The 72,089-nt window shown below is 39.5% G+C and overlaps 1 protein-coding gene across 1 annotated transcript; it reads right to left on the bottom strand.

Annotated features, from left to right (window-relative positions):
• Positions 1-3,891: 3,891 nt before the first annotated feature.
• Positions 3,892-24,237, bottom strand: MXRA5 (matrix remodeling associated 5). The gene is made up of 7 exons (XM_067296186.1): positions 24,065-24,237; positions 21,402-21,623; positions 18,113-18,242; positions 17,393-17,783; positions 9,738-14,738; positions 8,275-9,175; positions 3,892-6,660 (listed from the first exon to the last, which is right to left on the bottom strand). The coding sequence occupies exons 1-7, from the start codon at positions 24,235-24,237 to the stop codon at positions 4,749-4,751; spliced, it is 8,730 nt and encodes a 2,909-aa protein (XP_067152287.1). The 3' UTR covers positions 3,892-4,748.
• Positions 24,238-72,089: the final 47,852 nt, after the last annotated feature.

Here is a 72,089-nt window from a genome sequence, read left to right on the forward strand (position 1 = left end):
ATGGCAGCACAGCCCTCTGGGGTATCAGCCACTCCCCCCCATTTTGGATCATCAGCAAACTTGCTGAGGGTGCACTCTGTCCCTTCATCCAGGTCATTGATGAAGAAGTTGAACAAGACTGGACCCAGTACTGACCCCTGGGGGACACTGCTAGCTACAGGCCTCCAACTAGACTGTGCCGCTGATCACAACCCTCTGAGCTCTGCCATTCAGCCAGTTCTCAATCCACCTCACTGTCCACTCATCTAACCCACACTTCCTGAGCTTGTCTATGAGGATGCTATGGGAGACAGTGTCGAGTCTAGGTAGACAACATCCACTGCTCTCCCCTCATCTCCCCAGCCAGGCATTCCATCATAGAAGGCTATCAGGTTGGTTAGGCATGATTTCCCCTTGGTGAAGCCATGCTGACTACTCCTGATCACCTTCTTTTCCTCCACATGCTCGGAAATGGCCTCCAGGATGAGCTGCTCCATCACCTTTCCAGGGATGCAGGTGAGGCTGACTGGCCTGTAGTTCCCTGGGTCCTCCTTCTTGCCCTTTTTGAAGACTGGGGTGACATTGGCTTTCTTCCAGTCCTCAGGCACCTCTCCTGTTCTCCATGACCTTTCAAAGATGATGGAGAGTGGCTTAGCAATGACATCCGCCAGCTCCCTCAGCACTCGTGGGTGCATCCCATAGGAGCCCATGGATTTGTGGGTGTCAAGTTTGCTTAAATGATCTCTAACTCGATCCTCCTCCACCAAGGGAAAGTCTTCCTTCCTCCAGACTTTCTCTCTTGCCTCCAGGGTCTGGGGTTCCTGAGGGCTGGCCTGAGCAGTAAAGACTGAAGCAAAGGCGGCATTCAGTAACTCTGCCTTCTCTGCATCCTTCGTCACCAGGGCACCCACCCCATTCAGCAAAGGGCCCACATTTTCCCTAGTCTTCCTCTTGCTACTGATGTATTTGAAGAAGCCTTTCTTGTTGTCCTTGACATCTCTTGCCGGATTTAATTCCAAATGGGCCTTAGCCTTCCTCGTCGCATCCCTGCATACTCTGACAACGTTCCTATATTCCTCCCAAGTGGCCTGTCTCCCTTTCCACTTTCTGTATACTTCCTTCTTCTGGTTGAGTTTTGCCAGGAGCTCCTTGCTCATCCATGCAGGTCTCCTGCCTCCTTTGCTTGACTTCCTACTCATAGGGATGCACCGCTCTTGAGCCTGGAGGAAGTGATGTTTGAATATTAACCAGCTCTCTTGAACACCCCTTCCTTCTAGGGCCCTAACCCATGGGATTCCTCCAAGTAGGTCCCTGAAGAGGCCAAAGTTTGCTCTCCTGAAGTCCAGGGTTGCAATCCTACTTGGTGCCCTGCTGCCTCCTTGCAGGATCCTGAACTCCACCATCTCATGGTCACTGCAGCCAAGGCTGCCCCCGACCTTCACATCTTCCACCAGTCCTTCTTTGTTTGTTAGTACGAGGTCCAGCAGCACACCTCTCCTTGTTGGCTCCTCCACCACCTGTGTCAAGAAGTTGTCACCAATGCTCTGCAGGAACCTCCAGGACTGTTTGTGCCTAGCTGTGTTGTCTTTCCAGCAGATATCGGGGTGGTTGAAGTCCCCCATGAGAACCAGGGCCTGGGATCATGAGGCTACTTCCAGCTGTCTGTAGAAGGCCTCATTGACTTCCTCATCCTGATCAGGTGGCCTGTAGTAAACACCCACAACAGTGTCACCCATGCTAGCCTGCCCTTTGATCCTTACCCATAAGCTCTCGACTCGCTCTTCTTTTGATTTATCAAGTAAAAATTGTGAAACTTTCTTACATCAAGACCAATCAATCCGTTTCTCAGCACCTCTCAAAATCAGAAAAGGAACATGCTCCATTGCATTTGAATGCATGGCTCCTGCTCAGTCTGAAAGATGAATGAAGAATTCTGAAAACCAATTAATGAAATGTTGTGTACTTAAAGTAACGAGAATTTATTGATTTAACACAACTTGCAGATAAGTATGGAAATAAAGGAAGAAGTTATGATTTAAGTTCACAGTCCTATGACTGCCTTCATTTGACGGATGATTCAGCATATGGAGTGACATATAAATTCAAGCCTAAGAAGCCTAGTCCTGGGACAGACTTGGTTTCCCGCTGAACTTCTTTATTTCTACAAAAGGAACTCAAGATGGATACCCTGGACAACTGGTGTCTAAGCAAACATGAGGGGAAGAATATAAGAAAGATGGGATATATGACCAAATGCTGTTTGAGTATGAAAGGTGTTTATCTAATATTTGTTAAAATATAGTTATATCTATTTTGGAAGAGAATTGTATCTTATAGGCCTCTCATTGGTAGCCTGTTTTAATAAAAGGGGTAAAGGCAAACACCTTGGAAATTAAAATACATTAAAAATGTTAAGTCTCATTTTGAGTGAATTGTACAAGCACGTAAGTCTTGATCTGAATAAGGAAAATGTTTTGAGCCAAATCTTTCATTTCTTGTGCCTCTAAAACTACCACTGGCATTAGTGGAAATTGTGGATGGGTGAATAAAACATTATCAGATGCTTCATTTGATCCCAACAGATCAAATGTTTGATTTTGGATTATATTTTCTATATCTGACATAAAAAAATATGCTTAATGGAAATATATGGAAGCCATTCAGCATCCAAGAATATCTCTAAATTCACATATGTGTTAACTGAAGACTGGACAGACAAACAAAGAAAAGTAGTTGATTCCTATTCCAAAGCTAAAATGCTGACTTCAGACCCTTTTAAAAGATGTATTATTATTAAAATTTGTATTATGATTTTCTGAGAACTGCTATAAAAGCAATGTGATAAAAATAAGTAAAGGAACTAAAGACGTATAATCTGTGACCTGTTCGTGGAAAACAGCCATATTAGAAACAGAACGTATGAATGAATGATCAAGTTAAAAACTTTGAGTGCTTGTTCCCTTTCCTCATTCACAACTCTCATGAGCAGCACCAGTCCTGCCAGCTAGTTAGGCACATGCCTTACCTTGAGTACTGATTTGCTGATTTAGGGCCCAAGGACTTAAACCACAGAGAAGAAACTAAGACCTAATTGTTATTTAATTAAGCCACTAACGTAGCTGCATACATGGTTGTTTATAATGCTAAAGAACAGAACTTTTTATTCTGCACTGGATTTTTAAAAAGAAATTTTATAAAATACTCTATCACATAATCCATGTTCCTTGTCTCTTTAGCAATATCCTGGTTTGATTCAGTGTCCTTGTACTATTCAAATGCTTTCTCCTTCAAGTAGCTCAGTTCAGTTTACCATCAAGATAAGCATGCATTCTGTGATAGGTTACAGTTTTCCTAAACTGTATAAATTTGTTGGGAGAGGAAATCATTATGCTTATATTTTTTACAAAAGGAAAATACTGAAAGAACTTTGCACTACTTCCTCCTACATTTCAACCAATAAATAGGGAAGGTCAAAATGAAGCTTTTTTTCCTCATCATAGTTCTAAAACATGAGCATAAAATTTATGAGCAATGAGAACTTTAAGAATTCAGGAATATGTCAGCAAATCTTTAGGCTGTAAAGTAGAGTTAACTTTTTCATAATTATTATTGTAGCTGTTTGTTCAAAATATGGGTATATTCAGCTTCTTGTAGCAATGATTTAAACAGTGTATTTGATAAATCACACAAAGATATGTAGACACTACCAAATAAACCATCCTTGACTGCAAGAAAAGTATTAAATTTGTGAATATATCCTAAAATATACATAACAGAAGTGCCAAGTTATTTATTAGGACACCATGTTTAGTAAGATAAAAAGTATGTATAACGCTATATTAGTTCTATTTTCTCAGATAACTTCATACACCCAGTGTTTGGATTAGCCTATTTTCTCAAAGCAAAATGAAAATGCAGTAAATAGAATTTTTGGAAAATATTTTTTATTATAAAATGTACAGTATAGTGACCTCAACATTATACAACACTGTAATGTATCAGAGTCTTGTAAAGACCAATAATTTATAAAATGAGACCAAGTTCATTGTTACTCTTTCTAGTCTCATAGTCTGATTTAAAAATATATATAAAATATATAATGCATGAATTTGAGTGAAGCATCTTTAGTAGCTGGAAAAGGTTTGTTCATATGTTATGGTAACTAATGTCTGAATTTATTTTTATTAAAAATAGATTACTCTTATTTGCTAAATTAGTCTTTGATTTTGAAGAGCTGATAGAAGAATGATCAGAAAGGTTAGTAATAATACTCTATAAGGCTAGATTATGTAAAAGCACTGCAGGGGATAAAGAAAATTATGTCTCTCCAACAAAATACTAAAGCACTTCTATCATTGCAGCTCATTTATTACAGTTAATACTTCTTTGGCATTTTAAGGTGCTTGTTAAAACAAGGAGTAGCTTTGGACTACTGACAAGAATAAGAGTACTTTAGGTCTCGGGTGCTATTGGATAGCATGAAAAAACATGTTACATTGTCTTAACAATTTAGAGACCTTTTCCAACAAGCTAGTCCCCTCAGTTTAAATACATCTATTGTCTCCTTGTATTGCAGGAAAGTAATATCATGTTGAGTACAAAAGCAATGCATTTTGTATGAAAATAAAATTAATTCCATTGTATTCTTTTTCTTTTTTTTTTTCCTGCCCTCAGCCTTCCTGGCTCTGTTGCAAACAGTACTTTCCTTGTTGCACTTGTTTGGCAGTGACTTGGACATTAGTATCGAGGCAAAGGCATTTGTTTTAGTGTTAGAATATGTGTATGTAGGTTGTTTTCGAATCACTGCCTAGTATATTTTTAGCAGTGCATTTATAGAAGCCCGCATCCCTTTGAGTAGACTGCTGGATGACTAATGACCCCTGGGGGTGGAGGAATTTGTTTCCATACAGACGAGACTGAGCTCCTGTTGTCAGATGTGATTTGTCTGGAAGCTCCCACGTTATTTCTGCTTTAGGAATCCCAATGGCCATGCAGTTCAGTTTCACTGAACTTCCAGGCCTGGCATAGATGACGGGTGCTGGCTCACTGGTGATCCGGGGTGGATAGGCTATCACTATAACAGGCACATTCATAACAGAAGTACCATACTCTGTGGACACCTTGCAGAGGTAAGAGCCCCTGTCAAATACAGAAGCCTCGCGCACTGTCAGTGAGCCATTCTCCAGGAGGGAGAAGCGACCCACAGCCTGGGGTGCATCCAGAACCATCCCGTTGGGCAGTGTCCAGGAGATCTGCGCCCGCAGATTTAGCTGGGTGATGCAATGGAGCTGCAGAGTTTCTCCATTAATAATGCTCACCAGGTTGTTGTACTGGTTGCTAATTTCCGGCTTGAGTCCCACTTTCAGGAAGACAACCCTTTCTACATAACCTCCTGGATTTCTGGCTGTGCAACGGTAAGTCCCAGCATCCCCTGCGGAGAGACCACTGATGTGCAAAATCCCATCCCTCTTGTGGTAAAATCTGTGCAAATGGCTGCCACTGGGGATTTCAGTGCCATTGGGAAGGATCCAGCTTGTGCTGGGCTCAGGGTTCCCCTGGACAGAGCAGTTCAGATTGATGCTGTGCCCAGCAATAGCAGTGATCCTTTCATTGACAGGGTCTCTGAAGGAAGGTTTCTTCAAATGGTCTGTGACGAGGAGCTGCACAATCAGTCTTGCTTCCCCCCCTTCATTCCGCCCGATGCATATGAGCTGCACTGCATCCGTCTGCCTCACTCCTCTGATGTCCAAAGTACCATTGCGATGCACAGTGATCCTGTTCCCATAGTAGGGAGCAGGCAGGATTACCCCTTCTGGAAAAGCCCACAAGACCCGTGGAGCTGGGATGCCTTCAGCTTTACAATCAATAAGTTTCCGGCTGTCCCTTATGGCAGTCTCCCTCACAGAAGTTACTGTATTGAGATGCCCATTGATTCGGGGAGGCTGAACATTAACATGGATCCAGACTATTTTCCGATCTTCTCCAGCACTGTTCCGCACTACACAGGTGTAGTTACCACTGTCAGATCTTTGGGCTTTTTGGATGAGGAGGGTGCCATCCCTATATATCTGGTATTTGTCAGATAGGGCAGGAATGGGCCTGTTTGTTGGGGAGAGCCAAGTCACTTTGGGAGTGGGCTCTCCTTTGGCTTCACATGCTACAGTGATAACATCACCATAGGGCACATTAATAATGACATATGTTTTGTTCCTGATAGTTGCAGGCTCAGCCACTACTTTGACCCGCACTTTCATCTCATCCTTCCCAATCTGGTTCTCAGCATAGCAGGTGTAGTCCCCTTCCTCTCTCAGTCCAACATCATTGAAATACAGGGTTCCATTGTTGAAGACCACGTAGCGCTTCGTTCGGCTACCACTGTCATCTGACTGCATGAAAGTATTAATCATGCTGCCGTCTGGGAGACCCCAGGAGATCTCAGGATTTGGCAGACCTGTGGCCACACAGTCAACTTTCAGGTCCCCTCCATATTTGACCTTGTGGTTATTCTCATTTTTATGTTCTATTTTGGCTGGTTTCATCATCACGTTCACTTTGAGGACCACGTAGTCATCCCCAATTTTATTGCGGGCCACGCACAAATAGTCTCCTGCATCTTTATCTGTGACTGAATGGACAACCAAAGTCCCATTGCTGAACACTTTGATTCTATTCTCCAAGCTACTGTGAGGAAAGAGAAGAGAACAGGACATAAACTACAAAATCAGGTTTTAGGAATTAATTATTCAGTGTAAACTGGAAAAAAAACAGCAACCCCACTGTACTGAAAAAAAGCATAGTATTGCTACAGTTAGATAATTAGATGATCAGAGATGTCCAAGCTATTCACCATCAAAAAGCAGATGAAAAATAATAATTCTGCTCATGTGCAACCAAGCAATGTTCAACCCTCTTCCATGACTTTAATGGTGTTATTTTTGACTCTTCTGATTTATATTGCATGTATAGGTCTCCAGAGGTCTCTTCCAACCTCAACCATTCTAGAGTATTCTGTAGCATTAAAACACTGGATCGCTGAATGACACATTGCACACAAACCTATACAGACTATAATTATGGAGAGACTGGCACTCAGGTCCTTAATTAAAACAAACTAAGATGAGCTATTGTCTCTGACCTCAAGTACAGCATTTTAAACATTCAGAACAAACTCAAAGAAGCAAAATGTTCAGACTCAATAACAAACAGTAAGTAAACTTTATCATAGTTATTTCAGGATTTCAAAACTTAAGTTCTGAAATACAGAAAAAAAGATTTCCAGTGTGATAAAAAGCTATTGTCCCTTTCCAATTCACTATGGAAATGGTGCACTGTGGCCAAAACCCTCATTTACTCAGAAGCCCCACAGATTTCTCTCCAAAGTAAAGATCTGCTGTATTTGAAGAACAGTCCACATAAAGATCAAGAGAGAAAATGACAAACCTGTTTTGTTGTTATCAGTGAGGCATAAAATGAATTCTGGATTTTGTGATATCTACAGGCTACCTAATTATATTTTTTATCAGTGTGACAAAAATGATGACTATGTTTAGCTATTGAGAAAGTTGCTGTTAAGTGAGCATTATAATGTGAATACATTTCTTATCTAAAGTGCTCAAAGAGTGACAAATGAATAATTTATAGAGCAGAAATTGAGTTTCAGCACAGACTCTTAGGATAGTTATTGCTGTTCTTGAGAAGCGATATTTCACCTGATTTCATGAACACTGGAGAGAGAATTTTTTTAAGCATCTATATGCAATATGATTTATTTATTACAAGATAACATTTATTTACACAGCAATATTAAAATGACAGTGCTTCTTTAAAATAAATGATTATATGATTTATTGTCCCACAGTGATAGTGTACAATGACCTGCATAATGAATAAAACGAAATTCAGTGATCCCATTTCTCTTGGGGAAAAGCAGGTACTTATGCAATCCTGTGCAAACTCTTAATTATGCAATTAGGTGTTATTGAAGCAAGTAGCACAAGAGGTGTGTATTTTAACTTTTGCCATTGGACTTTCTACTATAGCTACAGACTGGCTGTAAAAAACATACAGTGACAACTTATTCTTTAAATTTGAAGTTGCCTTTTCAAAAGTATTATTGTTTTCAAGCAAATTATGATAAGTTATGACTTGGAATCTTTTGGTATCATTTTAAACTCTTTCTTTAAGGACTGAGGGACCCACTGAAGTTAAGAATGAAACTTGTACAGATATGAATGGCCTTTTTCCTAATTTCATCCAAACTGCAACTTAGCTGTAACACCTCAAATAGTAATTTACCTGTGCAGGGAATCAATCATCCTTTTGGAAGGCAACCTCCATAATATCCAAGGCCAGGGGTCACCAGAAGCACTGCAGTCCAGACGCAGAATGCTGCCATATGTTACATCGGTCCTCTGAGGAGAACTCCCAGTTATCTTGGCGTTAGATGCTTGTTTCCTCACATGGAGCTGTACTGTTCTCCTGGCAGCTCCCACCATGTTAGCTGCAATGCACTCATAGGTCCCACTGTCCTTGGGAGAGACGTTGCGAATGTAAAGAGTTCCATTGGGGAAAACAAATAAATTCCCATTGACAAACTGGGACGGTCGAATTTGCGTGCCGTCAAAGAGCACCCAACGGATGCTGGGAAAAGGTGCTGCTTTTGCAGTGCAGTGGATGTTAACACTGCTACCAAGGGGCAAGGAAATGTTCTCCTGTTTATCCTGCTGGATGATAGGGGGTAAGGCTGCAATGTGGAGCCTCACTGCAATGCTGTCAGCTCCTGCTGCATTGCTAGCTACACATTTGTACACTCCTCGGTCTGAAAAAGTTGCTTGCTTGATAGACAGGGTTCGATTTTCATGGAGCATTACCCTGCTTTCTGTGGTGGTGACTCTCTGCAAAATCCTTCTGTCTGGGAAAATCCACGAAATATGTGGGCTTGGAATCCCACTAGCCTGACACTCCATTGCTACAGTCTCTCCAAAATATACCGTGACATCTCGATAGCGGGTAAGTAGAATTTTGGGCTGGTGCGCTACAACTATCAGGACAATAATCATTTTATCTATGCCATGCAGGTTCTGAGCAGTGCACATATACTGCCCACGATCCTGAAGCTGAGCATTTCGGATAACGAAGGTGCCATTTTTCAAGACTTCAAACCTTTGTAATCTTGTGTTGGCTGTCATTAGAGCACCTGGGAAAGGTGAGAGGAAAGAAAGAAATAGAAAGTCAAAGGTCTTGTTTTTAAGACATACACCACTGCTTTGGAAAAGGCCGATGGAAGATTTAGACCAAACCCACTTAACACCAACTACAACTTCAGATGAGTCATATTATGCCTTCAGATACTCTCCACAGCTCAAATTGGTCTTTACTTCTATTGCAAAACTAACTATACTAACTTGCAAGTCTGTGGAGTGTAGGAATGTTTAAAAGCTTTATCCTTTGGGATTTCCATTAAATCTTTACATAATTTCTCTTTACCTTTTGCTTAAGGAGATGGACACATGCATCAATATACAAAAAATTAACACAATAAATAGTAGAGGTTTTCTTTTACTACAAAAAATACCACAACGTTATTTTTATCTATAATGATTAGTCACTAATAGATTAAAAAGACAAAAAGTATTATTAATTAACAGTGTTATTCAGTGTTTTGGGCTGTTCCTGCAATAGTACTGCATTTCTATATGATAAACCAAGTATTTGTATCCTTAAAATTGCATGGAAGAACACATTTTTCAGTGTCTTACCTGTAGAGACTTTTGTCCAAGTAAGAAAAGGCTTGGGTTCCCCTACTGCATCACAAGGGATAAAAGCATCTGTTTCAGCAAGGATGGATATGCTGTGAGATCCTTTTGTGATAATTTTAGGTCTCTCTCCAGGAGTTTTGAAATTGGTGGGAGACTGAATTATGGTGGAATTGTGTGGCACAGGTGGAGCTTTTTGATGGTGATTATGGATACTTTTAAAAGGTTGAACTGTAGTGGATATATATGGCCTTGTGTGCTGAGAGAGAAAGGCTGGAAAGGTAATCTTCAAAATTGCTGGCAGTGGTGATGTGGTGGTTGTGGTGCGTGGCAAAGGAGTTATTGCAATAGCTGTAGCTTTCTGCACTGTAATCCCAGTAGGTGAGACCTGGTCAATTGCGTCTTCTCGGATTAGTTGACTGGGGACCACTGGTTTAGGATGCACTCCTAAGGGTGGGAACACCTTTGTTCTATTGAGAGGGAACACCATTCTGGAACTGGGATGATAGGGGATCCCTTGACTTGGTAGTCTCCCCACCATACCTTTGTTATCTGGGAGGTAGTTATTGCCAAAAAATCTTGAATTAATAATGTATCTGTTCTGACCTTGATTACCAAACTTGCTTGCAGTGAGTGGATTTGTTCTGTAAAATGGAGTGGCTGGTGTTGTGGTTGTTGTTTCTATTTGAGAGGCAGTGGTTTTTTTGTCCTGGATAGTATGTGCTGCGTATGCTGTTATCTCTGGTTTGTTTGTGTAGTGAAGAGGCTGGTGTGTTATAAAATAACGAAATGAGCCTTGTGTTATAATATAGGGAGGTTTCACTGTGCCTCTTACTGGAACATGCCTTGGAGGCACAACAGGCAGTCTTTGGTTTAGGCTTGGTATCATTCCAGCTGGTAGATGGGGAAGGTTTGGATTTAGCAATAAACTGTTGTTTGACCTGCTACTATACCTCTCTTTGAATGGCTCCTCTTTAGACTGTATGCTAATCCTGTTTTGGCTAGAGGACGGAGTAGGGTATGCATTCTCTCTTGAGCTCACTGTCTTTCTGTCATCACCTGTTTCAACTTGTTTTGTCTCTGGGAACCTTACTTGATTGAAGGCATTACTATCCTTGGTGTCATAATAAAGAGAAGGATGTGAAGTGCTTGAAATGGATGGGGAAAGTTTTCTAAATGGGTGAAAGGCAGTGGGTGTAGTCGGAGGTTTTTCAGTTGTCTGCACGATGGGATCATGATGAAACACACGTGACACAGCTTCTGTTTTATCCAGGGAAGATGATTTTGTCCCAGTCTGAGAAGAAACAGCAACAAACTTCTTGGTTTCTGTAAGTGGAAAAGTTTGTGTTTCTGTTCTGCTGAAGGAGGAAGACAAAGTCATAATTTCTTGTTGCTGAGGTGGCTCAGTTATTGCTGGTGTTTTTAAAGGTACTGTAGGCTTCTGCAGCTCCTCTGAAACTGAAGGGTCCTCAAGAACTTCCACTGTGCCAACAGGAATACTTAAGCCTGTCATTGTGGTATATATCAGCTTGAAAGCTCCAGTGGTGATGTCATTAGTCACAACTTCTGAGTCAATAAGGATAGATTCTTCTTGAGATTCTGGGTAACCAGGTTTTGTAGAGGAGATCATGGTGTCCACATGCTCAGGAGAAGCTGTTGTCCTTGATTGCTCTGCCTTACTATCTGTAACTTCATAATCTGCTTTAGTGCCTTTTCCTTCGAACACATTGTCTAATGAGTGGTATGTTGGTATGTTATTTTGCTCTGGTTTCAGGGATGCATTTGACTTCGTTGTAGGAACTGTTTTATGTCCAACGTATGATGATAAGGTTGTGGCAAGTGCAGTGACTGGAAGTGCCAAGGTTTCTGGAGCAGTAGGAAGTGTCACATGCTTTGTTTCAGGTGGAGAAGCAGTAGGCCTAAAAAAAGTAGTTGTGACCACCTTTCTGATTTTGGTCACCTTCTCTAAGACAACTGGATCAGTAACTAATGAAGAAGCAACTTCCAAGTGCTCCTTTTCTTTAGTATGCATTTTGACATCAGTTTTACGATCATCATCAAGAGTTGCAGAGATGCTTTTGGTAATAGCTTCAACTTTAGATGTTCTTGGAATGATAGGTATTCCCTCTGTGGTTAAAACCAAAGGGGGAAAAGCCTTTGGTCTTTGTCGGATTCTGTTTGGCCTCGGTCTCCTTCTCCCATAAGGCTTTTTTCTAGCATGTTGAGTAACAAGCAAGTTAGAGGGTGTAGTTGTTCTGTAGGGAGTTGTTGTTGTGGCCACAGTGGTCAATTTGCTGATGGAAGCAGCAGTTGTTATCCCCTCTGCTTTTATATGAGGAGCATTAGTACTTGTCAAAGTGAACGTGGGATCTGGTTTTGGAGCAGGTAAGTTTCTATGTTCTGCTCCTTGAGAACTCCCTGTGTAGCTCCTGGACATGCTTTCCTGAGTCACTGTATCCCCCTGGGTCTCTGGTTCTTCCTTGCTCTGGACGCTGATGGATGTGACAGCTTGATAATTTGTACTTAAGTCTGCAGTTTTAGCCTGACCTGTGGATACTTCTGTGTGCTGGTGTATCAAGCCATTGCTCTTTTCTGTAACAAATGGAGAAACAGATGAAGAAATGATAGTAGTGGCTGTAAAATCTGTTGAGATGATCTTGTCCAACTCGGAAGGTGTGAAAATTATGCTGGCACCACCCATGGGGTCCACTTCATCTAACTTCACATTTGCCTCCAAGATGCTATGACAATCTAGACTCTGAGATTCAGCTAGGACAGTAGCATCAAGTGGTAGCTCAGCAAAAGCAGAATTTTCCTCTGATGTGTAAGATACGGTTGCAGCTCCACTTTCCTCTGTGAACAAACTGCTCTGAATACTAGGGAAGTTAGTTACTATTTGTTTGGTTAGAGGTTCTTCAGTAACAGCATGGATATTTTCTTTGACTATAACTGAATAATCAGTCTTGACATCAAGTTGCTGCTGACTTCGGGGTTGCACAGTTGCAGAGACTGGAGTAGAATATGGATCTGATATAGGGATTTCTACAGTGTATTTACTTGCAGGTGTTTCTAAAGCCCTGTGGTCAGAGGAGGGTTCTGTTTCTGGCCTTGTTAATATGGATTGGGCTGAAAATGCTTTAGCGTTGTGGGAAACAGTGACTGAGAGTGGCTCATCTTCACCCAGAGGTGATGCATCAGCAGAAGAATCTACCACATCAGAAGCTGTCTCTGAAGCAGGAGGAGGGCTTGCTACCAGATGAGGGACTGGAGTTGTTTTCTGCATGACTGACGGCAGTGCAGTTGTTAAAGAAATGGCTGTTGCTGTTGTTCTAGGAAGATTTTTCCCACGGACCTTTGCCAAAATGTCAGCCCAATGTTGTGGATTAATCTGTTTGTTTGCCATATTAATTCTTCTTCGAGATTCAAATACTCTTCGGCCTTCTGCAACATTGCTGTCCTGGATTCTATCAGTACCTTTCCAGACTTTAATTTTCCTTCTGCCCTTCCTCCCCTTTTTAACTTGAGTCTCTGACACCTGGTCACTTCTTTGTTTAAAGGATATTTCCTGGTCTTTCAGATGGTTCTTTTTTCGTGAGGACTCATCCACCCCTCCTGCCCCTGATCCCTCTCCATCCTCTACTACCCTCCCTCTTGTTTTTGCTAAACTTTTTGAACTTGGGCGCTTTTTTAGTTTTATCCTTTTAAATGACCTGTCAGACACCATTTTATTTACCATAACCCTTACAGCAAACTGATCTGATCCATGCAGATTGACAGCCACACATCTGTAATGGCCACTATCACTGACATGGCTTTTTGGAATAAGCAAAGTACCATTGTCCAACATATATCCTTTTGATGAGTTTGATAAATCATTGAGTACCTGGCTGTTTGGAAGAATCCAGCTCAACTGTGCCCTAGGGATGGCAACTGCACTGCAAGGCAAAACTATTGGATCTCCAACATTTTTTTCAACTCTCACTACATCTGAATCAGCTGGCTGAATAGCTGGTGGCTGCACTAAAAGTCTGTAAGCCATTATGTCCACATCATCTCTCACTTGGGCAATGCAGTAGTACAGACCAGCATCAGTGTAACTCACTCCTTTGACTATTAGCTGGCCACTACTGAGAATGGAAAACCTACTGTCTTTCTGATTAAATGGTGCCTGCAATTTAGTCCCATCTGGAAAGAGCCACTGAATGAAGGGGCTTTCAGATGCTTTCACATTGCAGCTCAGCTGACACTCTGAACCTTCCACCACACTCTGTGCCATCCTCGTGCTCTGATTTTGCTCTATCATTACCCAGCTTCTCTGCTGCCTGCTGTCTTTGGTATGAATTGTCTGAGAAAACTCAGTAAAAAAAGATAGCACCACTTTTTTCCCTGTACTTTGGCGTCTGTTTAATTGGATGTTTATCAGAGGTTGCATTATCCAGGAAGGTTCAGACAGTATTTGGGCTTTAACACCTGTGTAGTAAAGAGCATCATAATCTGAGCCTTGCCTGTACCGATAGCTTACTTTAGGCTCTTTGCTCAGCATAAGTTCCCTCTCCAGTTTGACAGGCACTTCACTATAATAAGCTATGAGCTTCCATAATTTTTCATAGTTTTCTCGATTCATTGGACATTCAAAATCCAGTGAAATTGTAGCATTTATATCAATTTCTTGAGTCTGGATTTGACTCCACTGAATTTTGGTAGAGCCTGTTGGTTTCTTGATTTCACAGTTCAGGTGGACCACATTGCCATGCTCATCGGTCATATTGAGAGTAATATTCCATGGCGAGGACTGAAAATCTTCCAGAGGGAGCTCATAATTGTCACTGTCTTCTTCATCTTCAGCGCTGCTATTCTGTCTCAGTGAGGACTGAATGACAGGTTTCCTACAGGAAATATCTTTCAAATTTTGAATATCTTCTTTCTGGAGCTGTTTTGGGCTGTTGCACTTAGGACAGAGCTGTCCCCCTTCATATGCTTTGTCCTTTTTGCATTTTAAAACACCTGCAAGCAAAACAAACAAACAAAAAAACCAACAAAAGATAGATAAGCTTCTGAATTAACCAGAAATAATCAGAGTTAGAGAACTCTCAAGAGGGCCAACTGACTGCACAAGGAACACATTATACTGCATGAAATATAAGACAAGGTTTTTAAATTGGCATTTCTTTGTTTTCACATTTGAATGGGCCTAATTTTCAAACTAAGAGAGCGCAGCTTCATCTGAATTTAATGAGAGGTTTGAATGCTCCCTCCTTCTGAAAATTAGATCCACTGTTTCTGAAGAAAATGCCCAGAAATTGAAGTGTCCAGAGCTACTTTTTAAAGGTCAGTAAAAAACTACACTGTGTCAGAAAACCCAGCATGTGCATAGTGAGAACCTACCCATCTAAGTTGTGGACCTAAATTGAAGAGGACTGCATCCACTCAGTTTTTAAAAATGCAGCATTTACCTGAGAAATGTTGGACATGCTCATTAAATACTCCAGCAGGCTGTTTACATCTTAACATCTGTACTGACAATACACAAAACATACTACTGCAGCTGCCAAAATCCACTGATTAGTTCCTGTACTTATGAACTATTCATCAGCAGTAGAATATGCTAATGCCACTTTTTTTCCCTGACCTCTACAGTACCTCCAATCTCTGTAATGATAAAATAAAGACTAAAACAGAGAGGAAGTGCTAAAACAGAAAATAATAAAAACAGCAACAACACCCTTGATGCCTTTCTTCTATCAATGGCAGAAAGACTCTTGTCTGCAAAATAACAGACATATATTTATGTTTACGTTGTTCTGCTTACTATAATGTCAAACATTGCCTTACAAATTTAGTTTGGAAACACAATGTAAATAAAATGCATCCCAGTTATTCTAGGTACAAGTGTCAGGTTGATCACTCCCAAGGAATGAAGGATCTTTGAATGAGCAAACAATATAAGGGTGGGTTATAAGGCAAAATGCTAGGAAAAGGGGAAGAGAAGACCTGGCAAAATTTCATAACCATTTTTTAATTGAAAAATATATGCGTTGTCCATTTGACAAATCTACTTTCATCAGAAGTTCTTACAAATGGAAATTTTAATTGAACCAGTCTATCATTTGCAGGTTGAAACATGATGTTTCAAAGACAAGGAAAGCACTTTTCATGACAGAACTGGCACATAATCAACTTGTCAGTTGCTGTACTGGTCAGAAGAACTTTTAAGTGATCACTAAAACAGCACTTTTATGACTCCACATTGTCAGGGACAGAATTTCCAAAGAAGCCAAGGTTATAGCTGTATAAAGACACAAATCCTGTCATACATAAAAATGACATGGATAAATTCCTTTCTCTGCCCAAAAATCACTGTTGTAGCTTAGAAGAAGAATGTAATTGAATAAAAATGACAGCAAAACATCACTGCGCAAGGAAAAAGAATGTTAACCAAATACTTCACCCTTTTAACTTACAGTGCACCTTAAGAACCTTTAATACACCTACTTATTTGGATCAAGAAGCGTATATAAGAATATCAAGATGTAAGATAGCTAAATATAAAGCCAAATTTAGATGCTTCAGATATCAGTTAAACCAGGAACACTTATAATACACATTCAAATATCACACACTCTTAAAAGCGTAAGCCATAGTTAAGTGCAAAACTACAATGAATTACATATTCTAAGATCACAGGACCCATCATCATGGACTCCACATCGCTACACAAACCTTATGACTCCAGCACTCATCTGAGATATTTGTAGTTGCAATAAAATGTCAATTCCCTCTTAATATTCTATCAGCAAATCTGGTGTAATGCCAGTCCCCCTGGACTACTGCAGTAAGCACTTAGCTACCTGACATGGAGTGTTGGTGGACTGAGATGCCTAAATCAAAAACCGACATCCCCAAAATCTCTTATTTGTGACCTACTGATCTAGAGACATCATAAAATTCACTATTTGTCTAGTATCTTACTTCTGCACACGTCCAGAAGTATTCCACCCTCAGCACTGTGATAATTTATCTCACATCTAAACCTGAATGAAGATATACCTTCCTCTGAAAAATTGGCAGGATTGTAAGTGTTCTCTAAGAATATTTAAAACAAATTGGCTCCCTGACAAAGTGAAGTTGCAGTCAATCAAGAAACACAGACAGACAAGAAGGGTGCCCAAATATTACATAATAGCTTTAAACTTAACAACTTTAAAGAGGACTCATCCAGGAAGTAGGAAACCTTATTTCCATTCCCTCCTTAGCCCAAAATGTTCAAATCCAATGCTTTCACCTCCCAGGAGAATGCCTAGTTACTAAGTTTTTTGGCTGAGGGCAATTGCTAGTCCTTTGCCAAAGCTGTACCACTGTGCAAAGGAACACACTAACAGCTTCCAATTACAAACTTTACTATCAGCTTTTTCATCTTGAATGTGACCACCAATTCCTTTGTTGTTGAATACTGAATTTTAGCTAGTGACACATAATCACTCCCTTTTTGCACTACTTTTTAAATACATGCATTTTTCAGATGGTAAAGGAACAGAATAGTGCACATAAACATTGTGTAAGTACTGCAACTGGAAATAACAAACCTATGCAAATACGCAGAACAAAGAAAGGACATCTAACATTATGAGTTGAAGAAGCGTTGATATTTTGGCTCTTACCTGCAGAAACTTCATTCCATTCAAGGAACCACTTTAAGCTGCAGTCACAGGACCATGGATTCCCATGAAGGTAAAGATTCTCCAGCAATGGCATGCCTTGAAACATCCCTGCGGGCAAGGTCCTAATAGCATTTTCAGATAGGTAGAGATGTCTTACTGTTGACAGTTTGAAATAATCAAGGACCATAAATGTTGAAAATGTGCTGGGATGAAGCTGCTGGAGCAAATTTCCTTCCAAATGGACCAATCTCAGAGAAGTTAATCCATTAAAAGCATTTGGATGAATAAACTCAATTCTGTTGTGGTCCATGTGGAGTCTCATTAAGCTTGAAAGTCCTTGAAGGGTTTGGTTTGTTATAACTTTCAACTTATTGTAACTAATTTTGAAAACCTAAAAAAAAAGAATAAAATGAAATTAGCTGTTTTTATACATAAACCCAAACGTAATAGCAAGCATGCAGAAGTTTTCCTCCCACATGCAAATATTCTTTGCACTATTGAAAAATGATACACTGATCACAGATGAGAATGTAACTGCATTTTAGTTGACATTATCGAGCATGATATGGGTTTACATTAACAGGTTTCCAATATATTTGAGGAAAAAAAAATGATACCTTAATTGATACTATGCAAGGCATTAAAGAAAACACTTATTTTCTGTCTCTTGTCGTTCATGGGAGTTGTAATTTGTGATATTTAGGAATATCTGAGCATTACCTGTAGAGACATGAGATCTTTCAAAGCACCGTTAGGAATATTCTGAATGTCATTTCCATGAATCATGAGCAATTCCAGTTTTGTGAGTCCTGCAAAGGAGTTTTCATATATAGACTGTATACTGTTAAACCTGGAAAAAAAATCACAACATGTGCAGTTACATTTTACGCACTGACTGTCACGGACTACAATGTAAAATTAGTATAGTCTAACTTTCAGGAAAAATTGGATAGATCTTAATGCATTGTCGAAGGGCCAGAAATTACTGAAACATTTTTACAAGGCCAAGCATACTTAGTTCATGTTTACATTAAGATTTCTTTTAACTCAATTTGTGCCATTTTAGCCATAATTTAAAAATTAAGAGCAATAAATAGGCGTTTAAGTTCTAAGAGTTGTCAGTATGTTTTTCCATGCAGCTCAGTTTATGGAACAGTAATAAATCAATGGCCTGCAGCCAACCAGTGATGCTATGGAGCCTGGCAAACTAGATGGGCTGCAGTGTTGCCAAAACAGCATCTAACAATAAATGAATAAAGATTTGGAAAGAGGACATTAAAAATGGACATGGCCCAAAAAGCACTAGAAGCAGAAAGTCACAACCTGCTTAACTTACTGTTACAATGTGTAATTGGCTATATCAATTAATGACCTAAAATCTAGGAACTGACCTTCCAATTATATAATTTGAGTCTGGAAACTTCTTTTAGAGAAGTAATACAAAAAATCTGCTTTTTTGAAAACAATTTGATTTGACTTGCCGGACTAATAAATCAGGTTTTATTCACCAATATGGCAGCCTTAAGTTTGGCTGCCTAGTTCTACATTTGAGTTTTCCACATGCAGACACAAAATAGATGTATGAGCTAATCTGGGCACGAAGACTCTAAATTAAGCAGCTAATTTTAAAGCTTTTTTTCCCCCTATTTTTTAATACTTTTCCTTCTAGAGAGGAAGTGGGGAGAGAGAGAGAGAGTGACAGAGACACTAAAGTACTTTGATTATGGAGGAGTACTTTTAGATCCTTTCTTTGTTATCCACGTGAAAGTTCATAATTGGTAAAAATTAAGTTTTTTTTTTATTTTTAGTCCTATCAAAGCTCTACTATGCTAATATCAGAGATCCATATTTCAACAGCAGTCCTTCTAGAGCATATGAACTTCTCTAAATAAGGAATTTCCTTAAAGTATTTCCAGTTAGGAATCCTCAATCTATAGCACCCTACAGTGGAAATATGTTAAAAGCACTTTTTCTAGAGTGAAAGAAATGCATGATCAGATAGGTAACAGCGTTTCTTTTCAGGAAAGGAAACGTCTCAGAAAATGTCATTTGTAGCAACGAAATACAAAAAGATAGGAAAGGACTTTTATGCCAGCAGTATCAAATAATGTACTTTTATTTAAAAATAGCTCTCAGGATAAAACTTACAAAATGCTTAAATTGCTTTCAAAAATGGGATGTAGGCACCTAAGTTATTTAGGAAAATAACTCGGCATACCATGTTGATGTAGGGAGAAGTGAATGTGAATATATGTTTTTGAATGTGCAAAAGGAGGGGGAGGGCAGCTTGATATAATCTATAGGGACAGAGGATTTATTTAAGAAATACGATACCAGATGGGCTTAAAAGAGGAGAAATGAGTCTAAAACAATGGAAAGACAGAAATTACTAAACTTTGAAGAAGATCTGGTGCTTTCGTATGAAGTTAATGAAGAGATTACACATTCTCAGTAAAGCTCTCTGTTCCTGAGATTTTAGTTATTTAAATTCCATCATTTTCTTCTCATTTCAGTGGCAGCAAGGTAACTAGCTATAAATGTTACAGAGAGCTCCCAGGAGAACACAAGTAAAACTCATTTTACATGAGCCCTACTTTATGCAATAAAAATGAATAGGATGTAAGACCAATTTCCACATTAGACAGTGCAAGTATTGAAGATCATGGAATCAAGGACATGGATTTCTGGACATGTTCTACAATATTTTCATTTTCCTACCAAAGGTTTACAGACACATATAAGGCCAATTGGAGACAAACACATTGTTGGATGGAATTTGGTGACTTTGCTTTGCAGCTTCTTTGGCAACAACTTTTAAATGAACTTGCTTAAATTACTCTCCTTAGTACCGTGAATGTTAAATTTAAGATTGACTCGCACTTCTTTGTGTATATAATTTTAGCTTCTCAGTGGGGACTACTAATAATTATGCTGATAATACATGGCCTGAAATAATATTGAGAACATCCCTCACACTGCAAAATGTCATAAGGCTGACCTAACTGGACATCCATTCCATAGTGTAAGAATTGCACAGTGTTATGCATCATTCCAGTATTAGTTTCAGTGATTTGACTATGAGTTGCTTGGATGACGCAAAAATGGTATGAAAATTCAGACTGCTATAATACAGATTTATTGAGTATAAGGGCATTTTGAGAATAAAATTAGGCTTTAGGTGGATAAAGTGTTGGCAGATAAGAGACAGTTTAAAATACAGAGGAGCAAATAAATCACTACTACTGTCACTGTTACCAGTCAGAACATGATCAGTTACAGCTTACAGGCACTTTGGGGGTATTTCATATCAGGGAAAGAGGCAGCCCTGATGTCAAGTGGAAGAGAACTGAGACCCTCCTACCATGCTATGTCCTATAATGGCCCTACACACTTTGTGATATGCAGTGCACAAACTGTCCCTGCCTTCTCTTCTCAGTCTGGCAGATAGATGTGAGTTGGCAATATCCTGGTGGAGCAAAGTAAGCTGGAGATTGAGCTCTCTCTCCTCAAAAAAAAAAAAAAAAAAAGTTGTCTGCTTATACTCAGCTTAAGTTCCTTGGAAAAAGGCCTCTAACACCAGTATAATAGCTAAACTTTACCATATATCTCAATGTGCTCTAAGAAGCTACCTGGCTACATTACAGAATTTATTCCTAACACATTTTTATACATCAGGTATAATATTCAACATTTAGCACAAATCTCACAGTAGGGTTTTTTCAATAAAATTATTCAATAGTATATAAGACTGCATGTACTATTTGCCAATAAGAACCGACACCATAATATAAATGTCTCTTTGAACTTCTCTTTGAAAAATGAGGGCTAGACTAAAACTCCCTTACTTACTACCAGTAACTTCAACACTTGAAATACAGCATCTGTACGTAACCGCCCACCTCTGCAATTCTGCTTAAAAAGCACACCCAAAGAAGCCGGTGGGCAGCCCGGGCGGGCGCTCAGCGTCACGGGACTCTCCGCAAAGGCCACAAATGCCCGCGATACGCACCCGAAGTTGATCCTCTCCACGTGTCTGGCGATCCTGGGCGGCACGGCTGCTAGGGACCGAAAGGTGCAGTGGACCTCGGTGGGGACGTAGCAGGCGCAGGGCCGGGGGCAGGCCAGGGCGCCCCGCGGCCGCCCCAGCGCCAGGATCAGCACCACGGACAGCGCCGCCGCCGCCGCCTCCGCCCGCCCCCGCATCCTCGCGGCGCTCCTCGCCTCGCGGCTCCTGCGGCAACCAACAACAGCAACGAAAAAAAAGAAAAAGAAAAATTTTTTTTACCTTTTTTAAACACCTTACGCTCTACAGAAGGTCTGCAGACAATTAAGGCAAAGTTCAGTTGGAGAGAGGTTTGATTTTTTTTTTATTCACTACTTCAAAGACAGCTCCTCTCCCATAATCCAGTATCTAGTCCGCTAAAAGTTATGCTGTCTCCTTTACGGTAATAAATTTTTCATTTCTGGTGTACGCGCACATTCATCTCACCTGGAAATTATACAACCTCAAGGGAAGCATGCAGTTCAAGCAAATTGCCATGGCTCCCTCTACAGTCAATGAAAAAAAAAAAAAGACAACCCATATTCACCGGAAGGTGAATAATCCCAGGTATTTTAGATAACTAACTAGAAATGGTACAAATCACCCTCCTTAGGTGCCTAATTAGCTAGCTCACCTAGCCTAGGTGCCTAACTTTTAGACAGGCCGCAAACTTTTAGGAGGGTAAAATTAGGCGGAATGAATCCCATCCATCATTTATATGGGAAATGGTATCATTGACAGGAATAGGAATAAAAGAATTAGCAGCCCATGCACCTGGGCTTTGTCAACCCTTGCCAAGCATTAGCTGTGTGATATCTGGGCATGTCTTTACATTGTAATCATAGCCAAACAGGAGCTGAGAATGATCAGAATTGGTAAAACTAGACCATTGATTTAGCAACATAAGCATGGACCTCAGAGGAAATGCAAGCATGACATTTTTATTTCTAATCTTGCCATGTTTCAACACTCACATTCACATTTCCAGAACTGTGTGTCTAAAACTGGATGCCTAAATTCAGAGAGGCATTTAAAGATACACACTATGCTAGAACAGACATGAAAATGCAACTGCTATTGACCTCGAGCACTGATCACCTCTGAAAATAAGATCATTTAGTAGAGGTTTAATTACAGGCTAAACAGTCTAACTCCGGAGAAGTGAGTTTGAAATATCCCTATTTCTATTGCTTCAGAAGAATTTTGAACTCTTCAGATTAAAGCCATACAAGAATGCAAACTGTTATTAGTAGCAGAATGTTAGTATTATTGCTGTTGTGTAACAGTGTGACAAGGAAGGAAAGACTTTCATTCCTACCAGATATTATTAATTCCATTACTTATTAGTCTTAGTATAAAAGTCAGATTTGCTCAGATCTGCTAGCAATAAGACACACATTTTTTCTAACAACATCATATGCAAACCATTACAGTTCAAAGGAGATGCTCATTGGGCTGAGGAGGTTTCTCAAATATCTGCGGTCAAGTTAATGAGACATTTACTGTCCTTTAAAAGAAAAATAGCTTTTAATTTGTTTAAGAACACTCAGGTGCCGTTTTCCTTGATGTTCTCTTTAATGAAAACTGTCTTTTAAAAATATCCTACCCGTGTGAATTCTTTTTTTGGGGTGTGTGTGGGGGTGGCACGTTTCATTAGAGGAAGCGTTTGCCGAAGTCAAGAGGAAATTACAGCTGCAAGAGGGAGCCGAAGTGGAGCTTTCGCCCGCGTGGAGAAAAAAAAATGGGCGTGCTGCAAGCGGTCTTCCACAGCGCGGCGGCCGGGCGCTGCGCGGGAGCGGGCCGGGCCCCACGGGACTCGCCGTGGCCCAGCCGTGGCCGCTCCGCGCCCCTCCACCGCCGCGGGGCGCCCGCCGCGGGGCTGGCGCGCGCCGCCCGGACGCCCGCCATTGGCTGTCTCCAGCGCCGCCGCGCCCGCTGGCAGCCAATGGGCCCGCTGCTCGGCCGCGCCCTCGGCGGCAGCCGTTGGGGAGCGGCTCCCAACGGGCGGCGGGGGGCGCGTGGCCCGGCGAGGTGCAGAGCGAGCCCAGGGGGTGGGGGAGGGGAGGGAGCGAACTTACTCCGGTTTAACGGCGCGGGGCGCGGGCTGTGCTCCTGCGCCGCTCCGCCGCGGAAACCTGCCTCGCTGACGGGGAAAGCGCCCGCCCTCACGGGGAGATTTGTGTGAGGAGGGCGGCGGGGCCGGCGGCGGCGCTGCCCCTCCCGCCGGCCGCCGTGCCGTGCCCCGCCGTGGGGGCAGGCGGACAGGCCGGAGCTGCGGCACGGGCAGCCCGCGGCTGAAGGGCGGGTTGGGGTGGGGTGTGTGGGGGGTGATTTTCTCCTTTTTTTTTTTTTTTTCTTGCGTACTTGAGGGCATGTGCTTCCCATTAGGGAAGAATTTCCCTCTGTGGCTGAGTGCAAGCGCAGCGGGGGCCGATGCGCTGAGGGCAGGCCGGGCGCCCCCCGTTACTCCGCGTCCCACCCCCCCCCCCTCGCCGCCCAGCGCGGCCGCCTCCCCCTCAGCTCCTTCCTCACAGACCTGCGAGGGAAGGCGCTCCCCGGCCCGGCCCGTGGCTGGGCGAGGGCAGCTCCCGAGCGTTTCCGAGGCGGCGGGGGAGGAGAGGGCACCTTACCTGCGGCCGGGCGCGGCGGTCTCAGCATGCGCTGCCCGCCGCTCCCATGCCCGGGGGGCTGCGGGCGGGCGGGCGGCGGCTAGCTGGCTCCCGGTGTCCCGTCGGGCACCGGCTCCGCAAAGTTCATCCCAGCCCGCAGTGGCCAGCCTCGACGCCGGCTTATAGCTCTTCATCGCCTGTCATTGTGCAAAGTCCGCTTCCGTGGCTCCCCAAAAACAAGCATAAGCGATGCAAGGGAGTTGGGCAGCACACCGTCTTTTTATTATTTTTGCTATTTTGGCTATTATTGCTATTTTCTGTAAGGATTCGCGTTTCCTTGGGTGCCCCAAATCCAGCAGACGTCCTGTGCCCACGAGCCAGTGGAAAAAAAAGGGGGGGCGAAGTGGTTCAGTCCCTGCGGGCAGCCTCCGGGGAGCCAAGCCCTTCCCCTGCGGGCGCTGCGGAGAGCCTGGGCGAGGGCGGTGGGCGTTGGCGGCGGCTCCGCGCCGCTTGCCGGGCTGCCTCCGCGCTCAGCTCCCGCGGCGGCATGGGGACGAGGGGCGCGGGGCTGGGGTGCCGCGCTGCCGCCGCTCCGCCCGCCGCGGCTTTGCAGCGGGAGGCCGGGGGAGAGGGAGGAAGGGCGGGAGGGAGCGGCGGAGCGGCTCCTCTTGCGGGGTGGGCGGCCCCTCGGCGGGGGGGGCTGCGGGCGGGCCCGCGCCGGGGGAAGGTAGGCGCCGGGGTCCGCGGCGGGGGAGGGGAGAGGGGGCGCGGCGAGAAAAGGCCGGTCCCCGCCTCGGTCTGGGACGTGAAGTTTGCGGAAAGTTTGTTTCTGGGACCGGGGCAGACCCAGCACCTTCCCCCTTGAAACGCTCAGATGTGCAGCTATGCCGCTTACACGCGGTTGGCTATGTTTCTCAAACTGACTGGCTGTATGTAACCCAACTAAACTACACCGTCTGGGCTGTTTCTTATTTTTCCGTGAAGGATATATGGTATTCCTTCCATCAGCACACACAAAAAAAAAACAACTGCCCCATCATGCTTAGTGTGTTCTTGTACACTGCTGCAGCAGAGACGTGTATCAAGCCTGCTCGTTAGAATTTGATTTCCTGTGTCATGCTTGAAGGCCACACAGATAAAGGTGTGTGACTGGCAAAGTCTCATAAGGAATGGAGGAGGAATGACACCAACACAGGAAAAAGCAGCTGCCACTAACAGATTCATGTTCTGTAGATCAGCTGTGAATTGCCTTTTGCCTCTAAAATCCACTAGAGAAGTAAACCTCAATTCCACTAGGGGAAAATTAAAATAGTTAAATCATTAAAAAACATCTCCTCCATTTCCCTCTTGTATTAGCAGTTTTTCAGTACGTAAAATTAAGTCTGTTTCTGGTCCAATGAAAAAGGCGACACTCAGATTAGTACAGACCATTTGCAGCTCCATCATCTCTCTGGTTCCACTCAGTGTTTTTAGATAAATCTTATTTTCTGTTCTTTAGATAGCCAGTAGAGCAGTTACCCTCATTCATGCTACAAGAGCAAAGAACTCAGTCTTTCAAGACACAAAAGAGTCACAGAAATCTGTATAGATAATCTTAAAACATTGGAATCCATCTGAGCTTTGGCTTGGAGCTTTCAAGTTCTACCATCAAGGCAAGTAAATGCAATGAATGGCATTACCATCTACACTGTCTGTACCATCACCAGTAGGAAGAATCAGAATCTGAGTTAATGAACCGTTTTTTGGCTCTGAATCCTGTAACAGGTGTGATTATCAAAAGTGTGAGAAAGAAAAAGGAATCCCACTGCAACTGCTTAGGGATAACCTGTTGACAACATCTGAATCTGCACAAGTCCTATCTTCCAAATGCACTAATAAACATTCAGTTTTGGAAAAGATCTCATAACCACACTTTTAGCTGTGGAACTTGTTTTGAAAAACCTTGCCATTTAGTTTAATGAAAACTGAGCAATTTTTGAAAAGCTCAAAGAGTAGAACTCTTTTGAGTTCTGTTGCACCACAAAAAATGTTTCCAAGATGCGTCTGTATTCAACAACATGCAGTATTTGGTCTCTACTAGTGTATCATCTGATCCCCCTGACCTACCCTGGTAAAATTACAGTGTTTAGAGCCAGTACAGCCAGGAAGAAGCTGACTTAGACTGAGTTCTGACTGAATAAAGCAGCAATCAGTGGTCTGATACTTTTATCTGTTTAAAGGCAACCACAGTTCATCTCCACATGTAATTTAATAGTCTGTAATGACAGTAGGAAGGAATTATTTTGTCTGAATAGACATTATTTTTTGAAGAAGTGTCATATAGAAAAGCTTTTGCAGATGGTCTGGTATAGGACTGAAAACTTTTGAAAATGAAGAAAACAGGCTTTTTAATCCATTCATGGCTAATAATCCTTCAATCAGATATGTTAGCAAACTTAAACTAGTATGAAGAGTGTTATTATTATTATTACTATATTACTCAGGGTGAATTCATTTAAACAGTCCCTAAAATGCTGTTTTCCACTTCTTGTAGTTAAAATAATATCATTCTCATTTTCACTTTCTGATTATGACCCTAGTACCTTTGGATAGACAGTTTTCTCTCATGTCTCCTCTTCATAGCTCAGAGGCTTTAGCATTAGTTATTATTACTAGTTTACACAGCTGCTTCATGATTGAGAGAATTATTTCAATACTCCCTTGATATATTGTGGAAGTTACAGCTGACTTATATTGTGATAGTCCTTTACAGTTTAATGTGTTTAATGACATGTTCATTCTGAAAATTTGTGCAATTAGAATAAATCACATACTAGAACCAAATAGAAGTAGAAATCAGCACAACTAGACAGGAAAAAAAAAAAAAAGAAAGATGCCGAAGCCCAGATTGCCAGGGCTATGTAGCAAAGGCTTCATAACTTGGGGTTTGAAATTTGAGAAGGGATTTATTTCGAAAAAGATGAGCTAAGGTTTGAGGGCAATTTTTTTGACTGTATTGTACATAGGAGAATAAAAATATTAAAGTGATATTTGAAAACAACAGTGTTTAGACCACTAAAATGACCACCACTATCTTCTCATAAATAATTCTTCAGACAAGCAAATTTCAATATCCTATAGCTGTGCATTGCCATTAAATGTATCAGCAGTTCATGAGCCAACACTACATACTTTTGACAACAAAGTCCATCCAGCTCTATTATTTCAGCTTAATTTACTGCAAAATTTTACTTTACTTTAAATTTACAAAATTTAAGTGATGCCAGGGTACAGTGGTTGAAGATTTGCCCTATAATTTGTTGCAGTGTTACAGTGAGAGGTTCAAGGCCCCAGTGGTGTGAGCTGTGTTTGCACCACTGAACTTTGTTTGTTGTTGTTGTTGTTGTTTTTGGAACCTTTTCTTTTGCTCGGAAGATCTTTCTGTGATTTTTTTCACAATAATTGTGTTAAGTTGCAATAGATGGCAAATCACACAGGTCACAAAGGTACAAATTCAGTGCAGATTGCTGAACTGAGGATCCTCTAACCCACAAGCTGTCTGAAGTCGTGAGGAATAGTTTTACAAAGGACTCATGAATAAATACAAAGTTGAAAAAAATTCACAGGCAGCCTGCCACAAAAAAAGTGTAAATTAATTCATCTTCTCACTTCCCTAAAGTTGTATGCTGCTTCAGAAATTACAGTATCCCTATGCACATGTTCAGGTGCCTTCCTTTCCTTGTACTGCATGCAGAAGATGATCTCTGCCTGGTCCTCTGGATGCACTTGGTCCATTGCCCCATGGCAGGATTTAATCTCCCCAGCAGTTTTAGTTGCATATTTCTGTGTGCTCTTCTGCCTGAGGGATCAAGGGCCCAAGTCAGTGGGCTTTCAAAAAGTCTTGTGGATGCTTGCTAGGTCTACAGTGGAAGCACAGAACAAAGGATAGTGGTTGAAAAGCTCTCTGAAGTTTAGTTTCTAAGCACAGTGATACAGAGAGCATACCAGAGTAGTAGGGTCTCATGCTGCACTGCTCTTGTCTTCACTTGTCTTCACTACAACTTTTTCTGAAGGAGAGCCAATGTCATGAGGCATTAATGTAATAATGTCTGCTTAAGTTGTCAGGTAGCTGTTCCAGTAGGTGGTCGGAAAAACTCTCTAACTATAGCTGTGATGGTTAAAGTCTATGCTGTGGCTAAGGAAAGGCAGAGCAAACAAATGGTGAAGGTAATCATCATCCACATCACTCTGATATGCCACTTCAGCTGTGGTGCCTGCTGCTTACAAAATTTTTACAAAGTGGTGGGAAAAATGCTTGAGAGTAATAAGAGAAAGAAAGTAAAAATATTAGAGAACTGTAGGGAGCACCTGATGCACTTCTAATACAGCCATTGCTGAAAGACAGGCTGAAGATAAAAAGGCGCTGTCATTCATATGAACAAGATCCTGTGCAGTGTAGGAGAACAACGGCACAGCAAACTAATGACATGCTAAGGACAAGGGTGGGAGGCAGTTGAGGGGAAAACAAGGCTGACAGTCTGAGAAAGGATGGTACTGGAACTGTTTATCTTACTTGCACTGTCCTTCACCAACAGTGAAACGCCTGAACTTTGTTCAGGCCAGAAGTGTTTAAGGGAAGCTTCCGTCACTATCACTAGCATTATGGTTATTTACCTTACTGACAGCCTCAGAAGCTACCTTGTCCTCTAAGAGCCAACATCAAACTAAGACATAGCAAAGCATTGTAGCACTGCTGCTCTGTCATGAATTAAGTCTTGATTTTTCTAGAGGACTGACACCAGTTCTCCTGCCTAAGTATTTTTGACAGTTTGGATCAAGGAGCCCAAATCAAGGACTGAAAAAGCTTAGCAAGCCATTCAGTAGTAGTTTGTAGGTAGGACATCTGTAATTCAAGGCAATGGTGGCCTGCAGAAATCAGGTCTGAATGTCTGGAGTGAGGGTGAAATAGGATGAGGCTTTGGAGATTTTAAAGAATCACTTCTCCCTTAAATAAAGGAATTCTACATTTACATTTTAAGAAAGTCACAACCACATTTATGACAACTGAAAATATGTAGGGAATTGCAATATTATTCACATCATACAGGTTTTAATATAATCTAACTTTCAGAATAAGAGGCATCCACTTAAGTCATAGTCTTATAAACCTTATCAGTCAGGTACTATGCTTTTTAAGGTAGTGCAGAAATGGAAGCTCACAAGTGATACAGAAAAAGGGGCAGAGGAACTGGTAACTGTAAGTGAGAAAAAGTCAGTGGGCTTTCAAAAAGTCTGAAATCTGAGCACCACAGTAAGTTAGGACTGCAGATAACAGAAGCAATTGTAGTAAAAGCTTGTTCTCTGCTAGATAGGTACAGATCAGTGCAGCCACATAAAAAAAAGTTGAGGAGTATCAGGTTTTTTTTTTCCCCCTTAAGTTGAGATACATGCCACTGGTTCCTGAGAGCCCTCATCATTACTGATTTATACTATTAAAAACATGTGGGTGAGAGTGTGCAAGGGGGAGATTGTGTGGCCATGCTTGTGTAGGGGGGTAGTGTCTTTTCCCCTCATGCTCCCATGGTTCACTGATTAATCCTTATTCTCTGAACCTTCCAGGAAAGAGATCATTTCTGCTGTCTGTATCTTTGTAGCTGCAGTTCCATTATGTGAGCACTCTTCTCCTATAACCTCCTTCAGACAACTACTTACCTCCTCCTTGCCTTTAGGCCTTCCTGTTTGGGATTGTTTTTCCATCTCTTAGCTACTTCTTCTTGCCCCAACTTCCGCTTCCTGACATATAGAAGTGTCCTAGCTGAAAGAACAGCAGCATATAGGATTAAAATTTCAGCCTTCTCTCCTTCTCTGCTCCGATGCCATCGTTCTCACAGTGACTGAGCAGGGCTTTTATCTCAGCTTCTCTTGTTAAGCCGCCTCACGGAGGAAGGAGGTAAAACACTGAGCTTGTGTTTATTGAGCAAAACAGACTCTTTGAAGCTGAAACCGAATTCTTTTATTTCCTGTAGGTCAAAGAAGAGAGGAGTGGACATCTTTCTGATGGACATACCTGATGGATGGTTTGCCTTTCCTAGCTGCCTCCTAAGGAACAGAATGATGGAGCCCAGATAACTGAAATACAGTGAAAAAGCAGCATTTTTTTAATGCCTTCTGTTGGAGCTGGTAACAGATTAACTCTCATTTGTACCACTTGGCAGAGAATTGGGAATAAATATCTGCAGATGAATTAGGACCTTGTTTAACTTCCAGTAAAAAAATGAGGTGTTTTTAAAAAGGTGATGGACTACATTCAATTTTATGATGCAGAAAAACAAACTGTTAACTTATAGAAATAATACCTGAGTGCTGTTGTGACTTGTTCTCTACTTCTCTTCAGGCCCTGGGTATTTTTATTGGGAGAGTATGCTGACTTTAGTGCCATTATCAGTGTTTCTTTTATTTTCTTTTGACATTTCACGTGTTTGTTTTTATGAGGGCCCTGAGGGCACCAATAGACCTCAATGGTCCTGACCAGCTTCCCCCAGGCTCTCTCCCCACCCCGGCCCAGAGCCCATTTCAGCTCAGCCTGGGGCCATCAGTGCCTGCCTCCACGACACTGGAGGAATACTGGTCTCCAGCTCAGCCACAGCCATGCCTGTGCTTGGCCATGGACCAGGTTAAGGCAGACCCTAACCTCCAGACTGACTTCCCAGCTTGACCTCAGACTTGCCTCATCACTGTGAACTTGCCTGATGATCTGGACTCCTGGTGAACCTGGCCATGATCTCTGGGTTTTCCCTGCTCGCTTTGCTTGGGTACTATGGGACTGTGCCCTGGCTGGTGAGGCCCCAGCCCTGCCAGCTGTGTTATCGTGCTCATCTCCTGAGTCCCTGTCCCTTAGGGAGCATCTGGCCCTTGCTGCTCCCTGACAATATTGTAGTGCCTGACAAGTTCACCAGCTAATTTGAGTATGTGAGGGTTAATAAGATGTGAAGCAAAATGAGGGCCAATAGGGTAGGAGGGAGAGCAATAATAGTCCAAAACTCACCGACATATGCAGAAAACATAGACAATGGAAGGAAGGGATCTTATAGATCTTATTACTGGTCCACCTAAGCCTTGATGGGCCATCTGCCCGCACAGACAAAACATGTCTAATGCAAACAAACTAGCAAACATGTTTACTAGTGCAAACAAGGACATCACATGACTGTCATTACTTCCAGCGCCTTTGGGTATCTCTGCAAGGATGGCAGCAGCCAGACAGGAGCCCACTGGTTCTAGCTGCAGGCCAGCTCCAGGCTGACGTTGTATAGCAGTGTTAGATTGATGCTGTGTCTGCCTTTCCACAGAGTCTGCTTGCTTGAGCACAGTGCTACACTAACGGTAGCACATCACACACCTCTGCACTGACTCACATCCAGTGACCTTTGAGCGGAGGCCAAACAAATGTTCATCTACCCTGATGCAGGTAGACAAAGCTTTTTGGCTTCCCCCCAACCCAGTCTAGCCCGTTTGTATCTTGCTTGTCTGAGGAGCGATCTCTATGAAAACCTGGAGGTCAAATTCATTCCTCTTGTCATATTGAGAGACACTGTACTGCTTTACCTTTGTGCTCTGAATGACAAAACCAAAGGGCAGTAAATGATGTGACAGCTGAAAGTACTAACAAGTGAAAGTATTTAAAAATGCACTATGATGAGAAGGATGAATAAAGAAATCTACTGTAATCTATAGTGAGAGATACCTCTAGAAGAAGTAGCTTTTGTTTCCTCTGGTTCGTGTGCCCTCTTTGTCCCTTTTGTTCTATTCCTATTTTCCCAGTGAAATGGTGTGAAGAGAAAGAAGTCATGCACAAGATAATTCTATAAGATTGCTGATAACCTGAGGGTAACAATATTGAAACAGTTGTCTGGCATTTTATATGCTAAATCTACACCTACATAACAAAGCCACTTCTTTTTGTTGTCGGATAAAGAATTAGCAAAAGAAGAAAACAATTCCCTCTTTTCAAAATAAAATATTCCATTATTACTGAAATAAAAGAGGTGATGAGGTCATTTGCTTTCCTTCCTTAGCCAAGAATTCAAGGTTATTAAGATACTCATTTAAAAAAAAAAAAAAAGAATGTAAGATCTGTAGCAGTCTGCAATAAACACTCTCTACATGCTTCTCCTTCACTTTGCTGGGGTAACTCTGGTTCATACTGTATTATTTGGCATTGCAAATTATGAAAAGTTCCTCCACTTCCTCAGTCTTAACCTACTCAGCCACTTTTGTTCATTTCATACTGAAGAACAACATTTCAAATAGAAGAACAAATTCTGTCCTTGTAAGTCTGCTGCCAATCCACTGCTAAACTGTGCAGGTTTCTTCTGCCAATGAAACAGAGCCAAATGCTCAACTCTTAGTAGGCTTCCCTTCAAGATCCATGTCCTGCTGACACCTCTCTGATGTATGCCTGAAACACACTGTAGTCTGCAGTCACTTCACATTACCTGCCTAATAAGTGCATATGATTCTTAAACCACTGAACTCAGTCTCATATTAGCACAGATTATCCTGACATATCATCTTTTTCATAAATTTATGAAGGTCCTTTGCAAAACTAATTAGAGTTCTTTCCTCTCTTATTTTCTTTGGAGAGCTATTCCAGCATATTACATCTCTGTTAATTAGAAACCTTTTTCCAGCTCCCAATTTTTATCTGCTTTTGCAAACACTCTTCTTGATTTAAACAAGTCCTTTTCCTACCCCTTTTGGTATACTTGCACATGTATTTTGGCATGTAAGGCTAACAGAGAGTCACTTCAGAATCATTGGATTTTACATGTCCGAAGGCAAGCCTGAAATCCTGAAGTAGAGATCCAGAAGCATTGTCACTGAATTTATTTACTGCAGCACTGAGTGCTGCCATACTGAACTAGGTTTTGAATAATTGGTGCCAGCTAATTAATGATGCTCTAATGAGCATAAACACTGAAGCAGTGACTCTGAGAAATCATGAGATACATACTGCTCTGTGTGTAAAGAGTGCTATAGGCCACAGGCTTCTTAAAGCCCTCTGCAAGAACTGAGCTGAACGAGACCAAACCAATGGTTATTTTTAGAGGTTAGAGGACTTTAGCAATGAACAGCTTTTTGTTTCACTTACATATAGCTTTACAGAATGAACAGATGTAATTGTTTTGTATATGAGCTGTGTAAATAGCATAACAGAATGTAAGCAAAGAGAAAAGGCTAGATATTTTCTTAATACTCATCATGTCAGGGCAGGTAAGATTAATTTTGATTATGTTTTTCCATATCTTGTTAAGCTTAAGATTTTTGTGTTAGTGCAGCATTAGGTAAGTCTGCATGATATGAAAGACTAAATAATATCCAGTGCACCAGAATATTAGAAGTCAGAGTTTCTATACAATGTACTATTTGTGTATTGGTGTAGCACACATCATAAGCATATATTTAGTACTACAAGGCCACAAGCAAACTGTTTCTATGAGCATGGGACAAAGAGCAAGCGAATGGCCACTTTGCTTCCTGACCCCACTTTACTTATCTGCATGTTTACTTGTAAGATGTGGCAGTTATAAGAGCAGTCTAAGTTCAGTCAAGCTACAGATCCCATTCAGTATACTCTTCCCCTTCATTATACAACCTCAGGGTCCTTCTAGGAAAGTCCCTGTCTTCCTGATGTCATTAGAAAAGCCTAAATAATATTATGGCTAATAATATACTAAGCAGACATAGCAGAAGTCCAGGCTTTCTCCTACAGTATACCCAAATCATGTTTAGAGGCCATATTTAGGAGTGGTTTTACCTCTAACAATGCAGTAGTAGAGTTTGAGTTTAAAGTACTATCTGGATGTATTTAAAAATTAATTTTGAAAAAAAAGATAAAATGGTTGTTACATTAAAAAACCCACAATATTTCTTGTTTATTACTACCTCTTCAAGGAGAAACTGTATACCTCATAGACGTCTACATCTCCTGGATCTAGACTATTCAGGTTTTTAACATTTATTTTTATAGACTTACATGTAGAACATGCAAGTCCTACGGTGCTCCCATTAAATCCAGATGCAGGGAATTGGCCCTGCTTTTGTGATCGTTTCTGTTATAAACCCCTATTTCAGAGTTCAGAATCTGGTTATAAAAAATGCTTCCAAAATATAATATGGCATCTAAGATCCCAGTCAAGGGACATTTATTATTAGTTTGTTTTAAATGTGGCTTTTTGAACTTACAGATGTGCCCAAAAAGTTTTATCAATGCTTTCAGATGTTTTAAAATACTGTTCAGTAGCAAAGGGAAACCATCACACTGTGATGTGGAAAGACAGCATCATCTTTATCTAAAAAAGCCATAAAAGACCTAAGTGGTCCCTTGACTTTTTTCTAAATAAAACAAATACAGTTACTTCATAACAAGCTTGCGCTAAGGGTGAATTGCAGCCTTGCAATGCTTAAGTGAACATGTTTTTCTCTAAATAAAGATAAAAGAATCCAACTTCCTTAAACACACCAACTGCATTGTAACTATAAATTGCTGATTCCAGCTATAGGGTGGAATATTGGCTCCTGTCTTTTTGTGCTCATTGCAGATAAACTGAGCCAACCCCAACAGACTTCTCTTGTTTCAGCTTGCTTGACTACTGCATGGAAGAACAATTTCCCTGGCACTCAGGGAGTGTGAAAATTTCACTGAATACTCTGCCCAAGATCCTTTATGTATTGTAGAGCTTAATCAACCCAGGGGCATTGCATTGGCTCTTTGCCAAGAGTCCAGAATTAGCCATACATACAATGAAGGTAGGTCTGTTTAATCAAAGTCACTCTTCTTTATGGCAGTAGTTGAGTAAGGTGGGTCAGGGAGATGGTGAAGCTCACTTGGCATGCTGAATTGCTTCCTCCTGGCATGTACTAAGTTGCACCTGGAGGAAAGGAGTCTTCTGGTATTGCTACATTTCATCACCTATAGCAACTAACAAAATAATAGAAAAATGCTTTTAAATCACCTTTCTGAGGCCTGACAAGATTTTTCTGGCCCTTGAATTTGTGACTAGAAGAAAATGTCTCCTAGTCACAACTAGTAGGTGAAACAGTTGAGAGTTCAATGCATGTAAAGAGCAATTCTGCACAGCAAAATAGGCAAATGCCATTAATCACCTAAAAAAGCAGTACTGGGGAGATGCATAAGCTAAGTTAAGATTCCACAGGGTGAGTTTGGACTGTAAAGAAAGATTGCTTCATAAATTATGGCTATCAGGTATAGAAGTCCCTCATATAAGTGCCAGGGTATAATGGTATAAGAAGACCCATGTATATAAAGTCTCTGTCACTAAAGGGGATTCTATTATTTTAAGATTTTCATAAGAACCTGTTCCTTTCTGATTCATGTCATCTTCAAGGAAATACTGATAAAAAGCTGATGGGTTTTGACCTGATAACTAAGATTCTTGCTTAGGGTGAGGGGTGAAGGCAGCTGGCAGTACTGCTGTCCAACCTATGTGACTGAGAGAAGGAGCAAAACAAACCATACTGTCTGCCAGGGATCTGGGATAATCTGATAAATCCTGATTATTCTGAATGATATATTTTGTAGATAGTCGGAAAGACATTTTGTCTCTCAGTGACTGAGTTCTTGCTCCTATCTCTGGTAAGAAGTGATGACAGTGCTAACAGCAAAACATCGTAAAAAGCTACACTCCCTACATTGCTTTGTGTATTTGTGCAGTGTGCCAACTGGATAAATAAACTTATTGTTTTTCACTCTCTCCTTCACACCGAAAAAAAATTCTTTTTTTTCTGTTTCGGTTAGGTTCTTATACTGCAATCCTCACTGACATCTGTCACAACTTTCATAAACCTTAAAAAGCTTCAACAATTTTCCTGCAAAATGTGAGTGAAGGTCTCCCTCGAAAGGTCCTGTTTAGTATTTTTCTCTATTTAACAAAAGAAATCAACTTGAGAACCTTTAATTGACTTCTGACTTCGGTTGACTTGAATGTTTTAGCCACTGTTATTCAAGGATATTCAATCCAAGTGCACTTGGTGTCAGAGTATGAAGATGGTAAGGTCGGAAAGAACTATTTGGGAGCCATGAACAGCCTTCGGGAAAATTCCATTTATATAATCTTGATTTTCGCATTCTTCCTGAAAGATGGAGCCTTGGAGGGCTGTCAAAACACACAGCAGTTTGCTGGGCATCTGGACCCTGGTTTTATTAAAATGTACAGTGATAAGTTAGATGTGTTGTGGTGTCTGCATAAAGTAAAATAATTTGGCCCAAGCTTTTAAATCATAGTTACATATTCAGATGAATGTTAAATCCCATTTTCAAAGATTCAGTTACATTTTGAACTATGGAATTCATTGGTCTTCAGCCCTTCTGAATATCAGGCATGCAACTTTTTGAATTAGGAGCTTTAGCCCCTTAATGTTTGAAAGTGTAGCTTTTCTTTCATAAATGCTTTTACAGTTTTAGGTGCATGACTGTGTTTCTAATAGGACTAAAGTTTCTAATACTGTTGGTATTAAACCACCTTTTCTAAGTTGTGACAGTGTGCTCCCTCCCCTCTCCGATGTGCTCTCTCCCCCTCAACCTGACCTCCCTGTAAACAGCACGTATGTAGGAGCTAGTTGAGCATGCGCCCACTAAGGCCCATCTACCATGCAAATATGACTATGAGTCAATCATCTCCCCCCCCCCCCCCCATAAAGAGGGGGCAGCCCAGAGCCCATTGAGCTCTCCTGCATGGCAGCGGGCTGCACTGCAGAACCTCCCCTTGAGCAGGGACGCCTCTCAAGGTTACTTCTCGAGGTTGAGAGATTCCTTACCTGCAACAGATCCTCCATAAGTGATTGATAGCATGCTGAGCTTTTGCAAACTTTGTGAAACTTTTCTGAGTTATATCTCTGATTAATTGTGCACATAATCCCTTAGACATAAACCATTGATCAAGTCTGAGACTAGGATCGGATCCAGCCGCATCTAGGCTCCTCTCTGAAGGAGTTTAGAAAGCAAGGGGGTCCTTGCTTTCTGAACCTCGTGACTCAACAGGAGGGTCTTTGTTGCGTGTGCATCTGACCCTGTCCTTCATGCAATAAATAACTGAGTGAACCTTGCCAGTCGAACCTCGTTAAATCATTCTTATTTACGATTGAATTTTGTTAAGTCACTATCTTACCGCAATAAACGTAGTGCTGCTTTCCTCTTACGAGTGAAGTGCATCACTCCGCCGTGACATAAGTAAGTAAACTATCTGAGACTGTCTGAATGAAGCTGTCTAAGTTAGTTAACACATTACTGTTCTTTACTCCCATTTGAAGTTTTCAAACCTTTTCCAACTGTGAAATCCTGAAAATGTTCCAGTGGAGGTTTTGAGAGCTGGAAAGCAATTTCAGCCAACTAGCCATAGATTTGCTGTTCATAATTAGATTTCAGAGGAGTAATCTAGATAACTCCATAGTTTTATGAAGCACAGGATGAAAAATAATAATGTAGTTATTAAGAAAAAATGAAATAATAATCTTTTTTAAATATTATTTTTCATTCATAAATATGGATTCTGTACTACTTTTCATCCATGAATCTCAAAGCTCTCTACAAAGTTTCTGGTATTTCCATTTTACAGATGTCCAGTATCCAAGGTGCATGCCAGGCCAGTGGCTATACAAAGAAATGAATATGGTCTTTTGGATGCTAGCTTAGTTCAACATCCATTAGACCATCCTGCAGTCTACTTAATACAATAAGTAGTTTAATACACTACAGTGAATGTAAAGTAGATACAGTAAGAAGGTAGTGTATTACAGGTGCACAGAAACCCTGGGAATTGTTTGAGTGTAAGTAGTAAAACTTGACGAAAACCCCAAGTTTATAGACCTTGATCAGGCAAAAAGGCAAAATCAAAGTGTCAGTAAAAAAGATAGTGAACAACCAAAACACAAAATAAACAGCATATACAACTTCAGTACATTTTATTATGATTTTAATCTCAGCAAATGAGGAGAAGAGCATAGGAAGGCAGGATAAGAGCTGCAGGACACTGAGTGTCTGTTTTATTTTGTGTTGTAGTGTGAGCATGCAGGACTGCCTGGAAATTTTTAAAAGGAATATTGCTTCACTGGAAAATGCTGATTCGTTGAAACTGCAGGAATGTAGACATGTCTGATAGATGAAAATCTCCATCCCTTGCTCCTTAGCAGTGCCTCCTCTCCAAGCTTCAGGATCATCAGCAGACCACCTGGAGGGATATTTCTGAGCCAAGAACATGGAAGTCTTGAGAGACCTGATCTCCCCAACCTTCTTGGCTTCTTGGGGCTCACTTGGTAATGTGCCAGGCTCTTTGATTCTGGGGCTTCTCAGAGCAATTAGGGTGCCTGGGTTCCCCAGGTCCATGGCAGCCCACCTGGAATATAAAGTCTACTATAAGTTGGGACTGAAAAAAATTATAAAAAAAAGCAATATTTTTCCTGGACTTGGTAATCCATTTCCCTGCCATGTCAAGTACCAATTTTTTGTTTAACAGATATGGTTCAGCAGTTATAAAACCAGTGTTTGCAGGTTATTTCAGCTTTAAACTTCTCTATTGAGTTCCTGTTAGTTGACTTTCTATCCTGAAATAAGACCAAAACCTTCAGTTTAGGAGAATGATTTTAACGCTGTCAAGTGAATTATAAAAAGGAACTAAAAAGACGTACTCTGTTACACTTAGAACACCAAAATATTTTTATGATGTGGAAAAGATCACTCACTCCCTACTTTCAGGTCTTCATCCTATGAGGGAGCTGTCTGCACCAGTAGCTACTGCAACCAAGTCTTCACTAACAGACAATCTTGAGAAAAAAAGCCAAAATCAACCCCCTTCCCAAGTAATTAGGAGCCTTAATTAAGATTAAGCATTGTAAAACCTTTTTTGTTAAACAGTACCCATTACAGGATCCAACAAACACTGTACTTTAGAAAGACAAACCTGACTGGCATCACTGCTTGCTATTATGTATTACTCAGAAGCTTGAGTGTTTTCTCCCCCCCTTTTTTTTTTTAACTCCCACAGATCTCTGAACATTTGCTGGTGAAATCTTGTCCCCATTAAAGTCAGCAAAAATTTAATTACAACTTCAGTCGTAATAGCTGGGGTCTCTCCATTTTCAGTAGGGCTTTGTGGCTGTTATGACAGAATAGCTTCCATGTTCTGTTTTGTGTAATGTTTTCCTCTTTCAAAAAAGGAACATGATTCAGATCTAATTGGCAAGATTAAGTTTGTCAACAGACCCATGTTTGTGATGTATGTGTTCAATGATCTTCTCTCTATGGATCTTTTCTCCTCTGTTGTTTATTGTTAGTGTTCTCATGTATGTAAAGCACTCAGTGATTAAACTCAGCATTTAATACAGATCTGTCTAATGTGATTGATCAGATGGATCCAGTCCTGCCAGCCCCTTTAACTCATTTTTTTTCTAGTTAGGTACATATTCATGTTTTTAGGAACTGTATGCTATCTGAGAGGAAATTAGGGAATGGGGAAGCGTAGGGGAGGAAGTTCCTTTCAAACACAGACAGAGGAAAAAGACAAATGTCAAAAGGTACAGCTGAGATTTTTTAACATTTAAGGCTTTTGGTCAAGGCAATGGCAACACAGGAAAGATGAATAGTCCATAAATTTAATGAAAATCAAATATAAGCTGAGTATCATAAATCATGGAGCTCAAGGATGTCGCTGTGTATTTACTAGATCTTGTTGAAATCTGTGGAAGAACTGAATCAGCTTTTGACATATGTCAAGTAGCTACTTTGTGAGGGTTTCCTGTTGAATGATGTGATGCTGGAATTTTGCATTCTTTCTTTCATGGTTTACACTTCTGTTAGCACTTGGGCCATGCTGTAAAATCTATAAATTTCTTTTCAGATGCAGACTGACCTTCCCTGCAAGATTTACAGTGCAAACATACATTCATGCACAGTCTCAGGTTGTGTTCCAGTGCACTGCTGGCCAGGGGTGGGTACAAGAAGAAGGGGACCTATACATATTTGGCACCTTAGTGTTGGATCAAGCTCTTGTTGTGGTCTGAGTAGACTGGGTCTGGGAATGCCTGGCCATGCACCACTGTATTACACTCACAGATTTCCAGGGCTTGCCTTTTCCTAACCACAACCTGGGTGCTCTGAGCACACATTTCAGTGGAGTGTCACTGAGACAAGTGTTAGGAAATCAGTGGATCCCAAGCCTTGGCATAGTTATCTTTAATCTCAAAACTTCTTTTCATCTAACCATACAGATAAAGACTTGGGGTCCAGTTGCAATGGGATGCTAGTTGTGGCAAAAATCTACATTATATGCAAAACAAAACACTCCTTTTTCATTTAAACAAGTGAGCCACCAGTCTGTATGCCCTACTTTAGATCAAGGCTGGTCTCTGTAATTACATAGAACTGCATGGAAGATATTAAGAAAGCAAAAGCAATTATCCCACAGAAAGGAACAGAGGAATGTAACAGAATAGTAAGGGGAATTGCTTAAAATCCACTTTTGGTAAAATAATTTCTTCACTCAAGTATCAGGGGTAATAAACCAGAAGTTAATTACTTACAAAGCAAACAACCATCGTAGAGATTTATGGTGCCATTCCTTGATCATCAGCTGGAGAGTTAGATTATCTAGATTGGATACACAGGGATGTGGGATTACACACTGCTTTCTTCCAAGATATATGAACTCCATGTGTTATAACTTTCTTAAGAACTGCATTGCAGTTAGGCCTCTTTGTGTTTTTTCAGTTTGCCTGTGAGAAAAGACTAATCTCACAAAGAAAAAGAAGTTCTTTAGAATAGTCTGGATTTTATTAGGCAAACATTACTACTATTTCCTGACATTGTTACTTTTGCAGTATAACTTTCGCACCAATTTATAAGCAGTAGTGTGACACAACATCCTGAAATGCCCTCAGAACAATTTTATAGACCGCATTTACAGACACTTCCAATTTAAATGCGGTGATTACATAGGAAAACACATGTAAACAAGGACCTGCTCCTGTACCCAGTGAAGTTAGTAACACAATTCTCAGCCACTTCAGTAAGTCAGATTCGCAGTCAGGAATTTGCCAGTTCTTTATCTGGATACAGTGCAATTATAGAAATGTATTTCATATGAAGGGTATTAACTAGATAATTTAGGTTTTACAACAAATGGACAGGAAGAGGTATGTCGAGGTTATGTTTGAAATAAACATAATTAATCTGTGCACAAAAACAAATACTGTCAATTCAGCTACTGAAATGATTTGTTTTTTAAAAAAATAGACAGCTGCGAATGCTTAAAACCTTGGGGAAGTTCAAAGTTAGAGAAAGTAGCTTAGGACTCACCTTATACTCTTAGTCTATGTCACTATTTCTGAAGTCTTGGGAAAAGCCCATATTAACCTCGGTGAACTTTGGATCAGGGCTTTAAACAAGAACAAGGGTTTTGGTTCAATTTTCCCTATTTAAACCCACATTGGACAATCCTGTGTGAAAACTGCATAATATGATTTGTCACAAATGGAAAACTTTGGAGAAATCAAGAAAATAAAAAAAAAACAGAATATCTGATATAGCTAAAATTAAAGAATAGACAATATCCCCTTCCCTTCTCTTCCCTTCCCTTGCCCTCTTCTTCTGTCTTTCCCTTCCCTTCCCACTTCCTCTTCTCCTTCCCCTTTTACTTTGCTGCAGTGTGTATATTTAGATAGGCCCTTGAAAATCTGCCCCCTTCTTCCTTTGTAGACATTGAAGTGGTGTTCACACCATTTACTTTACTTTTCAGTTTAGCCACTACTGTTAGTACCATGTCTTTTCTAGCTGATACTTAGGTACAAGGAGCACCACAAAAGTGTGACAGTGATTATCTGCAAAGCTAGGGGCTGTCAAAAGCAAGATGTGAAAACAAATTGAAAAACAGAGAGCGGCAAATTCCTCTAATCTCACTCAGTTATATTAAGCACATGGTGGTGACATTTCTGCCAAATGTCTTCCTAGAAGGAAGAGTCAGACTGAGATGAAAGTCCAGAATGGTTGTGTCAGGACCAGACCTTAAACCTTATCTACTCCAAGATGCAGTTTTTTGGAAGAGTAGGGAAAAATGGGGATTATTTATATTAATCTGTTTGCCTGAGAATGTGAGAAATGGGCATCACGCAAGATTTTGTGTGGTTTTAATGAGAAACAGGTTTTGGTGGCATCACTTCTCTGGGCCTTGGGCTTGTGGCAGCACTGACTCTCTTGAGGCTTCTGTTCTCAGCACAGTGTCCAAATTTTTATTGGCCTGGTGACCTGGCTAAGTAACTACTTTGAAATGTGGGTCTGCCAATCAAAGCAAATTGGTTACAGCCACATTTTGCTGCAAAGAGTGTATTCTCCTTTCTTCCCTCCCCAGTGCGGTATATTTATTTCACATACAGTGTATCTACATGAGCAGCTGGAGGCAGTTATGCATCAGTTTCACCCATGCTCTTGGAAAGCCGGACGTAAGCAGCTTGGATTTAAAAGTCAACACACATGTTAGCTCAGGCCTGGCATTATGCTAACACAGCTACAGTTTCCAAACTTATACAGCTAGGTTAAAGACTGGGTAATCTGGGTAAGTGTCCCCTAGGTGGGCACAGTTATGGCCTCTGTGACACAAATTACCTTTATGGAGTGGGGATCTCCTCAAACAAAACTACTTGGTCAGAGAGGAGTATTCATATTAATTTCGATCTCTTTTCTGAGCATAAAATGCAGCTCTAACAAAGTGCTGCTTTCCCCTTTGCTTTTTCCACGTTTACTTGCCCTTCTTTCTAAGCCCTGACCTTAATTCCCTTTGGTACGTTTTCATCAAACAAGAGGATATGCTGGAGAGATGATCTATAGCTATTTGACCCAACTAGAAGAAAAGCGGCCATGGGCCTCACACAATACAGCATTCTCAGATTCTTTGGCATGCTGATTGTACAAATATTATTACTTAATTAAGAGAAGTTAATGTTCATGTTCTGTAGAAGATTTTAGGCCATTTTGTGGAAATGTGTACAAACTTGGAAATCACTGTGCTCAAAATTGTTGATACTTTATTTACAGTATCTTAAAATAATCCTATCACTTGCCCTGAAGATTATTATACTCAGGAAAAAGAATAACTACAGAGTTATTTGTAAACTTAAGATTAAACTGCTTTTTAAATTTGTTATAAACTCCTGAAAATAGGATCTATAATAGAAAGCATGGCGCAACCTTTTCCATCTTTTCGTAAGCAATAAAGATTTTTTTGGACTATCCAGAACTGGCATAAAACACATGAACCTAATAAAAATGTTATTAGATTTATTTGCCTTGTATGCTGTTCACTTACAAATTTATTGCAACTACCAGGTTGAGAAGTTCTTTGTTTCTGTACAGATGCAGCATTGGGCTGGATGACTCAGTCTGAAATTTATAAAGAAAAGCACCATTTTCAGCTAGAGACTCTTAACTGAAACGGGGCATGATTAAGCCTAAATATGAGACTAAAAGAATTGTCTGTCTCTCAGTTCACTGCTGTATTGTATGTTATTCACAGATGAGTTACATTTTTAAAATAACTAGCTAGTTCCTGCAGTTCTCCTGATGAAATATAACTGCCAGAAGCAGCAGTGACTCAGCATTTTGAATGTTTTTTTCTAAATAATTGTTTCTAAGGTGGTACAAATTCAAGAAATAACAACCTGTGGATCCGCCCCTGTTGGTTAATTCATAGGGAACTTAGCCCTCTGCGTTACTAGTGGCAAAGAAACCTCCACTGTTATATGCACCACGGTAATACTATAGCTGTTAAAATCTTGACTACTGTATGTCTACTTGCATTAAGTCAGAGCTGCATCCGAAACCAAAGGAAATGGCTTTCATGAAAGAAGCAGTGAAGACATGAGTAATGAATAAAATATATTCTTTTGAAAAATAAAAAAAAACCCACAATCATTGCAATATGGTGTTGTAAGATAGGCACAAACCATGGCATGGCAGTTAAATGGAATATTCCACCTGTATATAATCTGAAGTATTTTTACTTATGATAGTTTATAATAGCTGTTTGAATTTCTTACAGTTCTGCAGTGCTTAGACATTCATTCATACAGAACAGTCAGTTAAGACATTAGTAACTGAAAGAGGATATTTATTCAGAGCTCAGTATAAAATATTTTCTGTTGTTTCCATTGAGTTGTCTTTGCTGATTGTCTTTGCTTTAGTAACATCATTCTCTTTTTCTCCCAATTTCTCTCCCTATATGCATCTTTGTATCTATATGTGTAGATAGAAATTTATATCTATATTTCACATCTTGTGTAAAATCTGATTTTCAACATGATACCCATATATCATGTGGAGCAAGACTGCAAAAGAGGCAACGTAAATATTTTCACAGAAGGGCAGAGTGCGTAGGAGTATAAAGACGATATCACTCATTTATTTTCCCTAAGGTGACTGTAACTAACAACTCTCTATTTTTTTTAAAATGTCTTTCGCAACACAGCAATATTTACTTAGGTTAGATAACTTGCCAAATGAATCATCTCAACAGTCTGATCTGTATCTGAAGGTGTTTCCCTGCATTTACAGCTGCAACTTGATTCTCATTTTGTACTCTTGATCTAATTAAGATTACAATTTTCTTATACATTTGTGGAATGTACACAGGCCATTATAGATAATTCACACACAAAGAATACTCAGAATGGCAGCACTTCTCAGAATTTCAAGCACTTAAGAGAGATTTTCCTGGAAGTTTTTTTCATCACATGGGAATTTACCCTACCCTCTTGCCCCCTCTTTCCTTTTACCTGTTATTTTATGCTCTGATTTGAATTAAAAAGTTTGTCATCTGTTTTTATGTCCTGGCCTGGGTCTGTTTTTATTCTCTCCAAGTAGAAGCACTGAAGGCATAAAATATCCCATATGAGAGGTAACCAAAAATTCAGAATTCAGAATATTTTATTTATAAACCATATGAAGGCAATGAAGAAGATTCAATTTTTCTCTTTTGAATAAAATAACATATATACTAGGATAGATTGCTTCAGGGCACGGAATAGGATATCTAGCACCAAAAGCTTTTCAAACCGGAAAGTGTATTTGGCTTACAGTGGATTAATGATTACATGAAATGCCCTTCCAAAGTCCTTTATAGCTATATTTTCTCTGTTATTTACTTCTGGAAGAGTGTCCCTTCTAGTCTAAGAGAGATAGGAAGAGATAGCTCAGCAGCCTTATATCTAGGCACTAGATGTTTATGCTCAGTGCCCACTTTGCTTTGCAGAGCTGAAAGTAGAATTCTGTCAATAAATCAATATTTCTAATCATTAAAATATGTTGAAAAAGAAAAAGATGAGCAACTCATGCATTTCTGTATCTCAGAATTCTTCTCTCAGTGTATCTATACTGAGAGAAGTGGGAAAAGAACTTTTCTTCATCTTACGTGCATTCATCTTACATGCAAGGGTTGACACTTACTATATATCCTACCCACTTGTCTAAAGACGAATGAAATCAGGCAAGATTGGAGATCAAATAGAAAGAAGATTAGTCCTAATCTTTCATTCAATCTTGAAAATAAATGTGATCAAGTCAAGTTTATTAAAAAAACATAACAGATTCACCTGGTGACTGCATGCGTAGCAGAACTAAGGAAAACTGGTTCCTCATGGATTTGTACTTTACATTCTTTGTATTTTCCACTATGATTCATCTACTACTCTTCATATAACTGTTCTCGTTTCCCATGCCTCCATAACGTGATCCACTCTTACCATCCATTCTCCCCTGCTTCTCCTGGAGCTTGCAACACTCAGCTTCCTTGTACAACCCCAGCAGCCACCCCAACAATAGTCTCAGTTTTGTACCATAACCCCTAAATATCTCTTTGGCTCTCTAGCTGAGCGACGGGCAGCATGCTGAACTAGTAATTTAGAGATGCATGTTCCCGACTGGCCAGGCAGCCAGTACTTCTATGCTGCATGGTAGACCAAAGGAGAATCCCCTGCTTTTCTCTAAGTGAGCACATGGATGGGGCACTCTCTTCTAACCAGGTGATTTTCATGAAAAATGTAAGAACTTAATGTCACCTGCGTTCTCCACCTCTCTCTGAGATAGATATATTTGAAATGGTTGAAGGAGTTCATGGGTTACTGGATAGGGGGAGAGGGGGAGAAGAGAGAAAGGCAGGGGACAGTCAGATGGACTTACAGATGGTGATTATGTAAGTCTTACTTTCTTAGAGATCATTTCACAATTACTTGTGATCATTTCCATTTATATTTGGATAAGAAAAGATGCTCAGAACCATTTAGCATTTTTCATGAGAAAAAAAATCTATTTTTTCTTCTTTTGACAAGAATATTCTTCCCATTTTGCAACTGGACTAAAAAGCATTCAGAATAAATTGTCTGGGCTCTTAATTTATTGTTACTGTTCAAAGGTTTCCTTGGTGTATAAAATTTGTGAACCTTTGTAACAAGGCCAACTATGAAAACAAAGGGAGAGAAAGTTCACGAGCAACCGAGCTTAAGCATGAAAGAGAAAACCTCTTTAAGGGTTTTGGTATACACAGAACTTTTGCTCAATAAAAATAACCAGAACCAGAGAATATTCTGGATGTATTCCCTTTGTGCAAAGTAACAGTCTATAAACACCAAACAAGTAAACTAAAAAAACCCAAACAAACAAAACAACAGCCCAGTCTAGACAGATGATCGCTGCCTCTCCCTGCACTTAGAGCAGCTTTTTAGTGTTCAAACTTAACTAGGCCTAGCTGAACCCGGTAGCTTCAGTGACCAGTGCCGCAGCTCTAGTTATGAACTCTTGAGAACCCTCTGGCACATTAACACCGAAAAGCAATGTCATCCTCTGTGTGCCATTGCTAAAGCACAATGCATTATTTTTAGACGTTCTCAACCATGGAGAACTGCAGGCTCTGTACACAATACCAAACTATTGAATATTACTAAAGTGCAGCATTCTGTGGTCAAAACAGAAATATTGGATAATCATCAGGATGATCATCTTCTGTCCTTTTTCCATTCTCTGGAAACTGCATTTGTTTGAAATAGCTTTATTTATCTGGTAATGTTAAGAAACCATTGAAATTAACTTTTATCATGCTTATTTTAATAAGAAGCTTTTTGGAAATGTGTAAGTAGGAATATTTAAGATCCAAATTAGCATTTTATGCATTGAGAAATTTGTTTTTGTTTTGGTTTGTTTTGGTTTGTTTTGGTTTTTTGGTGGCTTTGAATAGTTATATGATTTGGTATAACTTTGACAAACTATCCCAAAGCGCACATTAAACTCTTATATGGTCAATTGCTACATCTGCCTTTTCTGAAATTGAGTGCTTTCTCGTCTGCTGTGCTCCCTTTTGCCATATTTTTCCTGTTTGGATTGTTTTCGTTACTATTACTTTATTCTTCAACTGGATTTAAACTTAAATTGATTTTACTATTGCCAAAGCACCATTAATGTTGCTTTGGAATTTTAAGAACCCTGGACATTAAATATAGCTTCGCTTCCCTCGATGAAAGACATTGCCAGTCAATTCACATCTGACTTTCCTGCACACGCAGCACAACAAATGATAGCAAGAATGTGGAAAAACAAAGAGTTTTTTATATATGCTGAAATTATTTTCCCTATGATTAGCTGTGCGGTATTTTATGTCTTTTCCAGCAGTGCTGGTTATTGCTGATTCCACAATTCGTGCTTTTACGTACGATCTTAATGAATTGTAGGATAGATAGAAGCCACCTCACATTACCAAGTGAGGTCATGCATATAGCTGAAATAGAGATCATGACCTTTTGATCCAAAGAAAAGAAAAGAAAAAATAAAGTATTCATCATTCAGATGTCTATTAATGGTTTGCCTCTGCTTCCTTAGACTACTTGAGCATCAGAGTACATTTCTGACCAGTAGAGGGTACTAGTGCATGTGCACAGGAGTCAGAAAGTAGCATCAAAGATGGCTGCATTAGGAGTTTGGGTTAAACTCATTGAAAGACCACTGGTGTTAATGTAATGAGACTTAATAAGATATCTTTAAACAGTTTGCATTGTTTTTTTCATTTATTGAAAAGACCTATCATCATCAGTTGAATGCATTCTAATTTAAAGGTAGGTTATTGTAACACACTTTAGTAGACCAACATAGACATCAGGCATAAGGGTTTCATCCTGCTACATCAATATTTTTGAGAAGGATTTTCAGAAAAAAGGGAGCTTTGGAAACACATAATCACAATACCATTAAAGTCTATACGATAGCATTTTTTCCTTCCAAAATGAAGGGTGTATCTATAACAACAGTGTCATGGAATTAGAATTATTATTTGCAGGGATCAATAGCCCAGGTGGAGTGTCAGATTAACACAGTCATATTACTTTTTTCAGAGCTACCTAGGTTATCTCCAGACTGTGTACAGTTCCTCAAATTTGACCCCTAATTCATACCTAGACACCTCACCTTCTGATTTTTAGAATTGCTGAGCCATCATCTCTTACTGACAACAATGGGAGCTGTGTTAACTAAATATTTATTTATAACTCCCCTTTGACCTTGTCCCCCGGATCCTTGCCCAATAATTCCATGTGCTGGAGCTTACCATGTGCTGGAGTGTTCTACCTCCTGAGCACATTTGAACAGCTGCTATTCATTAAAAGAAAAAAAAACCCTACAACCTCAATCTGTGAGGGATATCATTCCTTCTTTTCTTTCCAAATGAATGATTTCCCTAAAATATATATGTCTGGCCCAGGTCCAGGGCTAGTAATAAGTTTTCTATGCGTAGAGATAATATGGCCTTAAGATCCAATATCCTTTGCCCTACAGGGTGAGAAAAGGGAGCTTTATCCTGTTTATACAATGGCATATGCAGAAATCAATCCATTTGCTGGCAGGGCTGGAAGGGACTTTAACTGTTTCCATGTAATATTGTACTTATTAAAAAGTTCCCGTACACTATTTTGTCAAGTATTTTTCATATAGTAGTTTTGCTTTTGACCTTTGGAGCTCTGCATTGCTAGATTCTAGGTGATTGATCCAGATGTCACTTATGCAAGCTTAACATTGGTGTAACTAATTTCAGTCTTGTTAAAACAAGAGAATTGTGCTCTAAGAGCTCAGCAAACTGACTTTTCATAGAGGAATAAAGGAAAAAAAGATTCTTATAAGAATTATAAAAAAAATCCCATCCGCCCAACAACTAAGTTTCTGTAATATTATATTATGGATAAAAGCATGGGGGTGGAAGGCAGGATTTTTTTTGTGACTTTGATTACAGTCTTTTACAGCCACTTATCGTGGCTTTGCAACTGGAGTTTAAGACATTGACTGCTGATCAACTCAATAGCTTTCAAAACTCCATGGAGAGCAAGACTCTTGTGCCAACTGAGATTCCTTAGGGTATCTGAGACACCCAGAAGGGCCTGGCAGGTATGACATGGGATCCATAAGAGACCAGTGCCCTTTTAGAACTGCATCAGGAGGCCAGGTAGGATTTTTTATGGCATCTTGAATGACATCTATGTTTATGCACCTGAATAGATTTATGCACCTGAAGAGAATTTCTAAATTAAAAAACCCATAAAAATATTTTACAAGAGTCTTTTAAGTTTACCATATCAGGACTTTGGAAGACAAAAATGCACATAATTTTAATGATTAATGGCAGAGAGTTGGTTTTCAGTAACTTGACAGTCACAGTATCTTTAAATATGGTTCAGAGCATTTAGCTCCTTTGAAACAAAGGGTCCAGGTCTGTCATGTTTATGTCAGTATGAGCTGCATATCTTTGACAGAGCCCTGAACTAGGTCTAAGCTTATAAAATTCTAATGACTTACTAAGCCCTGGAAAATCTTTCTGCAATAACATTTCTTTAGAATAGAAATTTTTCTGAAGATAAGAAGATAAAGAGGAATAAAGAAGGTAGATGAGAAAAAAGGTAATGAGGAGACATATTTGAAATTGGTTATGACAAATGGCAAGCAGCCATTCATTGGCTTCTGTTCATGTCTTGGAAGAAGTATAGCAAAAGCAAGCCAGTTCCTTTAATTTTTTTTTAGCTCAGCCAGAGAGCATTTTTTCCATGCTTTGCAAGTTTTCCCTCTTCCCTTCCCACTGCTTACCATCTGGGAATTTGTGGTTGTGAATGGTTAAAACTTAATATTTAAAAATATACATAAATTTCACTTGAAATTAGCATTTTCGGTAAAGTGACTGGATTCCACTTTTGGGTGGAATGTGGTGAGATGAATATGTGCAGTAGTTGGCTCTGGAAAGCTGGCTTTGCACTTTGAGAGATATTTGGGAGTTTTGGTGAGCTCTAGAGTTTTGATTTTATTGCCAATGATTAAGTTATCATTAACATAATGAAAAACAAAAAAATCTTTAAACACTTCTTTCTGTGACTTATTTCAAATTAATGCTTTTACAGTATGCATTGTGGGATTGGTTAACGGGATACTGAACATCTTACCTCTCAGGCTATGGGGTCTGACATCACTGTTGCGATATTAGTGTAGTATAGGCACAGCTGAAGGAACTTTAATGAGTTGGAATGGATAAAGGCAGCATAAGCAAACTACCGTGATACTAGCCCTGACACTTAGCTTTTATAGTAACACAGAGTTCTGGGGTTGGGACTAGGCTTGCAGTTCCAGAGCTGAATAATTAATAAATGTCTTGAGTATGTTTACACTGCACGGTAGTTGCAGCAGTGTCTGATCTTCAGATATATCTCAAATTGCCATTTCAAATCCAGCTCTCTTTCAGAGATTTGTATGAAAGAAATTGGTAGTTTCAGAGTACTATCTTCTGTCTGCGTATTCCTCCATTTTCATTCTAGTGCCTCAGAATACAGCAGATCTCTGTCCTGGCAGATTTAGCAGAACAGTTAAAGACTGACTGAGCAGGAGAATGAACCCACCTTGAGGTCATTGGTCTGGAATAATGTTCAGGCAGCGTCTGAGTGCTCTCCAGGATTTAAATGCCTCTGTTTGTCTTCTGCTCCTTGTTCTTTTCTCTACTGATTTGCTTGTCAAGTTGTTTTGGGGCTTTTTTTGCTCCATTTTGGCACCACTTCAGGTCTCTCTGCCCATCCCTTCCCTTACACTGTCTGTTTCACTAATCTCCATTGCTGGCTCATCTTCAAACATTTTCTTTCTCTGCTTCTGTTCTTGTGCTGCTGAACACCTTTGGAAAAAATCTCATGACCATGTAGAATTACTGAACACTAACTTCATTCTCTGCTGCTTTTACTCTGCCATTCTTGGGTCAAGCATTGTGCCTGGCAGGGTAATGTTTGAGGTCCTTCCTGCCTCACTACCTTAGCTTCCATCATAAAAAGTTCTCTGTGCATCTTGTGCTCTCCTCTCTTTCTGTAAGAAACAATGATTACTCTCTGAAAGAATCTGTCAGATCCAAGGGCATCTCTCCACTTTTCAATTTTCCTCACTGTCATTCTGTCCTACTTTCCCTGACCCTGAAGCTTTGGTCTTTTTTTTTTTCTCTCAACTTTTCTTGTTTTAGCAATCTTTTTTTACCTCTTTCCCTCAAGCTTTTGGCATTTGTTCTTCTTCTTCTCTCTTATCATCTGTCACAAATAAAAATACTTTTTAATCTTCACCGCCCTTACAGATACACAAGTAAAAACTTATTAAAACACATCTTTCCCTCTAACTATAGCATACCATCCTTTCTATTGATCATATATCTGTCATCAGTCCTTAGGTGTTCACCCTCCCCCTGACCAGAGTAATATCTTAGGGATGTTTTCATACTCCTTAAATTATGCTTGCACTGGAGTTTAGTCATGACAATGTCAGGGACTGATTAATACCACTCACTTTGAAGCACAGTCTAAGCTGCAGTGGGATGGGGTATCAATTGGTTTAGATTCCTGTTCCAGGCTCTGCATTTGCATTTTATCCAGTGACTCTAGGAAGTGAAAACTCAGCACTGGGATTCAGCTTTTATGCCTTCTTGCTGTGTCACTCTCTGTCTTTCTTTCTCTTCCCCTCCTGTGTCCCTGCTTCTTGAATGGGTTACATGTTGTTCCAGATTCAACAGGAGGTCTGGAGAGCAGCTAGCAGCCCTTAATTGAAAAAAAAAGGAGCTATGCACTCAAATACCCTGAGGTCATCGAAGGTTTAGGGTCTCAGCCACATACTTAAACGGGAAATAAAGTTGTAGGATTGTAGAATCAGAGAAAGGAAGGGACCCTTGGAGGCCATCAAGTACAATCTCCCATGAAAAGCAGGGCTAATGCCAACAGTAGATCATGTCAGCCATGGCTTTGTCTGGCTGAGTCCGCCAGATCTCTGAAGATGAAGATTCCTTGATCTGTCTGGTAGCCCACTTATGGCCATCTTGATGCTGGACACTATCCAGTTTCTTTACACCCCTCTTGAACTGGGGTTAGAGACACAAAACTTGGACGTATTATTCCAAGCATGGCCTCGCTGGCACTGAATATAGGGGAATCATAACTTTCCATGATCTTCTGGCTATGCTTCTCCAAATGCTGTGGTTTGCTTTATTTGTGGTGGGAGTGCCCCATAGGCCCATTTTAAACCTCACACTCACCAAAAACCTCAGGTCCTTTCCAGCCAGGCTGTTGCTCTGCCAGTCAGTCCCCAGGCTGGACTGACATATGGGGCTATTCTGCCCGAGGTGCAGAACTTGCTGCTTCTCCTTGGTGAACTTCATGAGGTTTCGGTTGGTCCAGACCTCAAGTCTATCAAGGTCCCAGTACCAAAATGATACTGTTTAGCAGATCAGTTACTCCTCCTCCACAGGTTTTCTGAGGGTGTGCTGGGCCATTGTACAAAAAAGAAGTTGCGTCCTCCCTCTCTTGCCCTCATGCTGTCAGGTACCTAATCTCAGAAGCAGGAGTCCTGGTTCAAAATCCATGCAGTGCAGGAACTGTTCTGACACTCACTTAGCCTATTTTTATCCTGCTGGCTAGCTCTAAGTGTCTCCCCACTGAGTACATAGGACCATTTAGGCTGTGCTTTGGGGATGAGATACATTAGATGCTAAGTTGCATTTGAAAATGGAATTTAAATTTCATCCAGCTTTAGACTTTTGAAATTATATGTATAAGGTAGTGTCTCTAGGTACACCTTATGGCCAAGAAAGAGAATTCTAAAATGAAAACCAGTCCTAGATGGTATTACTTATCAGTTGAGTTTTATTTTTGCTTTGTTTCTACAGGATTTTTTACTAGTACTTATGGGATGTACTTAGCTTATATGACATGAGTGTAGACAGAGGTAGAATTATAATAAAAATAGAAAATAAAGATGCTGAATATAAGCCCTACAATATAGTTGCTAACTAAATGCATATCTTCTACTTATTTTCCTTTTAAGTCCTCTTCTTATTTTTATGATTTTCCTAATTGATCTGATGATCAGTCAGATGCTAGATTAGGAGGGCACAGAGGTAGTAAAGCTCAGCTGAATGTAGCTGTTACTACATCAAAATACCTTAAAGAAATGTGAAAAATAAGGAGCAGGAATCTATACGAGGCCCATTAACTGGAAGAAAATATTTAGTTATTAGCTAATATCTTTGCTGGTAATAAGGGCATTGAATATAAGAACTTAAAGCAAAATAAAATATTTGAAAATTATATGGATGTTCTTTACAAATGTGGTGATCACCCTGGAGAAGAAAGAACATAAAACCTTCGTATGGAAGGGAAAAAAAGGTAAGGGCATCATATACCTTCCATGCAGTATAGTGTACAGAAACCACTAGCTTGTAATTCCCATCTTTTACTGGTGTTTTCAGTGCAGTTATGTCCATAAAAGCTGGAACAATGCCTAAAGCTGAACCATGACCTAAAAGTGGTAGAAACAATAGCTGATTCTGTAGCAGTCCTGAGACTCAGATCAATACTGGAACAATATCTGGCTCCCTCAGTCTGCTGGGAGACATATGCCTGTCAGCAGCGATTGTACACAGAAGTAGAATAATTTGTCTGACCTAATTTTCTACCCCCACCCACCTGTTCTTATAGAAATTCTATTTTAGATGTCAGGATTTCTGAAGATGTTGTCTGCCAGCATCCTGCTTTCTCTATCCCACAACAAATTATTCACTGGTTGAATTTTCACTTTATTCTTTTTGCCAAAATATACCAAGATCTAGTTTTATAATGCTTTAATAAAATCCCTTTGGGATAATCCAAAATTGTTGTGGGTTTTTGGATCCAAGATTATGATTTAGCCAATTAAGAGGATGGAAGCTATTTATGAAGTCTGGAAGCAGGTCTAGATTTAAATTCTGAGCACCCTCAAAGTATGACTGGCAGGACACTGACTTCCTTTTAGTCAGCTCTAACTTAACTTCAGAGTAGGGAGCAGGGCTGCAAACCAAGGAAGCATGCACTTTGGATCTTTAGCCAAAAGCTAAAAGCACCCAGGCTCAACCCAGAGGCAGATGTAAATTAACATAAGTACTTATGAAAATATGAGTTAAGTAAGAAACATAACATTTAATCTGGATTTGTTGGGTGAGGAACCAGAACATCCTAGAGTTCCATCAGCTTTACCAGGGAAAAAACAAAATATCCATGAGTATATATTATTCAAAATTCACCAAAGATCGCTCTGTGTTAGTGCAATTTTGCAGAGACATGTCAGTAACTTACTGTGGATACAGGAGGTTCCTCCACAAAGAGGGAATCCTGGGACTGCAGAACTTGCCTCCTGTACAGGGAGCATGTTGATGCTGATAATGGGGTACAGGGAGGAGAAGTGTCAATGAGAGAGAGAATAATAGAAATTGGTGTGTTGGCTGTGTTTTCTCACTCCTAAGCCAGAACATCCCCCAGGGTGGCTCTACCTTGTGAGTGGGTTGGTTAAGCTGTTGAACAACTTCAGGTTAGGAGAAGAAAAAGGAGGCGGCCTGCCTTCTGTGCTGTGCCAGCTGCAAGTTCAGCCCTGTTAAGGAAGGAATCAGTACTATATGTCCCAAAATGTTAAGTGAAAGAAGACATTGAAAGGTTCCACAATTTTCTCACTTCTTTAGTCCTTTTGAGTACTGAAATAGTGAACTTTCAAGTTTACTCACCCTCATCAAGAAATTTCTTACCCAGAAGATTATTATTAGCTCTAATGACTGTTTGCTTTGTATTTGCACTCTCCAGATGTTAAACATGTTTTGATCTGTTTTCTCATTATGAAAGCAATTTCATTTATGATGCCCAGCAGGGAGGCAGCTGATTAACTTCAAGTTTGTAGGTGGAATTTATTTGTCTTTCTGAAATTGATTACAAAGCCCAGCAGAACAAAATGGGATCTGCCTATAACTCTTAAAACAGTTCCCAAGTATTACAGGTCACATTTCCAAAAATACCTTAAACAAGTTCCTGCTTTTAATACAAAAAAGTTCTTCTGTGACAAATTTTAGTCACAGCCATTTTCATATGTTTGACAATTGAAAAAGTATTTCTCCAGAATGATTACCAGTCACAATATGGAAATATTTTTGCCTTTTGATTTTTGCCCTTAGATTATTCTTTAGAAAGTTATGTTACCCTTTTTCAAATTCTTACCGGAGGACCAGGATATACCAGTGCTTGTCACTAATTCCTCAGAAAAGGATTTATTAGAACTTCACTTTATCAGAATAGTTGCTCTTGTTTAATGAAATCATAAATGTCATTAGCAGTCAATGTAATTATATGCCAATTAATTAAATTTTCCATAAGGTCTTAGCTGGGACTAAGAGACAGAAATACAAAAGCTCTGAACTCTTAATGGCCAACCACTACGTGGGATTTTCCTTTATAATGTATGTAGGCCCTAGTCAAAGAGAATACCACCAAGATGATGAAAGATGAATGGAACTGAAGAGTTGGTTTGAGTAAAATGTAAATTTAATTTTTAAAATCACAGTCCTGAAAAGATGTTAAACATCTGCTTAACTTTGAGCAGTGTGACTTGTCCCCACTGGTTCAATTTATGCCCTTACAAATGCATTGTCTGAATTTTGTAATATTGTCCTTAGAATTAACTGATAATGTGCATGCTGACTTGTTGAGAAGAAAAAAAAAGCATCTCTTTTCATTAGATGTGATGTGTTCTACTGCTGATAATTTAAACACTCCAGTTTTGGATGAGATTTGTTGGTGCAGTTAGGCTGGATTAAAAAGATTTTTCACAAATAGAAAAAAAAAAGTAGCAGTTAAAGTGCTTTCACAGTTCTATTAGGAAGATATGCTGGTGACATCTGTGTTTAGGGACGGTTATTAAACACATGCATTCACTACTAAAAGCTTCATATATATTTGGTGTTCCCTCAACACTATCCCATCTCCTTTCAGCTGATAAATAATATGGTGCCATGAAATTGTTTGTGAAGCTGAAAAACAGCTATATTAAAATCAACTTGGAATTAGCTCGGTAGAAGACATTGGCAGTCGCTTCTAACTGAACTCTGTGGAATTTTCTACAAAAGTGAGCCAGAAATTCTAAAGACTATTTGCCAACATCTTCAGAATTAAAAATTACTTTTCTGAGCCCAGTTTACGTACATGGGGATTCACTTAGTTGTAAGAATAACTTTTCAGTTTCCAATACAATTCACCCTTAGTGTGAACCCAGTGAATAGAAATGCCTTGCTCTGACTTCAAACAAAATATGGTTGGTTTACTTATACTAGGCCCAATTTTTTTCTCAGTTTTGTTGGTATTCAGATGAACATCTGTCTCAATGTCATCAATAAAATATATTCGCTACATATAAAGAAAACAGATTTCAATAACTATGTTTGGGGGGGGGGGCAAACTAATTCATTAAATCAAAACCTGTAGCTTTGGAATCTGTCTGTCAGTTTGGTGGGCTTCCAAACTACCCAAGTGCATCAGTGGTTTTACAGCATCTCTGGAATTCACACTCTCTCCTTCATGCTGTTGCCACATGTTCATTTGCATGAAGCATGTCAGAAAATCCCAAAAGGCACTGAGCTAGCTGCTGGTAGCTTTCCTAGACAGTCAGAGGTATTCTATATTTAGAATTCCAAGAGAACATCTCATATGTTACCTGTACTATAAAGAGAGGAAAAAGTAAAAAAAGAGATTCCTTTTGTTTTGCAGTAACACCTTTATTCCCACTCTTAGATGTAGATATACATTATTTATATTTTCCTCTACCTCACAGAGCTACACATTGGATACATTTTTGATTCCCCAGTGATGTCAGGGTTGAAATTTCAGGATACATTTCCTGGGAATGACAAAATTCTTGGGCTAAGTGAGAACCGGGTGCAGTGTTGAAACTACATCTGTGGACATCATTTAAGACAATATGAACAATGTCTCACATGCTGAGATACAAAGAGCTGAAAACATGAACGTGATTATGAATATTTCAGTAACAAACTCAAAAGCATTTGGGAGAGACTTGGCCTCATAAGAAGTGTTGAACAAAATATCTACCCAAGATAATTTGTGCAGTGAAATTTCAAGTTTTCTCACCAAAATACAACTAATTTTGTACAGCAGCTAGGAGAACAAGGGGTTGAGAAGAATTAAGATGCAAATTGGACATTAGAAATAAAAATCTTCAAGTCTCTCTCAAAAAAACCCCAAAAAACTTCCATGTAAGTAAATTTTCACTCTATCTGCAAAAAATAAAAACATTCCAAGCAAATCCTTCAGATGAGATATGATCAACAGAACAAGTGCTTTCTTCTTCACTGTGAATTTTACTAGGATGATATGGCTAGGACTAGGATTCATGTATTAGTACAAGAAAAAAACATCACACATGACTGACTGTTCTGGCTTCCTTTTAAATTTCTAAGAGCAGTTTCAACTTAAAGCTTTATTTACAAAATACAGAGTTCATTTTTACCTCCACTGAACTTGAAGATACAGTCAGAATGCTAGAATAAGTTTCATTTTGAATGATATACAGTAATATTAGCTGTAATATTTTTCATTGTAACAGAAAGCAACCCTTTCACCAGGGAGCAAAATGTGTGTTCTCTTTGACCCCTGAATTATCTTTTCTTTACAATAGGCAAATCCTTTGTGATTTTGTATGAGCAAATATCACAGAATCATTTACTAAGGAGCTATTTCAGTCTCTCTCCATAGTGTGAGAGCTCACAGAACAAAGCAGCTCTGAATAAAATTTGAAACAGATTGGGTCCTAAAAGCTTTATTACTGGCTTCTATGAATACAACTTGCAAGGGGGGTGAAGGGAACAACTAGAAAGATCCACACTCCCATAATGTTCTGCCTTCATACTCTTCTCCATTTCTTGCCTCCTGTGTGAAAGAGAGAAATGACGGAGGTATTTCTAGTGTGGTTGCATCCAATGGTGTCATTCCAAATCACTTCCCATTGCATTAGCCATTATGAAAACACATAAGGCAATGTGGAGGGAGGTGCTGGTCCTGCTTTAACAGAATAGGATTTTTTGCAGTGGCTTTACTGTGCCACTGTGCATTTCACAAAAAATCCTTATCCAGATGAGCTTACTGTCTTAGAACCATCTCTCTCCTTCTGCCTTTTTATATGCAATTCATATAAACTGATAGTGCCTAGGAAGAAGATTGCCTCTGAAACTGGCCCTGAACGTAGGTAAATTCTAGTCAAGATTTACCTGTATGCTTTTACTGGTTTCCATCATTTCACCCATATAAAAACACCCATGGACATGTCTTAACTAGTTAGTTAAATAGGTAGCTTTATGGAAGGTTTGCTTTACTAAAGTAGCTCAAACAGTGGGAATAAAATAGTGAATCTGATCCACTGAGTCTTAAATAAATTCACAACATGTAATGAAATAGTGCACTAATCACAGTAATATATATCTGCTGTAGACAAAATCCAGGATGTACTGCACTAGGTGTTGCAAAGTAAGCTGAAGAATATTTCATGCAATACTGTGTAATTCAGTTTTCATTTCCTGGCAACAGCGATTTTGATGGTCTCTTTACTGGAAATAGATGTTGCGTCAAGACAAGTTGGACTCCTGTTGAGTAAGAATTAAGTCAGTGCTAGCCAGTTAAATAAAATGAAGTTTTTCCAGTCTGATACTTTTCACTGATTCAGAAAATGGTTTTGAGGCATAGCTTGGATATGACATGGTCCGGGAAGTATTCAATACCAACTGAAACTACAGGCATAGGACATATCTTTTTTTCTAGGAACAATAATAGTCTTTTATACTGTCATTCATCCAGATGGGTGGCAGAATGCTTCATAAGCAAAGTATGTTATAAACAAGCAGAGGAAGGGATTTTGTGAAATATATCTCTAGGAGTATAATAATTATTCCTGAATGATGGGATTTTCTTTTTTCACACATACAAATTATCATAGTGAAACAAGATTACTACCCCTGCCCCAAGCTCTTCATTACACTGTCTCAGGAAATTCACTAAGGTTGGGTGTCAAAAGCCATCACTCATACAGAATCTGTTCTGATGAAACTTTTCATCTACAGATACCCATTAGCTAGTCCTGCATGAAAGAAACATAGAATCATAGAAATAAATCATAGAAAAGTATCTACTTGTATAAAATTCTGCTGTAGGTTTAGAAAAAAGAGTGAAGAAAAGAAAAGAATCTGGTATCCTAATACCTCTGTCTGTCTTCAGACTGCTTTATGATGTTTCTCTGTTACTATTATTATTTGTGATTTACTGCAGTAAGCCTAGGCTTTCATACACTGAGCTGAAGTAGTGTTTCCAAGCCGTCTGTCATCTGAATATGTCTGAGAAGAAAGATCTCTTTGGATAGTTGCCATTTCTACCTCAATAGTTTGCAAAATGCCTTGCACAGACTTAGTACTTTTATAAGTAATACTTTGACAGAAGATGTATATGGACATGATTCTCTTTCCATTGATGATGAAGAGCTATTTTGTGACCAAATGCTCTGAGAAGTTATGGAAGAACAACGCCTGGCATACTTTGCTTCATCATGCCTTTTGTCAGTCTCACCTGACACATGTACCCTTTTGCTCTGAATATATCAGACTAATGTAAAAAGATACAGCCCAGTGATTTCCTTTTGATTGCTTAAACTCTCTATAGTAAAAATATCAATAAGAACAATTAGGTTAGCACTGTGACAATTTTAAAATTTGAAGTTTCAGTGAAGTAGTTCTTGGAGATTTCAGATCTGGTATCTGGAAATGTATAACATGCAAACATTTCCAGAGAAAGCAAACTGGCAGAAAGAGCAAAATGAAATCAGCCACAAGACGTGAAACTCACATTGGATGGACATGGATGCAGGCCATTTGAAACATATTTTTGAAATGACTCAAATCATTTTCCTAATGACACATTCCAGTGTGTGTTTTTCAGGGTCTTCTTTTTCTTTATGGCACCACTGATGTGAAGTAAGAAAAACATGCAATATTTGGAAAAAGAAACATTACTTTTTATCCTAGACTTATTTTCCACCTGAAACTATATTCCATACTTGGAACAGTGACTCTGTCCCTGGAAGTTGCTTTGATTGTTACAGTTTAAAGAAATGTTGTCCAAACAAAAATAATTTTAATGTGTAAATATTAGGTGACCAACTATCGTAGCCAGATGCCATAGAGAATCTGCTGCTAGAGAAAAGCTGAATTTATATAGAATGTAGTTAAAATACAGGGCATCTATTTTCACTGTCACAGGAGTACCATCAACCACGCATAGATATCAGAACATTACTGAGCTTAACCCAACCACAGTTGAAGTGAATAGGAGTCTAAACTGTCTGGCTCTGAACTGAGCTTTGTGTATGTATGTAGACTTCACAAGATTTCCCAGAGGTCTCTGCATACAAAGAAGGATGTGCTGAAGGATCTTTTCAAGATCACACCCATTAGTCATCATAGCGTGCTGAAACAGAAAAAAAAAACAATGCTATGAAGAGTAGGATAATATAGCTATCAGATCTTCTTGCTTGAATGGAACCATTGTTCTTCTATAAATTCGTTTCTGAGTATCTCCAAAATGACAACAAACGAGAGGAAGATATTTTATAGGGATGTCTGTAAATATTTCTCAGTGTTGTGTAAATCAGATTACAATGTTTTGGCCAATCACTGATGACAGACCAATGTGTAATTTGCTTTAGTTCTTATATAGGCCTATATATATTGCCTACATACAAATACATACACACGCACTGTTGATCATGCTTATGTTTAAGTCATAGCTTGAACCCTGGTCTGACGATCAGTAAATGGCCCATGTTCTCATATTCCCTAACTCTCCCTCTGAATATGTGAGGAGCTTGAAATTTCTTCCACCCGCAGCATGGACAAAGCTATGCAGCAACTGCAATGCCTGCACCTGGGGCTGGACTGTTGGTCAGTGCCCCTCAGCTGAAACAGCCACGTGAGCTCTTCCTTGTTCTCTTCCAGCACAGTGGAAAACAAGCTTATTTAAACCACAGGTGGTTGACTACTGCCTATACCCTGAAAGGCAGTGGAAGAAAAGCACTAGCAGTGGTTTCAGAGGAGAGGCTATTGTACATACCCACACATTATTGAATTTTCCCTGTTTTCCTTGGCTGGAAAAAGTGGAGGTGGGCTCATACAACCCATGAGCAGTTGCAGCTGAAAGCCAACCACCTTCTAGCAGAACGTGGTGCCTGACCGCATCCTACTTTGGAAACATCAACAGAGGGTTAGCGCAGCAACCCCTGGACTCTGACCACAATTAAAAATATTTAGTGTGAATGTACTTAGGTGTGTAGTTTTTGAATCAGAGAGTCTGCAATAAGCAAAAAAAACCCCAAAAAACAAAAGAAGAAAATGTAGACAAACAGAAATATTTCTAAAGAAAAGCCCAGTCCTCTTCTGTTGAGCTCATTTGCTCATCAGGACTTCCATCAAGGGAAAGGACTTCTTTGTGAATATGAATTGCATGGTCAGGTTTGACAATTCAAATTTCAATGGATCTAAGCCAGTTCATACCAGCAAGTAATTTGGCTGTGTAAAAATAAGGTGCCAAATTTAGAAGTAACAAAGATTATATTGCTTTCATAGCCCTGGGCTTTTTTTTTTTTTTTTTCCTAATAGCACTTTAGAAAATCCTACTGCTCATTTATCTTGTCATTATGTACTTCTTAAATTATTCAATTACAATTTTCTGCCAATGACTATGGCTTCTTTCTGCTACTGCTTTTGACATCTCTGGATTTGTTCCAAAACATACTATTTTGTTTTCAAATGTGAATGTTTTTGAAAGAGAAAGAATTGAATTCAGTAAAGGTTCAGGTTTGTCACATTTAATTTTTTCCCTCTTAAAAAAAATTTTAGAAATGACCTATAGGAAAATTGCTTTTATGGTTACCAACATATGGAAACTTAAAGCTCTGGAAAGATTACAGAATGTTAAAAACGGCCCTCCCCTCTCCCTCCCGATTTATAAAATACAGATTTGTAGAGGCAACAAAGAGCATAAAAGTGCATAACAGTCATTTGGACTTGCTTTAAAATCGTGTATGTGGTTGCTATTTATGAAAAAATATACCGAGCCAATAAAAACAAGGATATGTCAGTAACATAGGTAAATTGCCAGCAAAATTCAGTGCTCATCGATAAAAGCTGTGTTACAGAATATTTTATGAGAAACATAAAGCCTATATTGTGCTGATTCTTTTTATGCTGCAGAAAAGTAACAATAAAGAAAGGTGGACTTCAGTAGAGGCTTTCTGACCTTGCAGTGTTGTGAGAGACAAATCTGACTTTGCAAAGCTTTCAAAGGTTCCACCTTACAAAAAACACTCCAGAAGGTAATATATCACTTATGGTTTTATTCTCCTTCATGCTTAAGGAACAAGCTGTAAAAGAGCATAATTAATTTCATACTTCAGAAGTATAAGAAGGTAAATGTCTTCATTTAGCAGCATCCATCAAGTAGGGAAGGTTAAAAGAGACTTTCAAAATTATCTCTTGTCGTAAAAGTTCTTCCCACTCCTTCCTGGACTTTATAGGTCTTTTCATTCTAGCTTTGCTCTCCTCAAAACTGCAACATAACAAATGTAGGTCTAGTACAGACTGGCAGAAAGGGACTAATTTATCTTCACATCTCTGTGCATCTAGTGCAAAAAAATTGCTCTATCTTTCAGTAGTGCATCTTGGAAGTCACTTTGATTTCCCTCAGCATTATCATTCCCTACATTTTTTCCTCTCATTGAGGAGACATACATATATATACATAGAGGAACCTTAGCCTCCTTCCTCTCATCCCATAATTACATCTTTCCAAATTGGATCCCATGTAATTATCTTCTGCCTGTGTTTGTACACCTTTATCTGGTATTCTCTGCAACATGCCAGTTAGGGCAAATTACTATCATCTGCAAGCTTTATTAATGTTTACTTCCTTTTGGGATCATAAGTGAAGAAGATAAACAGAAGCAGATGTATCATTATTAGACACCTCTCTCCAATTCATTGTGCTGCTGTTTATCATTACTCCAAGTTTACAATCATTTAACCAGATTTCAAACCACATTACAGTGTTCACAGCCAAGCCAATTTAAATTGAACTAATATTTCCAGTATGTTTGCATCAGACAAAGTGTTAAAAATTAATGAAAACCTAGCAACCCCACAACAAACTGTGTTCCCTTTCTCCTGAGTACTGTAAGTTTCTGCTTGGAAAGCATGCAAGGAACAATTCAGGAATCCTTGTGTTCTTCAGGCAATCATCTTTGTAGAGAGGGTAGTTTCTGCATTGCTCCTAATCCATTTATTAACAGTTTTCACTGTCAAACACAGTAGGATGTGCACAGACCAAGACTTACAGTAGTTTAGGGAGCTCTGATCTGGCTGGGCCTGACCAGTTTCTGAAAGTGCTGCCATCACATATACTAACAGCCACTTTCAAGGATAGGAGGGTACAAAGGAATAGACACAGTTTTCTTGCTATTGCTAGGTAGATATAAGTCCATGTGATCTCTTCTGTGATGATCAGCAGAATGGTTCAACTCCAGTCAGTCAGAAATGTTCTCACATTGATTTAGGCTGGGAGTCAATTCAGCTTAATTTGGACAGGAATCATCAAAAACGTAGGCTTCCTTTATAGTCACTTGAGAGGAATATTTTGGAAGATTCCTGCCTTCCGTAATTGTTAAAGACAGGTAAAATGAAATGGACATGGAGAGGTGCAGAATAAATGGGTCCTAGATGGATGGCCTGTTTTAGATATTCAGATTGTAGATATAGTCTGTTCATTGCTAAAAATGAGCAAGAAAGTTCAACAGTGTTGACAATGCTCTACAAGGTCATACAGAGAACATGAACAGAAAAATTAAATGATAATCCATAGCAAATGGAAGTATGCCAAAGCACAATGGCTGAGCAATGCTGATGAGCAGCTAACTTTTCTCTGAATAGGACTGGAAGGAGAAGAGAGAAACACATTATTTAATTGCAAATGAGAGAAAGCCAAGCTATTAGGTCAATAGGAAAAAAAAAAAGAAAAGAAAGAAAAGAGACAGAAAGAGAAGAAATGAGGCTACCACTGGATGTGGTTCTTTGGTTTCCCTTTTGAGAAGGGAAATAACAGAGGAGGTATCTCTCCTTTCACCAGATGGGAGAGAAAATGAAGAGCAAGGCCTCAGGAAATGGGAAGCTGAAAGTCCTTGAGTGGTCAAGGATGCAGAGGAGAAAAACAGAAAAGTAACTTTATAAAAAGGATTTTTTTTTTGTTTCAGAAACAACAAAGTCCTGAATTGAGAACCCCCAAGTCTCATAGGTCACTGTGTTTCCATTGCTTTTTGTGGAACTATGCTCTGTGCCTTAACTCAAGATTTTTTTTTTTCATTTAATAATGATTTTATATGAAAAGTTTAAGTCCAGATTTGTCCAATTTAATGTAGATAATTCTTAGAACTTCTGATCAGACAACTGGCAGGAACTGTTCAACTGATATTTCCAAGGCAATAAGGATTCTTTGCTTTGCTTTGAGAAGACTCGCTATACAGAGGCCTTTAGTACACTGAGTTGTAAGAAATCTTTTAAAATGTAGTATTATTTTCCAAGTGTAAAAATAAAGGACCCCATCCATCCTAGTGTAACACTTGCAACTGATGGAGTTTCATTAAGATGCCTTGACCCAGAATATATATTCTCATCATTTCACCATTATTGTCCACATGCAAAACAGTCAGAAAGAGAAAAATAGGAGAAAATATTTGTAAAGCAACCCTAACAGGCTGAGACTCTTTGTGTTGCATGAATGCTAGTCAGATATTGGAAAGATGGCTGTGGGATTTACAAACAAAATGAAAACTTGCAAGGTTATTAATTCAAATCCCTTTTAGGCAATTTACTTCTTGCCTTAGGCTCATAAAAGTGAAATAGCAACCAGGAAACTGCTATTTGCGATAAGCAAAAGACAGCTGACTGGTCTGATGCTGTAGGAATAACTTTCCTTTTCAGTGTCTATCCCTCCCATTAGGATCACTTCAGACACAGGTTGCATAACTCTGGCTCCTGAGTTTTACAACCCTACTGCTTAACAAATAACATTTAAGTGCTCATTAAAATGTATCCTTTGAAGTTATACCATAAACTGATAGCTAAATCAAAGCAGGTAAAGAGCCAGTTTTATCTGGCAATTCTTCTGCCTACGCCCTTGTAGCTTTAACATTTGGGAAAAGTTTTTGCTCTTTGATGAATGGAAAATGATGCATGTATTTTGGGATGACCGCTCAAGGCTCAGTTATTACATTTAAATCTCATCTCAGCAATTTTCTGGCTTATGATAGTTTAAGAAAAATTGCCTTGGCTTAGAGTAGACGTTAACCTTATGAGGGATCAATTCAGCTGTTGTTACTTGCAGTACGCACATATTTTCCCTACCTCCTGATACTGAGTTAGGATTTATCCTAATCCTGCTATACTGAGTGGAGATTCTTGGTAGTTGGTCATAATTTTAACCCTACAAAAACCAAAATTCATATGGAAACAAATAACCAAATCATCCATCTCTCTTTCTCACTTCTGGAAATGAGTAACCCTACGGAGGCTGCTTACATGGAGTATGACAAATGTGTTGGCAACATTCAAAATACATAGTCTCATTGACTAATGAGAAATATAGATACTTACAATTATAGAGTACTTCTGCTTACACCTGAAATTGAGAGAAGTTATGTTGGAATAAGAGAAGGAAAAAAACCAAACACCCTATATAGGATCTATCTGATCTCAAAAAGAAGGTCTATGGTAACTTGAAATTTTGAGGGAGAGATGGAGGAGAGACCGCAGTCCTAGTGGAAATTCCTCATAGCAAAATATTGCAACTCACCACTGTACACAAAAAGCTACTGGGGCTAAGTGAATCATAACTTTCTAAACCTTAATGTTCCAGAGAGCAGAGCTAACACTACAGCGTGTGCCAATAACAAGGGACTGGAAAAGAACATTTTTCTTCTTCTAGTAGAATATTTTCCAAAGCCTCCTAGATGGCTCTAGGTTAGCTTAAAAATCAGTGCAGTCACACGTAACAATGCCTTTCATAGTTTTAATGAAAAGCAACTTTTAGGTCTTCTACTATTAAATAGAGATAATAAGTTGTTGTAGCCATACATTTGCAGAGACAGCACAATGTAGATTAATAGACATAATCTGGATGTCTGATGAATGAGAAATATTCTTTGTATTGGCTTGATGGCCGTAAATGCACTAATCTGAAAACATGCTACTTCCATACTTACTTCCTGGAATAGGAACCAGATCAGAGACCTATTCAAGCATGCTACAGCTCCAGGCAGTACTACATTCTTGTTTCCTTTTTGTGGAAATCAGAAGAAAAGAAGAACTGCTGAATATCAAACCTGTAGAAAATTTTCCTTGATTCTTTGGTCTAAATGTAGCCATACCAAACCACTGGATAACTGCACTCAAAGACCACAATTTTCATTACAAATATATCTCTCTGGGGAAGCAGCAAAATAAATACTTATGTAAGACACAAAACCCTAGAAGTTTCCACAGTGCTGATTTTTTTCCCAGGAGCTGGGAATTGGCTCAGGGTGCAATAATCCTCCTGAAATCCATAAGTTCCGGGTCATTTGTTAAAGAATTGTGCCTTCACACTGTCTTCTAGCCTGGCTAAGGAAGAGGGAAAAGCCCTGTGAGGTTAAGCAATCTGAATGAAAATGCAGAACTACAACTAGCACTTAGCCCTACTAAAGAAAATTAGTTAGTGATGCAAAGGAATCTTTCCATTTTCTGTGGAGAGACTTTTCATGACCTTTTAATCATTTTTGAAACAAAATTGTTATGCAACATGTCATTGCTAAGAGTGATAAACAATGTAAAACATTTGTTTAAAACAAAGCTTCACTGGAAAACATCAGAAAAACCAATAAAAGTATCGTGCAAAAATTATTTGAAAAACATAACGTTTCAAAAACACCCATTTCTTAATTCCAGAGGCTTTCAGTGTTTGCTTTTTAAACTAGCGGTTTCCAGTAGAGCAATCTATTTCAGGGAAGAGAAAGCCATCTTGTGAACTTAGCAGGAGAAAGCAGCTGTTTGCCTCTTTGTCACGGCTCGGAGATGAAGTATGTCTTGGAGTCCTGCTGTATCTCCACCAAGCTGGGTTAGTGAAAAAACTCTAATGTGGCTTTGGCACCTGTACTGGGGTGTATCCCTTCTGGAGCTTTCGGCTGTATTTATTCTCAGTTTCCAGCTAAAGAAATCTTCAAAACAATGCGTTGCCTATTTATTCTTCAAAAGTACAGGACATTTAGAGGAAAGTACAAAGAATAATGCAATTAGAGTAAAGAATAAAGAACAGGATAAGAATAACAGGCCTACACAAAGGAAGCTATAAGGTTCCCCAGCCACTTGCCCCCAGCGATCTCCATTGCTGGAAGAAAGAAAGAGTTTGTTCTGCTCAGTATCTATCTTTTTCTGTATGTTTGCCAGCATGTCAGCTTTCCACTGACATCTGCTTCAGTCAAGCTGCTCTTTCCAGGGTCTTCAGGCTTTAAAATCTCTTTTTTTTCATCCATTCAAGTATCTGTTGAGTCAGACAGGGTGGTTTGTTCTTTATTGTTAGCTCAGCTTTTGTAATTTTAATTCCTTTGAAGTTACTTATAGCAAGTGTCTTAGTTTTGTCATTTTACTTATTTTTTTCCCCGCTTGGTTTCATTAAAGGGTTCTTTACACCTCATCCTACCACAAGAAACCTGTCATAACCAAAACGTACAGTGGACTGCAGTCCACTTCATCATACTGTCTCTGAAAGCAAAGCCATTTTCTCTTCAGTCTCTTCTTCTTCTTCTCAGAAGTCATCTTCTTCAATCTCAAGTCGCTATGCTTTTGAACATCATAGGAGAGATACAGGATAATTCTTCATGTGGCAGTGCCAATCACATCTAGATCAAGTAACAAACAGTAGTCACAGTTTGACCTTTTGACTAAATTTTAACGTATGTCATGTTACAGAATTTGGTGCTAAAATAGCATGACTAAATTGAGCCTACAGCACAGCTACGCTGAGTGTATTATGAAAATATCACACTATCATCAGCCTTCCACAGTAAATTCTGTTTGATTCCAGTCCCTCACAAGACCCGTTTGTTCTGCTTTTCCTGACTCTTGTCTCAAGACTAACCTGGCTTTCTTTTCTTCAATATCCCTCCTCTTAAACCTTCAGCATCTTAACTTTCCTGTTGACAGCCATCACACCTCCTGCTTCTTATCAGAGCTATACTTATTACCTGCCTTTTAACACCTGAAACTGATTGAGTCTTAGCAAGTCATGAGACCTTCTTTCCATCACTTATTAACCAAGAAAGTTATGTTTATTGGAAAAAGTCAATGGAAAGCTTGCTGAGCTATGGACAGTGGCTGTTAAGTATTAGAACCATTTTTCTAAAAAAAATATCTTTTTTCAAACAGCTTCTCCCCATGGAGAAAAAGAAATCCAGCCTTTGCTGTTTGCTTGGCTATACATAGTAGAAATATTTTATATAGGTTCAGTATTTTACAATACTTAATTTAGAATATGTTCAAAGAGACTATAGTAAGACTAAACCAAGCTGCAAAATTGTTTTTGATTAAATATGTGGGAGCAGCGATGATTAGGAGGGAGAAGTCAAAATAGCTAGGGCCCTGTTTTTGCTACAGCTCCATTTAAAAGCTTTAGAAGGCTTTGTGGGTGCAGGCCAGATGCATGAGTTGTACTGCTTTCGCTCTGGGGCAGATAGGGATAGGCAAGGGGTGAATTGAGTAACTTGCTTATTTGAGCTAAACAAGAGCATTATGCTGGAGGCATTTTGTAAGGCTGACAGTTGCAAAAGGCAAGGTTTCTGTTACATTATGCAAATACATTGTAAGTGTGCATTCCTTCCCATTCTGCCACTCACAGGGTAGAGAATTAGGGAAACAAATGCACGCTGAAAAGAAAGAAGCATAGAGGTGATGCCAAATGAATAGGAGACAAACTTTTGTAACTAGGACAGTGTTGTGAATGTAGATGATTATTTCACTGACACCTGTTGGATTTGCGCCCTCTTTTTCCTAGAGCTATTAAAGAGGTGCATTCAACACGTGTATTGCTACACAAGCAGGTCAGCAGGCTTGGTTCTTTGCCGAGGCTTTGCTGGTGAAAACTATTTAGGCCTTGAGTTCAGGCAACTGCTCTCAGAAAGTATTTGGATTTTAAAGTGGGGGTGCATGGCAATGGACTGGGAAGAGGGTATGTCCAGAATGTCATTGGAAGAGTTTAATCCATGTTGCTCCCAAATGACTTGTGTTAACAGGGCTTCTCAAGGGCCTACTGAGAGCTGATATGGTGTTCTCTGAGGGAACTGCTGAGAAGACAAAGAGCCTTTGGATCGTCCTTTCAGCAAAGAAAATGCTTCACTTTGGCATAGTTGTCACTGTTGGCATTGCAGGTAAATAAAATTGTATTGACTCATTCTTTGAAACCCCATTCATGATTTTGTAACACTGTGTGGACAAGAGGAAAGAAAATCTAATCTTCTCAGCCAGTTCCTTAAGAGATCATGGCTCCTACAAGGCAGACAGCTTGTGAAGGTTGATCTTGTGCTACTTCCTCATGGTCACTTTGAATTTGCCATCTTCACGTTAGTGTTTCTCTCTTTGTATGCAGTCAGTCTAGTAAAGATTAAAATAATTTCTAAATAATCAAGCAGAAGGTTGTAGGAGGATTTGCTCAAGCCAAACACTTTTTGATCTGATTCTAATCTTATGCAAATCACTACAACTCCATTAACTTCACAACTGTCACTTCTGATTTATGCCAGTGGGAATGAGAAAAAATTAAGCCCATTAATTAACAAAAAGCTTGAACTAAGCAGCAATTCCTAACCGATGGACCCAAGAACTGCAAAACAAAGCATTGTGTTAACTCTTTTTTTTTAGGTCTGGAAAGCAAGTCACAGCTTTGAACTGCTAAATCACAGTTTAACATGAACAGCCAATATACTACAATATACTATATTTTAGAGAAAGGACATAAATGTATCACAGCAGAGAAAGATTACATATATCCTCTTGCAGCTACCTATTTTTTATATATCTTACACATACAAGTGCACATGTGTACACAAAAGCAAAGGGCAAAGTTGTCAAGTCTAGTAGTAACTGCCTTACAGTTTCTCTTCAGTTATAAGTATTGTTGTTGCTTTCAGGAGTATGTACTATATACTGTAATAGTCTCTCTGTGAATTGTTTTTCACATTTTGAAACAGCACTATTTCAAAATAATAAAATGAATGACTTATAAAGTCAACCTTTGAGATATCTAAATTACATTTTGAGCATATTTTGTCTTGTGAGTATTCTTGTTTAATGGCTATTTTCCATCTGTTTAAAAATATAACCTCTGGTCAATCTCAAACACCTTCAAGGAGAAAACAAACTAGCAAAACCAAAATTATCACCAAAATCAATTTTAAAATGGGCCTAATCACATTGAGAGGAAAAATTCTTCATGATTCTTACAGGAAATCATCTGATGTTTTGAAGCATGAGATTTAACATAACAATATTGTTTAAAAGCAGAGGAGAAAGTGATACAAAAATGTTCAGAATAATGCAGAGAGCTCCCCTCTCAGAGGAGAAAAGAGAGAAACAGTAAGATTTATATGATCTGGCTCTACTGCTACATTGCTTAGGCCCAAAGTGTGGTCCCGAGTGTGGCAAGTGAGCATCCATATGGTTACAGTATGGCTTTGGCCAGCCTGCAGTCTGCCAAGCAGTGCTAAGGGGTTCGCAGGGGTCAGGGGCAATTCCTGCTAGGCTATCTCAGTGAGCCATCATATTTGGGAAGGCAAAAGAGGTTAGCTGCATGGGTGTCAGCCAGTCAGCCTCTGGGCTGCAGAATGGTCCTTGGTGCTTTTTATTACTTGCATAGACGTAGCCACACAGTCTAAGGACCGAATGGACAATCTTTATCTTCCAGGCAGATCTCCTACACACATACACTATAAATTTCTCCCAGGAGCTAGATTAAACTATACCTATTAAGGAGCTAATCTCGTCAAAAAGTACCAGGTCAAAGAGTATCTGCTCAGGCTTTTTCTCTGTGTAATTACCTAACTTGCTAAGAACATGACTCCTATTTTGAGCTCAATTTGTTTAGCCTCACTTTCCAGCTATTGATCATATTGTGCCTTTGTCAGAAAAGCTGTAAATCTCCCCAGTATCAGTATTTTTCATATGCAAACATTCGAGTAGTTTCCCAAATCTACCTTTGTCCATTTTTAACATCTAAAACATTGTTAAATCTATGCCCGTAATTGTATTTGAATATGATAAATTTGGCTTTTCTAGCAGGTAGCTATTTTATATGACACATTATTGACAATCTAGATTTGTCATCTGAGTAATCCTGTGTTTAGAAAACCTGCACAATATCTGCCAGATTGAGCCTACTAATCCAGAAAGAATTAATTCTTAGTTCTGCAGCAAAAATATATGTTTTTCAAATTATTTGCAGAGACAGACTTAGTTCCTTCTATTAAAGAAAATGGGATATTTTAAGAAAAAGAACA

This window comes from Apteryx mantelli, chromosome 1, assembly GCF_036417845.1.
Source record: "Apteryx mantelli isolate bAptMan1 chromosome 1, bAptMan1.hap1, whole genome shotgun sequence".
Classification (NCBI taxonomy): Eukaryota; Metazoa; Chordata; class Aves; order Apterygiformes; family Apterygidae; genus Apteryx; species Apteryx mantelli.

Excerpts from the sequence above, each read along its gene's own strand:
- MXRA5 (XM_067296186.1), bottom strand. The coding sequence starts at position 24,237 with ATGAAGAGCTATAAGCCGGCGTCGAGGCTGGCCACTGCGGGCTGGGAT. Across the intron at positions 21,624-24,064 it reads ACCGCCGCGCCCGGCCGCAG|GAGCCGCGAGGCGAGGAGCG; the intron begins GTAAGGTGCCCT and ends TGGTTGCCGCAG. Across the intron at positions 18,243-21,401 it reads GTGGAGAGGATCAACTTCGG|GTTTAACAGTATACAGTCTA; the intron begins GTGCGTATCGCG and ends TTTTTTTTCCAG.